This window comes from Vicia villosa, linkage group LG3, assembly GCF_029867415.1.
Source record: "Vicia villosa cultivar HV-30 ecotype Madison, WI linkage group LG3, Vvil1.0, whole genome shotgun sequence".
NCBI lineage: Eukaryota > Viridiplantae > Streptophyta > Magnoliopsida > Fabales > Fabaceae > Vicia > Vicia villosa.
The window spans coordinates 3,925,886-3,997,974 of NC_081182.1; the positions used below are offsets into that span (position 1 = coordinate 3,925,886).

The following is a 72,089-nucleotide window of genomic DNA, read 5'->3' on the forward strand; positions in this document are numbered from 1 at the left end:
CTATAACAATCAGCTAGAAGATTTGATGTGAAGAGTGTAACACCAGCAAAAACAAAAATGCATGATATTCCAAGGGTCCATCCCATTTGAGACATGGCCCATGGTAAGGAAAGGACGCCGGTCCCAATAACCGCGTTTATGATATGTGCGGCCGCAGTTAATACAGTTCCTGCAAATGATAATCATTTTAACACTTTTCCAAATATGTAAATGAAAAAGATCACAAACACAACTACTCAAATTTCACTTTTTATATTTATTGAATAATTAATTTTTTTTTTGTAAGCAAGGATATATTATAGTAGAGAACTAAGGGTTCTCAAAACCTGTTTACACAAGAACGGGAAAACCCCGCCAAAAATTACGAAAGGTATAACAAAGGATCTTTGTTAAATTCGTAAAAACTACTAATGAAATGAGTAATTTCTCCTATACAACTTCATTTCCAAACCAAAGATTTTATACCCCATACCGTATTATTCACATTCCAACATTCATCTCTAAAGCATATATCATTCCTAGTTAACCAAAGGAACCTAATAGTAGCTAACCAAATCACTCATATTTTTCCTCCTTTCACTTTCTTTTTTTTATAAAAATGGGACCAAACCATGAAACTTGATAAACATTCTTCTTCCAACTCACCATCCTCCTTCCCTATCCAAACCGCCACCTCCCTCCACACCAACTCCATCGAGTTACACCCTAAGAAAAAATAATCTCTACTTTCCGGGTCAATACTGCAAAAAACACAGTTAGTATTTTTCAAAGACAAAACAATTTTTCAATTTACCAATAAATCCTTCGTTGGTAGCCTATTCACAAAAATCCTCCAACCAAAAGCTTTAATTTTGAAAGGTACATCCATCTTCCAAATCAAGGCTAAAGCAATATCATTTTTATTTGGCGGACCATACGGAATATTTCTACTCGCATTATTGCTATAACAAGAAGCAACCGAAAAGGATCCATCCGTCGTTAGATCCCAAATGCCATCCTTCAACTCTAAAACCATCCCGCACCCATCAATGAAATTACGAAATGAATAATTAATGTATGAAGTCTATATGACCAGATATATTAATTATTCAGTGAATCTTAAAAAGTAAAATTAACTTATATAGACTGATACATTAATCATTCAACATTTCAATGAACTTAAAAAATGAAATTTACTTATAATATGGGATCGAGAGATATTTGTTTTTATCATTAAAAAATAAGGACATGATGAAAATTAAGCTAAAAATTAAGATGAAGTAAAAAAAAAGGAAAAAAATGAAATTGGAAGATGCAAAAAGCAAATAAAGTGACCACAATTATTTTTCGGTAAGTAGAGAGGTCAAAGCTACATTAAAATAATTATTTAAAAAATTATCTATTTATAATTAAATAGAGAGTATTGAAGATTTATTAATTTCCTCTCTTAATAATTAAAATACTAAATATGACTAATGATAAATTTCAATTATAAAAATAAAACTAAATTAAAAATGATCTCTCTATATTAATCATATTTATATTATTAAATATATTTGTTGAGTCAAAAAACAATATTTTCTTTTCTTTTATCTCAACACTATTTTACTAAAACAAAGACTAATATCTTGTTCCGAGATTTAAGAAAATAGAATCTGAAATATTTATATAAAAGAATTTAATTAAAATGTATTATCAATTAATTATAACCACTAATTTTTTATTTTTTATTTTTTGTAATTTTTTATTTTTATTTTAACTTCCTTTGAAATAATATATTTTAATTTTAATTTTACATTGTCATTTAATAAAAAGAATTTACACCATATATAAAAAGTAATTATATTTTAATAGTATCAAGATTTAAAATGGAAATTAAATATTAATTTTATGAAAAGTTACATAAGAAACTTATGAAATAGACAAAGATAAATACTTTACTTCCCCTTCACTGTTAAGGTAAAAAAAAATTATACAGCTGTTAACACATCATAATCATAGTTATTTATAAAAGAGAATTTATCTAATTATAATCTATCTTGGAAAATCGAATTTTTAGTCCTTTATGTGAGTCAAAACTATAAACAACATTTTCATGAACAAGAATTTTAGACCACTAAAATGGTGAAAAGTAGTTGACTATATGTAAAAAAACAAATAAGAAATTGGTTTAGTGATTACCCTTTTGAAGATACTTAGCTTAGTGGTTGTCCTTTTCCCAAATGGCAATTCATACATCAAAGATTAAAGATAAATCCACAACCAAACAAATATTCAATGAATATAAAAAAGTGTAAGTTCATGCATATAAAATAAAAGGCAAATTCATGAATCCAAAATTTTTAAGTTTATTTCCTTTTTACTTAGAAATCAACTTTTTACTTCTTTTTTTTAATAAAAAAATTAAATTAAATTAAAGAAAAAAAAAAAGCAGACCAAACCTTAAAAATCGATGCATTCAATGATAATTACGCATACAATAATAAAATGCATTCACTAATAATTACGCATATAATAATAATTCTCATATTTGAACTGCATTTTGGATATTAAGTACTAAATTCTTAAAATAACTTTACCATTGATTTAAGATAAGTTAGAATTATCACAATTTTATTAATTTGAATCTGCGACATCTAATTTATTTAATTCTAAAAGATCTAAAAGAAGAAACTCTGATCACTAGAAATTCACCCTAAAAAAAAAACATAGAGATAATAAAAGGTGTGCAAAATTCACTGGTTAGTGAAACAAGTAGCTATTTACAAAGATCATAAAAAAACAAATGCACGGAGATAGGGGTGTGCATGGTTGGTTATTTTCAAAAACCAAACCATAACCATTTTAAAACCATTTAAATAGTTTGGATTTATAACCATAACCACATTTTAATCAAAACTGATTATAAAACTGGTTATAAATTTGGTTATGATTATATAACCGGTTTTTTAAAAAAATCCAGTTTTGAAAATTATTTTTTCCGAAATTATTTTTTTTCAAAAAAAAATTAATATTTTGAGAATTAAAATATTTGGATTTGGATAATAATCGGATTATAACCGAATCCAAAATAATTTAACCGGTTAATAACCATTTAATTAGATCTGGATTATATGAATGGATTACCAAACCATTAATAACTAAACCGGTTAATAACCATTCAATTATATCCGAATATTTAAAAGTGGTTTAAATTTGGTTATGGATTTGGACATCAAAACTGGATATTTTGCACGCCCCTACATGGAGAAGATATAAGAGAGAAATAATACCAGTTCTTTTGGGTCTTCCATCATCATCAAGAAGAGAATTTGGATCATTTGCAATACCATTTTCAAGTGCTATGATATCTTTCTTCATTTTGAAACCTGACACAATCTATAAATGTTACTATATAGAAGAGAATGAATAAGCAACAATGGAGTAAAATAAATGTGATGAAGATGGTGAAGAATGCAGTGATATATAATATAGTGTGAGAAAGAAGTAAATGAAACCTGATGGGAAACAATGACGCTAAGTTTAGTTCAATTCAGTTTATCGAGGGAATGGATACAGGACTAATGTTGCTTTCATTTATTAGTATTTATGGTCTTGTTATTCTAAATGTGTCTGGTCAAAGTATTTATGGTCTTGTTATTCTAAGTTTAGTTCAATCAAATTATCTTTTTAAATTAAGTATTTGAGCTCAAATGGAAAAATAGCTTCTCTTAACGAAGGATTGTTTGGATACTATTCGGGTTTGATTTTTTTTTTAAAACAAGATTTGGTTAGTGAGCTGTCTCTTTGAACCATTAAATTAAATTTGTCAGTTTATTATATAAATAGAAATGGATTGGCTAAACTCAAAAAAAAAAAATTATTTATTCTAATTTTTGTTTCATATTTAATATTATAGATTTATTTTTTACCAGCTAAATGTTAACGAGTTCCATGGATATTTTTTTAAATTCTTGAAAAAGTTAAGTTTTAAAAAAAAATACATATATTCAATATATTAAAAGTTTAAAAAGTTGATTTTTCTGAAAAATATATTCTTTATTTAAAATCTGTAAAGAGTAGTGAATTGTTTTGTAAAAATAGTTTCTTTATTTTATTTATTTAATTAATTCAAATCAATGTTATATAAAATATTTGATGTAAAATAAATGAAAAACTCTGAGTCAAATTGGAATGTTCCTGATCAGTATTTGGAATTCTTCGTAAAAATGATGTTGGACTCAACTGCAATGAAAGACAACTTGCCTACAACATTTTATGAAGCAAAGAAGTTGGTGTCGAAGTTGGGCTTAAGAGTAAGAAAGATTGATTGTTGCATTAATGGTTGTATGTTGTTTTACGACAATGAGTTTGGTACTCAAGATGGATTGTTGGAGGAATGTAAGTTTTGTATGAGTCCAAGATATAAAGTTCGCAGTAGAGCCGTTAACACTAATCAAGACCGTGTAGCAGTAAAGTCCATGTTTTATTTTCCAATAATACCAAAATTAAAAAGAATGTTTGCTTCAATGCACAGTGCAAGTCAAATGACATGGCATCACACAAATAAAACAAGTCCAGGAACTATGCGACATTCATCTGATGGCGAGGCATGGAAGCACTTTGATCGAATACATCCTAATTTTGCCGCAGAACCTAGAAATGTCAGGCTTGGATTATGCTCAGATGGTTTTACTCCTTATGTTCAATCGTCGGGAAGTATGTATTCTTGTTGCCCAGTTATTGTAACCCCTTACAACCTCCCTCCTGAGATGTGCATGACAAAACCATACATGTTTTTGACGTGCGTCATTCCAGGACCTTCGAGTCCAAAAGCAGAAATTGATGTGTATTTACAACCTTTAATAGATGATTTGAATAGATTGTGGATTGGAGAATGGACTTATGATGTATCACATAAACAAAACTTTACAATGCGAGCTTCCTTGATGTGGACCATCAACGACTTTCCAGCATATGGCATGTTGTCTGGTTGGGGTACGCATGGGAAAATGGGTTGCCTGCATTGCATGGGAAAAAACAAAGGGTTCACGTTGGCTGAAGGTGGGAAAAGCTCGTGGTTTGACTGTCACCGCAGATTCCTACCACGAAATCACTCCTATAGAAGAAACATGACAAACTTTAAAAAAGATGTATGAGTGAAAGATTTGCCTCCGCCTCGATTGCCACCATGGGCTATATGGGAACAAGTTAGTGAGCTACCGAAATTTACAAATACTGGAAAAGCATGCCGAATTGAAGGATACGGAGTCACGCACAATTGGACAAAAAGAAGTATATATTGGGACCTCCCATATTAGAAAGATAACTTGTTGCGCCATACTCTAGATGTTATGCATATTGAGAAGACTTTTTTTGATAATGTATTTAACACAGTGATGGATGTGAAAGGCAAAACAAAAGATAATGAGAAGGCCAGACAAGACATGGAACAATGGTGTAACATAAGAGAGTTGGAGTTGAAGCCTCTACCGAATGGAAAGTTATTAAAACCCAAGGCTTGTTTCACTCTGACTTCCCAAGAAGCTAAAGCTGTTTGTCGATGGCTAAAAGATTTGAGAATGCCCAATGGGTATTCATCGAATTTATCAAGGTGTGCTGACCCTAACACTGGGAAGTCACGATTGTCACATTTTTATGGAACAATTGCTACCAATTGCATTTGGCTCGCTACCCAAACATGTTCTTGATCAACTAACTGAAATTAGTCAGCTTTTTAGAGATATTTGTGAGTCAGCTTTAAAAGTGGAAGACATCATGAAGTTGGACCAAAACATTGCAATCATTCTTTGTAAGTTGGAACAAGTATTTCCGCCTAGTTTCTTTGACTCCATGGAATATTTACCTGTGCATCTTGCATATGAAGCTTTTCTTGGTGGACCAGTTCAATATAGGTGGATGTATCCGTTTGAAAGGTTCATGGGTGATTCAAAGCGATCAGTGAAGAATAAAGCAAGAGTTGAAGGTTCTATATGTGCACATTACTTGCATTGAGAAACATCACATTTTTGCAGTCATTATTTCAATCACTTGATGTTAACTCCTAGAACCATACGGAATCCGGTAAATGTCAACCAGAGGAGTCAATTCACCTTATCAGTATTCGGTCTTCCAGGTCGACCTTTTGGAAAGAAGAGTGTGCATTGGTTGACCCAGAAAGAAATGCAATCCGCACATGTCCATGTCTTTATCAACTGCGTTGAAGTTAAACAATATCTTGAGTAAGTTTACCCAATTTTTTTACCTTTGTTGACAATGTCTGTATACCAAACTTATTAAACTTATGGTGTATATTTTGTATGGAATTTAACAATGCCTATTTTCATAGTACCGGTGTACAGTCAACATCCGGCGTCATTCATGCTCAATTTCCCTTATGGTTCAAGCAGAGATTGTCTAGCGTGTTTCCACCAACTCCAGAAATACTCCATTTGAGAAACTTGGCAGAAGGCCCTATCCAAAGCGCAAATGATTGGCACACATACTTCGTGAACGGATATAAGTTTCACACTAAGGCATGGATCGAAGGGAAAAAACCATAAACAGTGGTGTATATGTAAAAGGAGTTACAGATGGCTGTGAAGACGACTTTTATGGAGTTATTAAACATATCTACAAGTTGGTATACAATTACTTGGATTCAGAAAATAAAGTTGTCTTATTTTATTGTGAATGGTATGATCCAAGTAGAGACACAAAAATAGACAAGTCATACGATACTGTTGAGATTCAAATGAACCGAAAATACAAAGAGTATGACCCTTTCATAATGTCAAATATTTTTAGGCAAGTTTATTATGTACCTTATCCTTTATTTGTAACACGTAAAAGAGGATGGTGTGTTGTAATAAAAACAAAACCGCAAGGTCATATTGAAAATGGCGATCAAGTAGAAGATGTTGCCTATCAAGTTGATGATGTGGATCAAATTAATGAAGTGGTTGCAGCTGAAGACATTACAAGTTTGTCTGATACAAATGTTGAGGGACATCAAGTTGATGCATCTATATTGTTGGTTGAAAATAATGTGGATGAAGAGAATGATGAAGAGTTTGAATCCGATGACAATAATGAAGAGAATGACGAAGAGAATGACGAAGAGTTTGAATCCGATGACAATAATGAAGAGAATGACGAAGAGAATGATGAAGAGAATGATATGGATAACGAAGATGAAGAATAACTAAACATTGAATGTAATATCTATTAAATATCTATTTATGTGTTAATGAATATCTATTTATTTGTTAATGAATATCTATTAAATTTGTTAATGAATATATATATATTGATCTTAATGAATTTATTATCTTTGTTGATGAATAATAAAATAGGTAAAATGCCACCTAAGAGTAAAGATAGTGGTAAGAAGAAGTCCCAACGGCCGAGGATAGTATTATGGGACGCGCCTCACTCGGCCGCATGCCCCCCCCCCCCCCCCCCCCCGTCAAAGTCATGTTAATCCTATGTCTTTAGCTAGTACTCAGGTTTTTACCCCATTACTCTCCTCCCACACATTCCCGTCTGGGGTACCTACATCTTTCCAGTACTCAGGATCCAGTTTGCCTTTCCCATCGACTCAGATGCCGCCATCCTTCTAGCATACTGATGTGCCCTTGTCCTTCCAGCAGGAAGGAGGACCTAGCTTTCCATTCACACATACTGGTGTGCCCTCTCCCAGCTTTCCATTCGCCCATACTGGCCTACCTTCATCCTTCCAGCAGACTAGAGGATCTGGTTTTTCATATCCCGTCCAGATGACTTCATCCTTCCAGCAGACGGGAGGATCCAGCAGTACATGTCCGATACAGGCTGGAATATTTCCTAGTCCACGTCCGACATAGGCTGGACGATCTCCCCGTCCACGCCCCACACAGGCTGGAGGCTCACGCACCCCACATCCCACACATGTACCAGCACGTGAGGTTGATGAGGCAGTTGTTGAGATAGATGGAGCTGATCTTCGTGGGAGGGATGATCCCGATGAGATTCATGTCGTTGACGGTATATTTTGGATTAGTACCGCGGAGCATGCCCGACGATTAGTAAAAATTTTAAAATTTTTAAATTACATCTTTATTCAGAATATATTTTACTAATTATTTTTAATTATATTATTTAGGCTAAGGAGTTGGGGAGAAAACCATTGATGCCTGAGTTGCTTTCGAGGACCCGGACAAGGAGATCGGGAGGTTTTGTCGACGAGCGCACGAGATTGTATCTTGTAAGTAATGAAATTTATGTTGTTTATTTTTTTTAATTTAATAAAAAAATTGTGACGTTATTTTCACGTGGCAACCTATAAATTGTGGCGTGAATTTCATGTGGCAATTGATAATTTTCCACGTGAAAATCACGTGGCAAATCATAAGTTGTGGCGTGAAAATCACGTGGCAACTTTTTAATATATTTTAATTTATAGTATGTACATATTTATTTAGTATAATTAAATATGCATGTAAATATTATTTAACTTAAATTTTTTTATTGAATATGTGTGCAAGATGAATATGATAGATTGCTTGCAATTTTTCTGGAAAATAATCCTCAATACATGCCAGCAGAGGGGGGGCCGCTTAACGCTGATGTTGATCACCATATTTGGAGTGAGGTTATTAAAGAAAAAGGGCCTAATGGTTGCTTTTTTGGGGCTGGAAATTTGGCGTCCAACTATAGAGTTGGTGATCGCAATTTGTTTCAAAGAGTTATGGATGGAGAAGGTGGATCGCGTCAACCAAATTTGACACGGGAACAAACTGAAATAGTAAGGCAATTGGTGAGATGCGAAAATGAGGCCCTGAGGCAGCAACAAGCGCAGGAGATGGAGATGATGTGGAAGACGCGGTCTGATATGGAGCAACAGCATGCGCGGCAGATAGAGGGCATTCTGAAGAAGCAATCTGAGATGGAGGGGCAGATGAAACGATTTATGCAAGGTGGTGGAAATTATCGTAATGTTCCTGATCTAGAGCCAGAGGGTGACGGAGTGGATGATGATTTTAATCCTGATAATTATTTTCCGAATGATGATGATGCCTCTTAAAAACATTTTGTACTTTATTTGTTTTAAATTTATATTTATGTAACTTATTCTACATTTTAATTCATTAAAATATTAGTTTTAAATTTTTAGTTTTATTTAATTAAATTTATTATATAAAATTTATTATTTGAATTTATTTTATAAAATTTTATTATATAAATTTTATTATATAAATTATATTTTATAAATTTTATTATATAAATTTTATTATATATAAATTTTATTATATATAAATTTTATTATATAAATTTTATTATATATAAATTTTATTATATCTATTTTATTATATATATTTTATTATATATAAATTTTATTATATAAATTAATTAAATTATTATATAAAAATACAATTATACCTGCGTTATTTAATTTTAAAAACAAAATAACATTCAAAGTAGCGACGTGAGACCAACGTCGCTATAAAAGTCAATATCACAGTCCCCACACCTGCCACACCTGCTCTGCGTGCAGGGAGATGTTCCCCATATAACTTTATTGCGACATGGGAATCACGTCGCTACCTTCTGACGTGTTTTCCACGTCGCTACTGCTTTGCCACACGTGCTCCTGCGACATAGCAGCACACGTCGCTATTGGTTGATTGTGACGTGATTTTTAACGTTGCGACGTGACATCCACGTCATTGTAGAGAAGTTTTATTGTAGTGAGTTGAGTTTGGTAAAATTTATTTATATCTTGATAAAAAATCATGTTTAAATTCAAAAACTACAAATTTTAACTTCAAAGTGAATTAATTTTTTATACGCAAAATCAATTCTAATTTAGATAAACCAAACCCTTTAAAATTACTTTGGAATCAATTTTATATTAATAAAACTATTTTTGCATCTTTCAGAAACTAAATAATTAACCAAGAATTTGAGTTTAATTCTTGTGGGAAAAAACTTAACTTAAAAAGAAAAAGTTATTAAAAATGGTCGGTCAAATTCTAGAAAAAAATCTCACATTTTAAAAATATGCTATTTAGAGATTAATTTAAAATCTAACTATTAAAAAGTTATTAATCAATTTATATATTAATTGGTCTCTAATTTGATCGTTAATTTCTTTAACCAATTTTCATTGTATAGCGATAAAAGAAATCAATTAGAATTTTGTCTTAAATAAAGTATTAACTTGCAATTGATTGAATTTTGACAACTATTCACTTTTGTATAAAGGAGAAGTATGTCTAATTTTTTTCTGTCAAAAGTACTTTAGATAAAATTTTAACAAATTGATTTTCGAAAACTATCAACTTTTGTATAGAGAAAATAAATATATTTTTTTCTCACAAAAATATCTTGAATAACGTGTTTGTGTTTGCGGTTAGGGCTGTATTTGGTCCATAGGATCCGAGAACCGCATCGGAAACCGAAACGGTGGAACCGGTCCATTGGACCGACCGAATGTTACTCGGTCTAAGAATGGGTAATTTTTTTATCTGATACTAAAAATAGATACTATATTGAATACTTTTGTCAGATATCCGAAATAACGGTCTGGTTTCGGTCCAAAAAATGGTTCAACACTGTTTCGGTCCGGTCCGGATTTACCCAATTACTATTTCGGTCCGATTCTCGAGATAGCAAATATCCGGACCGGACCGGATCGATAATAGCCCTATTTGCAGTACAAGAGACTGACTTTTAAAAATTATCAACTTTTGTATAAAAAAAATAAATCAATTTTTTTATAAAAAAATACTTTAAATAACGTGTTAACTTGGATAATAATTGATTTTTGAGAACCATCAACTTTTACATAAAGAAAAAATAATTTTAATTTTTCTTTCAAAATACGCGATAAAAATATTAAATTAAATTAACTTAGATATAATAGCAAATAGGTATATATTGTTGTTGTGAAAAACGATGTCAAGAACAAAGTATAATAAGAATTAGGGAAGATAAGAAGAACACAAGAATTGGTTATAACTGTTATTCTTTTACTTTCTCTTTAAAACAAGATTACAAGTTTACAAGAATAACAATAACCTCTCTCACCCTAAATTAGGATTTGCTGCTTAGCAATGATGAGAGACTAGTATGTTATTTATAATAAAACCTAACATACTAACTAATGGGCTTTTTCAGCAAGGCCCATTACACAAGCCAACTTAATAAACAAGCTAACTTAACAAATTAGGATTTAAACACTAAAACCTAATTTAACATGCTAACAACCCTAGCATCTTCGACATCTGCATGCTAGACCCATCTTCGACTACAGCATGCACACTTTGACACCGGCATGTGAACAACTTTCGATTTCATACTTAACTCTGTCGAACTGTCGAACCAAGAAGCTACCTTTCGACTATACTAAAGTTCGATCCAATATCTCACAATTGTCAAATAATATAATTTATAGTTAATTGTTTAGTTAAACATGTAATGTATAATGTACGTATGAAGTATTCTATAGAGAAGGAAACCTTTACAATGTTCTTGCTAATATTTGTTTGTCTCTAGGTGCTTTTGGTTATTAGAAGTGAGCTAGTAAAAAACAAGTTAGATTAGGTATGCTTAATTATAGATTCCCCTAACTTTTTCTCCTTTAGTTCCTTTGAGGTTTTCTCCTAACTTTATATGAGTCTCATAGGTATGCTAACTATGAGACTTACATAAAAAATTACAATTAAATTAATTAATTTAAATTAAGAAATTTAAATGTTAAATAGCATCAATAATACACAATAGAATAAATATTTACTTGATTGTATTTTTTTTAAGGAATAAACTTAGTTACAATTTCTCAGGTGTGATTTTTACTATCCAATGAAAATATAAGAAGCCTATAATTTCCTTCTACACATACATATACAATTTCTTCTTATTTTTACTCTCTAAATGATATTTAAGTACATTTTTCATATTTTCATTAAAAAAATAGTAAAAACTAATCTAAAGAATTGTATCTAAGTTTTCTCCTTTTTAAAATCCTTATTGATCTTATTATCTATCACGAATCACATGAATACCGATTGTTTTTAAGCAATTATTGTGGTATATTTTACATATGTTTTTGAGTCAATTTCCATATTTAGTAGTGAGCATACTAGATTCTCTATCTTTTAGTTAGTTTTTACAAACTAATACATGATGGATGCAATTTTGACTTAAGATCTGACGTTGATTTAGAGACGAGTCTAGTACAAGAAATTTGGAAAGAGCTGTAACATTAAAGGATAAGGGTAAAGCAAAAGTTGTTTCATGGGCATCATAATATCTCCCGTGTGCACTTTACTATCCTAATACACATACTAGAAAAGTGAATATTCATTTTAAGCATTAGATGAACTCATTAAATGAATCATTGTCTAACATGCTAATTCACTATATTAACTCCTTATTCTTATTTACCAATTTTCTTGTTTTTTAACTGGTGATTATTTATGTTATACTAGTGATCAGTTTTCTTAATTTTATAATTTTCAATGTATTAATTATTCATGATATTTTTTTATCTCTTTGGGAAGGTTAACATATTTTGTAGGTTGGAAGAAGTCAAAGAAATTACCATAAAATAGATGCGACGAATCGTCATAAGGATTCACAAAGTCTATTTTTCAGCATGTTTTACATTATATAATAGACGTGTGGTATTTTGATCATATCTAAATCGTCATAAAATGATGTGGGGATGGCGGCAAATGAAAGCTGACATCAAGAGATACAACTCTCGTGAAGACAATAAAGGCTAATTTAGTGTTTTATATTCATAAGCAATGACATGAGTTCGAATTCTTAATATTTCACTTGTTAATTTTTAAAGGATGAATTTAAACTATTAAACTAATTAGAAAAAACTAAATTAATTCTTTAACTACTTAGTAATTGTTCCATTTCTAGAAATAAAATTCACATTTTTGAAAATATATTATTTAGTGAATGTTTAAAAAACAAAATATTAAAAAGTTATTTAAAAAGTTATTAATCAAATATAAGTCGGTCACTAATTTGATAGCTAAATATGATAAAAATAACTTAATAATGTGCTAACTTTGTAATTGATTGATTTTTGACAACTATTAACTTTGAAAAGGAAAATAAATCTAATTTTTTTCTGTCAAAAATACTTTAGAGGTAACATTTTAATAAATTATAAAGAGGAAATAAATTTTTTTTCGCACACAAAAAATACCTTAAATAACATGTCAGCGTTACAATGGATTGTTTTAAAAAATTATCGAATTTCGTATAAAAAACAATTAATCTAATTTGTTATTCTCATAATGATATAATTTTATTCTCACAATTTTATTTTCACAATGAGAATAAAATTATATATTTATGAGAATAAATTATAATTTATTATTGTATAAGACATATTTTTAAAAGAAAAACAAAATTGTTGTTGTGAAAAACGATGTCAAGAACAAAATATGATAGGAATTAGGGAAGATAAGAAGAACACAAGAATTAGTTATAACTGCTATTCTTTTACTTTCTCTTAGAAAACAAGATTACAAGTTTACAAGAATAACAAATAACCTCTCTCACCCTAAATTAGGATTTGCAACTTAGCAACGATGAGAGACTAGTATGTTATTTATAATAAAACCTAACATACTAACTAATGTCTTTTTTCCACAAGACCCATTACACAAGCCAACTTAATAAACAAGCTAACTTAACAAATTAGGGTTTAAACACTAAAACTTAATTTAACATGCTAACAATCCTAGTATCTTCGACAAAAACATGTGAACAACCTTCGACTTCATGCTTAATCCTGTCGAACCAAAAAGCTACTCTTCGACCATACTAGAGTTCGATCCAATATCTCACAATTGTGTTACTAGTAAAATTTATTATTTTTATGAGATATATTTTTAAAAAAAAAACAAAATTATTTTAATAATGAATGGAATAACAAATAGATGCGAAAATTCTAGAGACTCATTCAGCAAGTCAGTTATTTTCTCCTCTCTTGCTGCTAACTACTTATTGATACATCGGTGTCTACATTCTCAATATCAAAATGTCTATCAAAATTATGTACTTAGAAAAGAAATCCGTGCGTACACAAATTCAAGATCCATACCTCAAATCACCAGTATGAAAATTAATTGCAAGAACACTCATGGTATGATGTGTATTAGAGTTGATGATGTGAGTATTTTACTAGTAATAACCTTAAGTGGATAACAAGTTCATGTTTATTTTGGACTGGTATGACATATGCATTGGAAAAAAGTATGTCAATGCATTTTATAAAACCATAATGCATTTCATGATTCACTTTGAAACATGTAGTGTGGAATATAGCTTCATGGTTCACTTTTAATTGGTAAGATCATTGCATCGATAAATTATGTGATTTTCCAAGGTTACCACTTCATCAACCTATTTCTCTTAGGATTGCTAATAGAATCTAAGCATAATCATGTGGGTACTGTAGTTCCAACTGTTAAATTTGAAATTAAACAATGATAGTTAAAGCTTCTAGCTAATATTGTAGTTTTGTGAAAGGAATGACAACTAAAAATTCTACATAATTTTGTTGAAGAAATGACAATATTTCCCATGTAATATTTCATTTGGCTGCAAAATGATCAAAACAAAAAGTATAGAAAATCATATACCACGTATTTAGAAAAATTACCAAAATGAGTTGTTAAATAAAATTGATCATGCTGCTAAAATTCACTCAATAGAAGTAAATTAATATATCCAGCAAACATTAAATCTAATTATTGGCAGGCCTTAATTAGCATGAACAGTATGTTAAAAGAAAAAAGTTTTATGTATCATGTTTTTAACCATTAGTACATCATGCTTCTTGAAAGGATCTACCACAAATTTTGAAAACTGATACGCCTTGAGACTTGATAGAGCCTACAAAAATGATGTTACTCCCAATTATTTGGCCCATGCGAAAACTAGCAACCACTGCACCAATTCAAACTTTACGACATAAATCAACCTTGCCGAAGCCGTCGTAGGAATTACTTAATAGAGTCAACATTATGCTCACAGTGTATCCAATAATCTCTTCATTGGTCCATACTATCATATGTTAGAACAATTCTACAATATTTACACCTATGTAAGAATCAGGCCCATAATATATACTCAAATCTAGAACTTGGGGAAATTCCTGCATAAGAGATAAACATATTAGTTTTGAAGAAAGAAGCACATCTTTGGCTCCATGATGATCCTGCAAAATGAACATAATACACACACAGTTACAAACAATGTAACAAACCATTAAGTTTCTGTTAAGGACAACACTCTATAAACTGTATGCAAGCCGAGCATAAATTGCACTCCACTACAGGCTGAACTCCACACACACAAATGCTATCATAAATTTTGGAATTAACTAACCAAAGCTTTAGGAAAAATTTAAGGCCGAAACGGACCAGGGTGGTCGATCATTTGCGATTATTTGCTTAATTGGGTCATTGAAGACGTACAAACGAAAGATTTATCCAAGGCACATGTGCAATAAAATGCGGCATCTGGCCAGTGCTAATGTATCACAATATAGTGATTATGATATGCATAGTTTTTACCTTCAATCTATATTAACATGATACAAAATTCCCGAATCATATGGAGCAAGAAATTTATGAGAATAGTTAATAAAATCCAAAATAAACAATGTTGGCATCGAAAATGGGCAACCTCACCATTCTGAACAGGTATAATATCACCAATTGTTTTATCTGATACAACTACACGTTCTTTATTAATCTCTTTTATAACATCTTCAAAGTGTTCAAGTTCATCATCAAAAGACTCATTTTGGGACATAAACAACATCAAAACATTACAACAAATAAGTAAATAATAAAATTTGAATTGTTATGAAAATCAATTAACCGGAAACCATAGCTGAAGAAATAAGAAATGCTTGATTATATCCTGTAAAAGTAACCACAAAATTATCAAATCAACCACAAAAACCTCAACCACAAAATCAAAATTCTAACTTTCTAAGAAAACCAAACAAAAACAAAACAAAGGTGATGAAGGGCCCGTTTGTTTTGGCTTTTTTAAAAATGATTTTTATAGTGTTACCAAATTTTGTGAAAAATATTTTTACAAAGAAACTTTTTATAAAAGTTTCAAATGAAAATTTTGTTTGAATAGTTATTCTTAAAATGTGATTTTAGGTATTTCATCTATTTATGGGAAAAAAAATTGGATATCAAAATTTCAAAAAATCACTTAATTTTGAAGCTATTTCAAATAGATTTTCATAAAAATCATTTTTGAAATACAACTTTTTGAAAAAATTATGATTTTGACTAAGTTTTGGTCTTCAATTATGTATGTTTATGTTATAGGATGTTAAATTAAGTGTTTCATTTTAGAAAAAACGAATATAAAAAAACTTGTAATATTTTGAAAAACGGTTTTAGAAAATTTATTTTCAAAAATACAAAGAAAAAATTCATTTTTTTTAAAGCTGAAACAAACTGATCCGAAGTAAGAAGGATGGTCTTCTTCTATAACAGTGGCTGAGAGCATGTAAAGTAATTCACACCGTTAGAAACACTAAACTCTCGATCCAACCGATTCGCACACCGAAAACCGAAATAACAAAAAATATACCATTTAATTTAGTTATTGATTTAAAAACTGGTAATAAAAAGTTACTAATCAAATATAAGTCATATAAACTTCGATTTTTAGAAGGGACTTTTTTAAATATGATAAAATGTCTTAAATAACGTGCTAACTTTGTAATTGATTTATTTTTTACAACTATCAACTTTTTTTAAAAGGGAAGTAAATCAATTTTTCTTCTCTCAAAAATATTTTAGATAACATTTTAACAAAGAGTAAATAAATCTCTTTTTTCTCAAAAAAAATCTTAAAAAACGTCAGTGGTACAATGCAGATTTTTTTTTTAAATTATCAATTTTTGTCTAAAAATACTTTAAATTGTTGGAGGCAACTCGAACTCGAGGGGGTGAACGAGTGAGCACTTTACTTGGGACACACCTTTGTGAGAGATACACTACATTTCCACCTAAAACTTTAAGGTGATAGGTGTGTGAGTTCTCTCACTTATAAAGTGTTCATTTTTTTTTAAATGTGAGACTTCTTCCTCACACTTGATTCTCAACATAGATAACATGTTAACTTTATTTTTTTTAAATGTTTATCCACCTAAAACCTTAAGGTGATAGGTGTGTGGATTTTGAAAATTATCAACTTTTACGAAATCTACTACTAATTATCCACCTAAAACCTTAAGGTGATAGGTGTGTGGGTTCTCTCACACTTGATTCTCAACACTCCCCTGAACACTTTTCTCTCCCTCATGTTGAAGCTCGATACCACTGTTGGAGGCAACTCAAGGGGAGAGCACTTTATTTGGGACACACCTTTGTCAGTTATCCACCTAAAACCTTTGTCACTTGCTATTTTAACACTTTATGCAAGCCATATAGCGTGTCACATGCAGGAAACGACCTAGAACTCACATTATTTCATAGTTGATCCATATCAGAGATTCAAAAAAAGTTTTATGTTGTCTGTCGAATGCTTAACACAACTCTCTCCTTTTATCCGGACTTGAAACCGACTATGTATAAAAAAACTAACCTAAGCAAGATTGATTGTGAAACTTTAATTATTTAAAAAATATATTTTATAAAATTTCGTCAAAAATATTCGAGGAATTTTCTCTTAAAGACACATTTTATTCTCTAAGAATTCATGCCTCTCGAAAATATCAATGCCAGATTACAATTTTGTTGTAGTGAATTTTCTCTATATCTATCACAATAACTTGATGGAGAAGATACGAAAATGTGTTTGTTAGTTTTTTGATATCTTAGAATAACACTGTTACATTTTATTTGTGCGACAAATTTTTAAATAATATTACTGTTTATACATGAAGAGTTTATATTTTGTGATATTCTTACAAATTCCATGAACGGCACCAATCCCAGCACATGCTGAAATCATAAAACACACAAAACTCAATAATTGTAGCACACACCACTTCAATGAAAATTTATTGATTTGTTTCTGAGATATATGCATTTGTATTGGGAAGAAGATGACGAGTGGCCAAAACCCAAATGCTCCAAGCAAAGAGAGAAACTCGTTGAAAAATGGCATTGCCATGGCCATAACCGTGGCCATTATCACAAATATCGTCCTCCAAATTAACCGAAACATGTTGATGTTGAATGAAAAGGAGCAAATTTTGTTTGCGTATTCCTTATTTATAAAACTCGAGCGTGGCCACTTCATATTAGCACCCATCTCAACTATACGAAATAATGGTTGAGCTAACACCTGCATCATATTGTTATACCATTATCAAATCGTATATCTAACATATCAATAATAAGAGAAAAATCCAAAGATATTTACCTGATATGCTCCGACCATGTGAATTATAATGCAAACATTCCCTAAGGAAACCAACCAGAAGGGCTCATAAAATCCAAAGCCTGTGAGGATGTTCCCTGGAGTATGATCACCAAATGCAGCATAACCAAGTGAAGCACATAGGAGAAAAAGTGTTGTCATTGTTATGATCCCTAACACATTTGCCTTTTTCATTTGTTTGCTTTCTGGTGGATATGACTTCAATGTGTCCTAAAAAAAACATATACATAGAGAAAAATGTCTTAAAATGTGTGATAGAGAATATTGTTGAAGTCTAGTTAGTAAGGCGTGTTTGCGCGCGGGTGCGTTGTTACCATTATATCGTAAACAACGGTAGAATAAGTGCAAGCAAGTGCAATGTTTCCCAAAGCAGTTAAAATCTTCCAAACTTTGTCTTCTCTTGATAATCCTGGTCCTACTTTGACTCCAGACCATCTTGTTGGTTCTCCTTTCCCTATTTAACGTTAAAACTACTAGTTGTTGATATCGGTGAACGATTTAACGACGAATTTAATAATTCTGGTGAAAAGGTTTATATTATACCTGATATCACAACGACTAGAGAGAGTCCACTTCCGATTAATGCATATCCGAAAGAACTAATAGCAGCAATAATTGATATCAATGTTAACTTATGGAAATTTGGGATTTGAGACAAGAAAATCTGAACAATCCCAAAACCAATTATATAAGGATTATTTGAAAACTTGCAATAAGCTCCATGTCCATTTTTGTGGAAGCAAATTACTTTCTTTATAGCTCTGCCACATAAAATCATTATCATAAATTAGATGAAAAATAAATGAACTCATAAAATTAGAGTAAAGTTCTACCAAGAGATCAATGAAATAACATACACCATGCTTGTGGAGGAAGTTATAGTATATCCAACTGTAAGACCTGCAAGTTTTCCATACTGGATCAATCCACAAAACACGTGCATTGTTCCACCTAGGTATGCATGCACAGCTTGCATGTAAGTGTAGTTTCTTTTACCATTTACTGGGTCTGGATATCTATAACAATCAGCTATAAGATTGTAAGTGTAAATGGAAATGGATGAAAATGTGATCATAATGGTTATGCCAGCTATCCATCCAAGTTGAGCAATTGCCCATGCTAGAGCCAAAACTCCTGCACCTACTACCACTGTTATAACGTGTGTTGTTGCTGTCAACACATTCCCTACAACCAAAAATATCCAATAAAAAATGCATGAAATATTTATATATAATATAATAGTATCTAACTTTCTATTTCATTTACTTAATCTATTTGTGTACTCTGTTTTTACATTTTCACAATTTTAGTCATATATTAATTTTACAAACAACATCGAAGAAATGTGAGAATTTGATTCCTATAAAAACAAATATCTAACTAATTTGTCAATATTTAAAAGGTTATTTCTATTAGAATTATCAATAGTTCTTGACTAGTGAGGATGCCAACGCATATATAATGGCTAGGAATATGAGTAACTATGATTTGCTTGTTGAGCACTTTTTTTTTTACAAAAAAAAAAAACGAGAGTCAAACTTCATGTGTTTGGCACAACCATGAAAGACGGGGTTGTGAGCAAGTGCAATAGTGTTCATTTAGCGGGTCTGTTTACTTCCAATTACTATCAAGGTGATTCAAAATGGTGGATTTATTGATATAAAAGTCGTAATCAATTGTCTGATTTTAATGATGAAAACTTCTGATATACAACGATATTTAATGAAGTCTTTTTTTCTTAAAGATAGCTCAAGTGGTCAAAGATGCTCTCCGTACAAAGATGTTTTATCAATTTATCCTTTTGATTATGCTCTTTTTCAAATGCCTAGGAAATCAAGTCATCTCTTTGAAGTCAACAATGTTGTCCAATGACATTCAAATGAATACTTGTGTTTTAAGTTTCTTCGGTGGTTTGGACTGTCAAGTCTCAACTCTCCAAAATCAACTTAAACACATCTCTGGCCTCATTGAGCCAAAGATACAAATTTCGTTGTGATGCTAAATTCAAAGTTCTTGGAAGTGTGAAAGCTCGCATAGTCGTGTTTGTCTAAGTGACCAGATTCTTGTAAAGGCACAAGAATATTTCTGCAATTACTAAGGTAAAATCACACACACGCTTAAAACCTTTGAGAAGACTCTCTTAATTCACCACTACAAATAATACATTTTATGACAAAGCTTTCACCTCAACCAAAAAAAAAAACGATGTATAACTCCAAGACGCGCCGTTTTTTTTTTTTAAATATCATTTATATCCTCTGTTTTTGAATATAACCGAGGGAAAAACTAAATCAAAACATGCTTCAAATTCCAACAAATGCAGTTTATGTTTTTATTTCTTTTAAAATGGTGTCTTTCTTTTAATTTTATTTTTTATTTGTACATTAAATGATCTATTCCTTCAGTTTCTGTAATAATCGAGGGGTTAGATAATCAGATTTTACTATAAAAGCACTCGTTAATTAAGTTTTACCTTAAACATAACTCATCTATAGCAACTCCAAACTTGTACAAATCATTATTTGGGATGAATTGCTAGACAGAAAAAATCTTCAAGGTTTCGTGTTGTATGTTGTTTTTTTAACACCAACCTTAAACAAAACATTTTTTTTGCTCTTGCAATATATCACATAATGGTGTTGTTGTTTTCACCTCTTGCGAGGTCATTGTTATATTTTGGAATAACCTTCTTATGATGCCAATCAAAGAAAATACTCCATAATTTAATACTTTTCTCGATTGAAATATTGAAAAATGTATTCCTAAAATATGAATTGTTTTGCATGGCGTGGATGAATGTTGATAGCTAATGGTTGATAGGGTTTTTTTGGTAGTTGTAGTAGTAGGGGTGGCAAAACGGGTCCGGTCCGCGGGGAAAGCCCGTTTTGCCCGCACTTTTATGCGGGGCGGGGTAAGGTTTTAGGTCCGCTCCTTTTAATGTGTCTGCCCCGTTTTTTGCGGGCTTTTGCGGACATTGGCTTTTTTATACAATTTTACTATTTTTAAACCTAAAAGGTTCGATGTCCGCGGGCTTTCTCCGCCTCGTCCTCATGTTTTTGCGGGGCGGAGCAAGGTTTTAGACCCGCGCAATCAAATATGTCCGCCCCGCCCCATTTTTTACGGACTTTTATGGGGTGGGATTAAACGGGGCGGACATGCCCGTTTGCCACCGCTAAGTAGTAGTAGAAGATCAAGAGAGTTATATGAATTACCATATGAATGTTGATAGCTAATGGGAGGGAAAGGTAGAGTGGTTTTAAGTCAAAAAAATTAATAAGACAAAAGAGTAATGATGTTTATTTTGGAGAAAAAAATATGTGAGAGAAAGTAAATTATGAGAGAAAAAGTTAGAGAAAGGTAGAGAATTATGAGATCCAAATTCCTATATAGGGAAGTGTATAAGTGTACAAATTAATTGTGTGATAAGTGGTATATAAAGCATAATCTCCTTTCAAAATATAATTAAATATAAGTGAGTGTTATTTATCCAACACAAAATATTAAAGTTACCTAGAGTAAAATATTTTTAATATATATATATATATATATATATATATATATATATATATATATATATATATATATATATATATATATATATATATATATATATATATATATATATATATATATATATATATATATATATATATATATATATATATATATATATATATATATATATATATATATATATATATATACTATTTAATTTTAATATATTGAACAACATGAATTTTTCAACCCTTATTCAACATTTTATTTTAAATATATTATTCCTATCATATTATTGTGTACTCCAAAATTGTTAGAGTATTTTCTAGAAAACATCTTTATAAGGAACATTTTAGTTTTGTTTTTTCATCACAACATAAAAGTGTATAAAAGATGTGTAGGAAAAGGTTATATGGTTCTGAAAAAAGAAAGATGCTGAACTCAGATGCAGTTTATAAGTGGAAAGATATATAGAAAGCATATATACCAGTTCTCTTTATTCTTCCATCATCATCAACTTCCTCATTTGAGTACTCTTTCATAGACACAACCTTTTCACCCTCCATTTACACACTGATTAATTAATTAATTAATTAATTAATTAATTAATCTCAATACCCTGTCAACAATTATAGCTTCCAATTAGCATCAAAAACAAATTTGGAAAATATTATTTTGAAGAAAAAAAATGAAATTTGATGTCTAACATAGTAACATTCAATAAATCATAATTTTTTATTTTTTTATTTCATTTCTCTTATTTTAACATTCAAACAAAAAATGTCTTTTAATAGCAATACATTAGAATTAAAAGGTATTGCACAATGTAAAATAGTTTTACATTGTTATCTAATGAGAATTTATCATTTAGCTATATCATATAACTTATTCAAAAATAATAGTATGACTTGACACTTCACATGATTGTGATTGGTTGACAGTGTAAACTAATTTGCGTATTCCATTTTCTCATAATATTACTTATTCAATTAAACTTTACTCAAACTACTCTAAAATGATTGATTCAGTTTTTTTTTAATATTACAAAATAACTAATATTTTAAAATCAACATTAAACTTTTAATTATACTATCTAAGTAATATGATTTACATAACTCTCAAATTAATATCTTTCAATTTACATATTTATAATAGAAGTGAGAAGACAAATATATGATCAAATACAAAAAAAATACAATTATATATTTTGTTAGTTTGTGAGAATTTCTTAAAATTAGTTGATTTATATATATTGAAGAAAATAATACTGTAATAATTAATTTTAAAGAAAACTCATAACATGTTCCAAAAACAGTTTCCACATTTTTCAAAAATAAAAGTTATTTATCATGTTACCTGCTCTCCAGTGAGTTTAGCAGTGATTAGCCCTTCTCTTGTTCTTCTTCTTGATTCTATTTCTCTTCCTCTTTCTTTCAATCTCTTCTATCTCCTCTGAAATGAATTTTGACTTCCACTACTTCATTGTTCAGAAAATGGTTACTTAAGAATTATGTTATGCAAAATTTCAATTTGGCCTTATTTTAAATGTTGACACTCCTAGTCCTATATTAATTTTATTGTTCAGTATGCATGTGTGTATAATTACTACCATACATTAACCATGCATTATTTGAGGGACCATTGCATTTTGTTTTGAAAACAACACCTATCCTATTAAGAGTAAAAAGTCTTTGAAAATTGAAATAATCTAACCAAACATAACACAGGCAATGAAATATTTGCATCATCTTAATTAAAAAATTATTACAAAATAAAAGATATTTTTAAATTTTCAATACAATATTAATTTTTATACTATTTAATTAATATTATTCTAATAACTTTAAATACTTTAATAAAAATACAATTCTATATCTTGTTAGTTTGTGTGAATTTGTTAATTAAATTAGTTGTTTTATATGGGAGAAAATAGTAAGACTTAATTTAAAAAAATATATAAAAAAAACTCGTAACATACTCCAAAAACGGTATCTACACTTTTCAAAATACAAGTTACCTATTCTCTTCTCTTGTTGTTCTGCTTGATTCTGTTTCTCTTTCTCTTCCTTTCAATCTCTTCTATCTGCTCTGAAATGAATTTTGATTTCTACTACTCCATTGGTCTAATTCACAAAATGGTTACTTATTCTCATATGATATTATATCATATAAGAATGAAGAATATCATAGAAAATTCCAAATTGCCCCTTCTTCTACATGTTGTTTTACAAGTTGACACAAATGCATCAACACAAATTATGTAAGACACGTGTAACATATTTATATGAATATATATATATATATATATATATATATATATATATATATATATATATATATATATATATATATATATATATATATATATATATATATATATATATATATATATATATATATATATAATATTTTCAAAATCTTAAAAAAATCATCGAACAGAAATATTAAAATTGTATTTTAAAATGATATCATCTAATTATTATACTTTTTACTTTTAAAGAGATTAATTTTGAAATACAATATTGTAATGTAGGGTATGATTGTTTCAAATATGATACGAGCAATATATTGCTTTAAGTTTTTGAAAATTATTCTTAGATATTTTTTATTTTTGAGAATATTGTTACACATAATTTTTCATATTTATTTGTATGTTTAGAGTGTGAAAATTCAATATTCTAAAAAAAATAAAACTAATTAACTACAACTTAGTATTTATATTTCTTTTTCTTTATCTTTTTTTATCATTTTTTAAATTAAATAAAATTTATAAAGTTTTTGAAAAATATAATTTTTGACAATATTATTCCTAAAAATTATAATACTGAGAATATATTCCAAAAAATGTTATTTCATTGAAACACCTATAAGAAAAATTGGTGTAAATTAGAAGATCTCACATTTAAATTCAAAGAGTTATAGAGCTCGATAATGTATATAACTGGGTCTTCCAAAATCATAACATCAAAAAGATTTTAGAATAATAGAGACCAACAAAAACACTTTAAAAGAATCAAGAATTTTTTAAAAACATTTATAATCTTAAAAATATTCTAAAAAATTGATACTAATGTGATAGTATAATTTTAGTATTTGTTGATGTGAGAGGAATGCACTATGTATGACGTGTGATTATTCATATTCATGCATTTTGTGTTTATATTCTCTAGTAGCTTTATGCCAAAAAAAGAAAATTCTATCATAGCATAAATGCATTGTTGATTATATTAATATTAATAAACTTTTACCAAAATGACGTTTGAAATCAACACAGTTAATTTTGATAACTTTTGCTTCATAAGCAAAGACTCAGTTATAGTCTATTAATTATGTCAAAATATTTTCTATAATTTTCTATAATGTGTTAGTTTTGTTTAATTGGAAAAATAGAAGAGATATTAAAGTGAATCATTATAATAGTGGGGATGTAGTAAGTATATAATGTTCATGTGTTATTCGACAACAACTAATATATAGTGGAGATGTAATAAGAGGATATAATGATCAAGTTGACATTAGAGCTAGTGGAGAAAGAGGATAAAGAATAAAGCAATTGGGAGATATAATAATGTCTTAGTGAGTGCTGCAATTTCAGTGATCAGCAGTACAAGGAAATTATTATTGGCTTGAATGGAACAACAATATATGAAATAATGAAAGCCACAACCTGAAAAATATTGTCAGATATGAAAATCCAATATTCTTACATCTTCAACTACTTTGTGAACTGAAATTGTATTGTGGAGTTTCCTATTGTCAGATTCTAGACACCTCAACTTTCATTTATTAATTTGGTTTACAATATTATTCCAGAACAAATAAACAATGGAGGAGATCCAAAACAAGTAAAACTAAAAAAACAAATGCAACAAGCATAATCATTGAGAAGAAACAACCTGTTACATCAAGAATGCACGAAAACTTTAGGCTTTGCATCGAATAATCTTCCCCACTTCCAGGAGTCGACTATATATGTCCCCTGATTACTCCAAAATAATGAGGCTGATGATGATAAATCATACAAAAGTTACCTTTAAATTAAGTAGCCATATCGCAAATCTTATAGCTTAAATTTGCTTGGCGTCATCAATCACTGTCTCCTCGAAAATCCCATTGCTTGGTAAACATTATGAAGTGTAGCATTCGCTATATCTTCTGCATTTCTAGCACCTTCTCTTAATACTTTGTCTAAATAACCTGAATCTGACATGAGTTCTTCATACCGAGTCTGTTAAGGAAACGAGGAAAAAACATGAAGTGATAATGCAGACTACAAGCTCACCAAGAAAATATAAGGGGCAAACTGCTCTATTAGTGAGAAAAGATAGTATTACTCTCCTAATACTAAAAAATGAGTTATGCACTAAACTTCTCTTGCAAGATTTCAAGAGCTACTTGAATGTTTTGGTATAAAAGATTACTAGAAATATTAATTGAAATTAATAACCGTATTTCTAATGATTCAATAATATTGCATAATAACATTATATTTTTGGTAATTTTACGTAAAACTTAATTCTCATTGAAACAAATCCAACATAAACCCATTATTTCAAAATTGAACTTTCCGAAAGTAATAAACACTACTTATCCAAATAAACTCATGTAACAAATTTCACACATCAATCTAAAATTATCCCTTCAGAATGGTCTAAAATTATCCCTTCAGAATGGGCTATTAAAAACTATAAGTATCCAAATAAACTTGTGTAATAAGTGCATGATTAAACAGTCATTATTGTTGTGCCAAAAATAATCTTAGCCAAGGTAACATTTAGTATTTCGAACCTGAATGGGTTGCAAATGATCAATCAAGGCATCTGTTAAAAGAGGTTTGAATGTGCCCCAGTTCATGTCTTGGCATTCCTGCACAATTTCCTGTACACAAAAGTGGGTATAAAATAAAATATCTCTGTAAATGTTAGGAAGTCAGACATCACTGCCTGATTGGGAAATGCTTTGAAGAAATATAACAATAAAGACTAAAGTTTACACCGGGCTTTCCTATGTAGGTTCAATATCCCATTTCATGCCTTTTGACTAGTCATAGTAGAAATAATTACTTCACAAATTAATGTCCAGGAATTCTTACCAACATTGGCTGTAATATGTTGAGGATGCTTAAAAAATATTAATCTGAATGCCATAATTCGAAAAAGACTAATTCATGATCAAGGATTGAAAAACAGACAATATTCTTGAAGCAAATATGAGATATCTGTTACAATAATAAAGGGCAATAAAGTAGTTAGGATCAGTTAATTAGAACTTCAGAACCACGAAACCAGATTAGTCGATTCACTATGTGGATCGGAACTAGTTGGCTAAACCCAAAAAAAATTTAAAAAAATAGGGGTTATTTGTATTTTGTAGTTTTGATAGTTTGTTAGTGAAAGGAGAGATCATTTGCATTTATTGAGAAAGGAAATCCTTGGGGAGAATTATTTTCTTTCAATAATGCATTTTCTTTTGATTGGATCTGTCTTTCTCCCATTTCAATTTCTCTGGTCTCCTAACAAGTTGATCCGACCAGCTGGACCAATTGCTAGGGAAGAAAGAGAGGCCTTTGATTGGAGGGGGCGGGCTGGCTATAACCTCCTTCATAGAAACCCAACATACAAAGACTTAACATGAGATGTCCTCCTAGTCCCAATACATTTATTTGTTGGACATAGAAATTGAAACTTGAAGAGGAAACATAAAAAGAGACCTTGATCTAACATTTTGGTTTCTGATAGAACAATGTGGCTTTAAGCCTTTAATACGTAAGAGACACAAAAGTAAAACTATAAAGTAAAATTTTAACATGGAAAGCATCAAACATGCTTGGTTGAACAAGGAAGATTCCAAAACCAGTTACTGACAACTTAAGTAATTAAAAATGAAAAGGAAATATAATCCATTTCTGACCTCTTTTGTCTTTCCAGAAATGAGCTGATATATGGAAAGAAGATTATTACATTCAGGTCTCTCAGGATTGTCGATTTCCAAGCTGTTAGATTCACCATAGTGCATAAGCAATTATGAACTAACAATCACCAAATTTGAAAATATTTATAGAAAACGAGTAAATGAAGAAAAAAATAGGCATTTACAGGAAGCCTCCAAGGACCATGAGCATTATATAACTATATAATATCATTAAAAATGGGATAACAACAATATTAACCTTGGAAATGAATCAGTTTTGCAACGTTTGATCTTGTTTGCTATAAGCTACAAAACAAAATAAGTAAACTCTGAGCAAGAGAAAGGAAAATTAAATCTACAGAGCAAATAGCAAATTTATCCTATAAGAAAAACTATTAAGAAAGATCTTGAGATTAACGAATTGGATAAAAGCATGGTCCCCGGTAGAACATTATGGCGAAAGTTGATCCATATAGCCAACCCCACTTAGTGGGATAAGGCTTGGTTGTTGTTTGTTTATTGTTGTTTGTATTGATAGGCAATTTAATCATATATCAATATGTAAGTTGCAAAAAAATTATTCATTCAATATGGGTGATAGAATCATATTTAATTTAAATCCACATAAGTAAATCGTTTCTAGTGAATATGGTTACTTACATCTTTAGAATCAAGAATATTGATTCTGGATTGATCAGAAGGTGCAGACTTTGACATCTATAAAATTGAACCCGTGATACTGTCAGAATAAATTCATACTCAAATCAAAAAATAAAGTTTGCAGTTTCATATATATAAATTCATACTCAAATCAAAAAATAAAGTTTGTTACTATTATCATATAATACTACTTTTTTGTCCCTTATTATAAACTCTGTCATTTCATATATATTAAAAAAATAGACAGCTTATTTAATGTGTATATGCTATGTATATATGTTCTTAAAGTACCCTCTTGTATATAAATGTGTTTAACTCGGACTTTTCATCTCCTAAGACACGACTTGGTAATAATAATTAGAGGTATATTTGAATAACAATAATAATAAATGTATAATGTGAAACAAGACTAATGTTTAGAGAAAAAGTCAACTCGGACTTATATTTAGGAACAGGGACAGTATATTCTGCATCTTTTCCTATGCGCACATAAGCGAGGGAAAGTGGAAATATTGGACAAACCTTTGACAGGCCATCAGTTAGGGACATAATTCGGGCTCCAGTTGGAGGTATAAGGGGCTCTGGAACCTAAATGCCATAAAACCCTGTTAGAAAAAAACATGTTTAATGCATTTTAATTCATCAGTTCATTCTAATGGGGTGAAATATAACTTGCCTTAAATAAAGCACCACCTCGCCTGTCATATATGTACAGAATAAAGAATGGTCAAGCCTAATAAATCTTAAAAAGAGAAGCTAAATAGTGGACGGTTATATCTAATCTAAAAATAATTCCTCACCCGCCTAATTTCTTCCACTTTCTTCCTCCATATAAATTATTAACCCGCTCAGCTAAGTGACGGGTCAACTCCAAATGCTGCTTTTGATCTTCACCAACAGGAACAAAATCAGTCTGCAGATGCATGCTGCATTTTTTGTAAGAATTATACTAACCCAAGGTAAATATAATATAATATCATAATGCATTTTAAAAGTTCCAAAAACTAATCAAGCAAGGTTGGTTACATTTAAATTAAGTAACATTATCATATTTACTAGGTTATTCAACTTTCACTATTACTTAATAAATCAGGGGGGAATATAAGATAGAACATAAAATTTTAATTATAAAATTCCATGAGAAAGCGTGTAAAAAACCACCTGATATAGAAGTATATCAGAAGCCATCAGAACAGGATAAGTCAAAAGAGCAACCCCAACTTCATCATCTCCCTAAAATTCAATTCCAAAAGAACAAGTTATATGGATGAATGAATAATACAAGCTGTGAGGAAAAGATAAGAAAAAAACAAGGGTCTGGTTTAGCAAATATACACTGGCTTAAACATAGTACAATCAAATGGAAATATAGTAAATAGACGTTAATAATTTAGAATAGTCTTTCACCGGCAATCAAGGCCTAAACATCTGAACACAAATTGTTTCCTTACTTTAGCTGGAGAGCAATAATGAAAATAGTCAAGAAGTAGCAGTATTGAGAGCTGAAAGCATAAGCAAATCTCAAAAAACAAATGTGGCACGCACTCAAGCTCTTTCCATTCAAAACCAAATCTTTATACTTAATTATGAATAACTTCTTACATTCCCTGTTTAAATTGAATAACTTCTTACATTCCCTGTTTAAATGTGTTAATGCATGTGTCTGCACGCGCCGCGACATAATTATTTTATTTACTGATTGTTTACAAATAAAACAATCTTACTTTAGAAGAAGGAAACTATTGTTGTTGACTAGTTAAAAAGAACGAAAGAATTATATATATATATATATATATATATATATATATATATATATATATATATATATATATATATATATATATATATATATATATATATATATAATGCAAAGCAAACTAGATCCACAAGATAGCAAAAATAATAAATAAAGTAAAAATGGAAATTAGAAATGCATACAGCTATAAACGCACCGCCTTGCGAGACTTCTCTTTAAACTGTATCATTCTGTTCAGCCAGCCGATTGGTGTAATGGAACTTAACAGCCACATCAATTCTACGTGTGCTCGGACATGAGACTGGACAAAAACTGAAGCCTGTTTGCAGAAATGAATGTCATTTATCCTCAATGGACAAAGGTTCAGAGATTTCCACCATAAATATTATTCCTTAAAAAGATCTGAGCAAAAGTTGTAAAGAACCTTTGAAGGATCTATCCCAGATGCCAGGTAAATGGCTGCAGTTGACTTTGTATCCTTAGATAATTGTTGTCTGTCGTGTGGCAATGTAATCTGTGGGAGAAAATCTAAAGGGGTGAGAAATGGGACATTATTACTCAATGTCTATAAAACATGGAAGTTGGGTTTAATAAGTACAATGAAGTGCAAAAGGTTAGCCCAAAAATTCCTATCCAAAAACCAATACGATTAACCGGAGTGTGTTTTAAGGTGTAACTGTGAAGTATGGACCCTTCAAATCTTTCTATGACAGTGTTGCATAGGTTGTGTACATGTGATTTCAACTGACCACGTTTTACATGTGGTACATCTTTTGACCTGCAAGTCGAGCTACTACTTTTATTCTAAACAAATTTTATTTGTGAGGAATATGGATGAAGTTTCAACTAAAAACAAAAATGGAAATCTAAACTGGCACAAAGGTGGCTTTAACTATACTCTAGATCGATATCCTCATCAATAAACAAATATGTGAATTTGCTTGGCCTGCTCAATCTAATTTACAAGAAACCTAAAACTAAATAACCTAGTTATAAAGCCAGTCTACATTTGTCCAAGAAATAGTGAACGGCACAATAGCGAGTCCACGCTTGCGGAATAGTAAACTCACTAAAGCTCATCAGCAGCACAATTAGAGGGAAAATTATGAAATTCAAGAATATCCATTAATTATCACATTACAATGCATACCAAAAGATCAAATTAAATGACGTCAGACCTGCAGCTCAAACAATAAAAAAGAGAGAACGAAAAAAATCATCACCAGGAGTTATACGAGTCTAGTTATTAGCAGAAGAAATATGAACATACCGCATGCAGATCCACAATGAAGTAAAGAGTATCATACTCATCCTGCAACAAAATTGAAATCAATGTTAATTCTTAAAACTAAAAAAGTCTTGCATATTTGTGAATAAAAAACCATTTAGGCTATGTTTGCGAGTTTGGAGGGAGGGGAAGAGGAAGGCTTCCGAAAACGAAATTTTAAAAAAATATAGAAAAATATTTGACATATTTTGAAAAAATGATTTTATTTAGAATGATAATAGAGTCATTATCATTACTAAATTTTTAATTTTCAGAATAGTATAACAACCTAAAAGATATTTGGAAATTTTATGTAAGCCCTCCAAAACCCTTCTTCAATATATTTTTTGAGTTCCCCTATTTTATGGGGTTTTTGGTGTTATGAATAAAATCAAACCCTCCAAAACCCTCCTACTTAAAATCTTTTTATTCTTTTCACCCAATTCTTCCTGTTTTCCAAAGCTCTCTCCTCCCTTCCCTTCCAAACTCACAAACAAAGCCTTAGTGTTGAACTGGACTCAAAACAAATACACAATTAACACAAACATATTATATTAGAAAACCGCACTCATTGGTCCGAGTAACAATATCCTACACTACTAATAGAAGGATTAAACAAAAAGAAATGCATGTAAATCAAACCGAAAGTGTGCTTAATTGACAAATCATGCAGACTCAGTCTCTAGAAGGTGGCTTAAATTGAGTATTCAATCGCAATAAAACAGTATCTGAGAATATTGACTTGTAGAGGAAAATGCGCATATGAGATAACTAGCTCAGTAGCACCAACACCTCTGAAAAAAATGTGTGTCCGTGTCAATGTCACCAGCACCGACATGATTACATTTAATTTATTCATTTTTATAAATTATTATTGGTGTCGACATGTCAGAATCGTGTTTCCCCGGGTCCGTGCTCATAGATAGCAAGTGAAATAAACCACATATCATTATCAATCAACAATGTAGCGGTGGGCAGAAGCTGGTTCCTTATTTAAAAAAAACATGAAATAAGAAATTTAACGAAAACCTGAAGAGCAACCCAATTCTTGATGGCGCCGAAATAATTTCCAAGGTGAATTGAGCCGGTAGGTTGAACTCCCGAGGCAACTCGTTTCCTGTGGAAAAAGAAGACGTTAGTTAGTTAGTTGAAGATGATAAAACTGAAATGAGAATTGAATTGAATGAGAATTGAATTGAATGTGAATTACTACTTGATAGGGGTTGAGGTAGGTGTTGGAGTGTCTGTAGAGGTAGATGATAGAGTGGTGCAGCATCGAATGGTGGGTCTGAGGCGAGAGCGAAGGAGCGTTGAAGCTGCACATGACCTGTTTGTTGAAATGACTAACTTGTAATGAAAATGAAAAGAGGAGATAACAAAGAGAGTGAATGAGTAAGTGTATACCGTACAGTGAAGGAATGAAGCATGACGGAACCGCGTACTGAGAAAGAACACCCATCTTTTCCTCTGCCAGCGGCACCTTTGAATGTTGATTTGGTTTCGTTTTGATATACTCCTATCAAAATGAGATGAGATAAACGGCTATGGTTGAATTAGGCATGGAAACTAGTGGGCTGGAGACAGGTTTTACCTCTTCAAACTCAAATTTTAATTTTTAATTAATTCTCGTTCCCTATCCCAAATCTAAATAGGATGGAGAATTAAAATTCAAACCCGTCTCAAATGAATTAGAGTTCGGATATATTTGCTCTGCCACTATCCATTTAATAAAACAAATTCTTTTTTAATTAAAATTATTATTTTTTCAAAAATCAAATTACATTATAAATAATAAAATAAAACAATCTCAAAATATTTCATACATACATTTTAAACAATAAATACAAATCAAATTATCAAAACATAAGCCACGTATTTAATAATATAAATTATGAAATATAAATAATAATGTACATAATAAAATAAACGGGACGGATTCGGGGTGGTCCCATTACCCGACTCGTCCCATATTTTATAATCGGGGAAAAGTCAAAATCAATCAAAGCGCGTTTTCCCTGTCAACTTTGGGGCGGGTTCGGATATGTACTCGCGGGTATGGGTTTTATTGTCATGCCTAGGTTAAATTGAAAAGGATCTGGATTCCCTGCATTTGAGGCGGAAAAGGTATGTGTCTTTCAAACAACCTTCTCCATTTGATCAATTGTGTGCTCCAAAATATGTCATGTGTCGGACTTTCTTTTTTCTTAAAACATAGAAACGCAAAATGAATACAATTTGGCAATATCAGGTTTATACTAGTGCCGCCTCCGTGCTCCGCTGGTGGTGTAGAAATCGTTAATTCTGTATTAATTGGGAGTATTTTTCAGATCTCTTCCGCCTCTGCAGGAATTGTTAGGGAGCGAATTTGTTTTTAACCCCACAACCTGTCAATAATGTAGCAATTTTCTTGACAATGTGTTACAATTAAGCTTTGTATATTGCCACAGTACTCAAAACAATAATGAATTGTTGATCTCTAGCATTCAAACTCATTTGATAACACGTGCTTTTGAAACCACGAGGTTACAAACTGTTTTTTACATTTTCAATCAACTGTAACCAATTACACAAATGTGTTAACCGGTGATAAGAACGAAAACTTAACATTTTTAGAAAAAGCTTTAGTTGTAACCAATTAACCAAACTCTGTAATCGATTACCAATGAAACAATGAATACTTTTTCATTTTCAATTTGATCCAACAAGTTACAAACTTCATCTCTATATCATGGCAATGATTCGTGATATTATACTCTTTCCAAAATGTATAATTCAAGTATAATTAGCTATGAATTTAGATTTTCAAATTTGAACTCTTCCGATTCAATTCAAATTCAAAACTCTCTTAATTTTCATCTAAGTGCCTTGAGTTATAATCTTTGTGAATTTTTTTTTGCATAAACCTTTATTGCATCATTAAAGTTTCATTCATAAAAGTTCCGAGCACTTACGTATTATACATTGTTAATTGAAAGGGAATATCAATTCTCATAATTGTTGCAAGCTCAAACTCTACTTCTTATTCAAATTTTGTTTTTGTTCACTTAGAGTAAGTGATAATTGTACACAAATGAAAGTGGTGTGCCTTATCTTCTATGTTGTGAAAACAAATGTGATGTTTCTTTGTGTTTATGTTCGATATTTAAGAGAATTTGGTGGATTGGTTGTAACATTTCTAGCATAGTGAAATCTCTCACGGGATGTGATGGACTAGATGTACTCTTATTTGAAAAGGGAGACTAGTATGCATCTTGGTGTTATTTACTTTCTGCATTTATTTTTCAGCACTTTATCTTCTATATTAGTTCTGAAAAATAAGAACATCCTCTCTAACAATCATAAACCAAGAAAATTTCAATAATACTGATTAATCTGATTCACCCCTTCCCCTTTTATATTATATTTCATAAGTATATTTGGCATTTGAGAAGGTTATAGGTAACTTGTTCCTAAAGATCCAGAATGGCTTCTACAAATTCGATTTTTAGAGACGGTGGTAACAACAATAAACCGCCATAATTTTGTGATTGGTATTGTGATTTTCGAAAGATCTGCATGCAAGCACATCTTGAAGCACATGGAGAAACAAATATGTAATTCAAAAGAGAACGGTATTTTCATTCCTACAAGTGTTGTCAATGGTGTTGGTACAACAAAGATTTAAAGTTCATGGGATGATGATGATAAGAACAAAATTATCTATGACAAGAAAGCTAAAAATATTCTTCAGGCAGCATTAAGTAGGATTAATTTTTCCATGTCTCTCGATGCACAACGGCTACAAAAATCTGAGATACACTAGAAGTCACTCATGAAGGAACCGCTAAAGTGAAAAGATCAAGATTGAATACTTTAAGTCAAGAATATGGGTTGTTTAGAATGCAGCCCGGAGAATCAATCTTTGACTTGCGGAAAAGATTTGTGCATTTTAAAAATCACTTGATGACCCTCGGTAAGACTTTTTATAATGATGAACTTAATCTTAAAGTGCTTAGATCTTTGACCGGGACATGGCAACCAAAAGTGACAGCGATAACCGAAAAGAAGAGTATATTGAATAAGACCTTTGTAGCGTTATTCTGAAAACATCAAAAATATGAGATTAAACTTGGAAGACTAGAAAGGCATGAGACTCAAGAGAAGAAATCCAAAGGTATTGCTTTAAAGGTTGACTTAAGAAAATAAGTAGAAAAAGACGTTTCGAAAGAAGATGAGAACTTCATGCTTCTTGTAAAAAGGTTCAATTTTTTTTTTATAATGATAATTCGAACTTTGCAAAAAGGATGAAATTCTTCAAGAAGAAGGAAGCTTCTACATCAACCCAAAATTTCACTTGCTTTGAATGTGGAAAGCAATGACACATGAAGGCGGATTGTCCAAAAATGTCTAAGAAGAATGTTCATAAACGAATAAAAGAATCAAAGTCCAAAAAGGCTAATATTGCATGGGATGATAATGAAGTAAGTTCATCATCCGATTCAGAAAGCGAAGAATGTGCAAATCTTGTATTGATGGCATCTCATCATTTCGTTGATGAAGAAGAAGATAAGGTTAGTAATAAAAAACCTTCTTATGATAATGATGCACACGAAGCAATTAATGAAATACTTAATAAATGTAAAATTTTGTACAAAACTGTGTCAACTCAAAAGAAACAAATTTTATCTCTTGAAGAGAAGATTGACAAAATGCAAAAAGACTTTGACAAGGAAAAAAATTATTTTGAAAAAGAAAAACAAAATTTTACATGCAATGAGTGCAATTCATTTTTTTCAAATTGTCCAACTAAAAAGAGTCATTGAAAGATATGAAAAGGTACAAATTGGATTGGAAGGTATCCTTAGTAGTAGACAAAGATATTTCAATGATAAAAGTGAACTTGGTTATTCAAAGTTTGATAAGTCAGGTACTAGTAAAACTATCTTTGTGAAGGCAAGTGACAAATCCAATAAAGATAAGGTAAATAAAGTGTAAAGTGTTCATCATCATCTTAAGAAAAACTTTGTTCAAACAAAGCCTTGTGTTCCTAGATATAGAAGTAATTTTGTTTCTACATGCTTTTATTATGGTTTAATAGGTCACACGCCTAATGCTTGATATGTAAGGAACTTTAGTGTTGCAAGTGGACATTATGTATGGATCAAGAAAGAAATTAATTATCAAGGACCCAATGCACGTTGGGTACCTAACAAAACTTAATTATTTTTGTAGGTTTGCTTGAAGACCACTATAAATTTATGGTATCTTGATAGTGATTGTTCTAAGCATATGACTAGATACATAAACAAAATTTCATCTCTAGTTCTAAAGGCCAAGGGATATATCACACATGGGGACAACAACAAAGGAAATATTATTGGCATAGGCAAAATTGGAGTACTATCTTTTAGAACAATTGAAGATGTACTTTATGTAGAAGAACTAAAGCACAATCTTCTTAGCATGAGTCAACTTTGTGACAGATGTTTCAAAATCAAGTTCACCAAAGATGAATATTTTATTGAAGATGAAGCCACAAATGAGATAAAACTTATGGGTAAAAGATTTAAAATATTTTCATGATTTCCTTAGATGATTTATCTTTGAAAATAAAGTGTCTTATGGTAAACAATAATGACTCTTGGCTTTGGAACAAAAGAATAACCCATACGGGCATGCCAATTTGTTTACATGTGTTTTTAGTAAATTAAACCATATGTTTTAGTTCACTTAAGGGATTAAAATCGAAAAAAATCATATGGACAATTTGTGCAAAAAGTTTGAGAAAATATGTGTTTGTGCTTGGATATTTGATGTTTGAACGTGAGAAAATTGTATAGAAATTCTAATAAGTACAATGCATGATTGTTTGAAGAAATAAAGTAAATAAAGAAAACAATAAAAGTAATGAAAGAAATGCTTTGATTAAAGAATTAGAAAACAGAAGCAAGTTCATACATGTTTTCTCACAAACTATTTTCTCTCTGAGACTTGGATACTCGAGTTCTATAGAGAATACTAATAAAATTTGTGAACCCTTATTACTTGAGTGAACTCGACTTATATACTAAATACTCCAATAACTGTCGATAACAGTCAAACCTCCAGCATTAGACACACATACTATTACATGGAATTCTGTTATCTACTTTGCCTTCATGTGTCTTTAACTCTTAAATTGCTGCAAACTGCTACCCATGTCGACAATTGCCTTTAAATCTCTTAACAGGTTATGTCAAAGACATCTTCAAGTCTTCTAACTGTTCCTATCGAATATGCCAAATCACTACAAACCTTTTCGAGATTCTGAACATGTTTTGAAGAGAGTGATCCTAATTTTGTGGATCGGTTTCTGAGATTCCTCCAAACCAAACTTAATAGGTTTCTAGGTCATATAAGCCTTATACTACAAAAATACTAAGTCTCAGAACATATGATAGGCGAGTCGAATTCACCACCTCAGTCAAAGTAATCAACCTATCAAACCTATAGCTAGGTCGTCTTATACCTAGCAATTTCATACCTTTATATTACACTTACATGTCAAAATGCTAACTAAAATTCCCTAGCTAACAACCTCTCTGACTTCGTTGACTTGGACGTTAGAGTATTAACTTTAAAGGTACGCCCCCGCTTATTGTATTAGAGATTAACACTACCATATTAGAAGAGCTCATACTCACACATCGCCAACCTTCTTTCCCACACTCGAATACCCCGAAATTTGTTTTCATTATCTTGCTCAGTAACATTACATCTATGAAGTCATGTAAACTCAACATTTATTTAAACAAAAACAAATTAGCTGAAATATCGCTTTAATTTGGCGGCATTCCATATCCTTAAGATGAGTTCCTCATACAAGGTTTCAAGAGTGTAAGCTTTTTTGTCCGTACTAGACTGTAGGAGTGGCAAAACAGGTCATCCGCCCCGCCTTATGCCCGCCAAAAAAAGAGCGAGGCGGACAAGCCGCCAAGTGGAAATGTGCATAAAAATCTAGCCCGCCCTGCCAAGGTGGCGGGTTGACAGGCGGGGGGCTTGCCCGCCTATTTTTTAATAGATAAATATATATTTTTTTTCTTTCAATTAGATTTTTAACTTATTTTTTAGAACAATTTTTTTATAAAGCATCTTTTGAATAAATTTTACTTAAAAATATTGCATATATTCACAAATAAATGTATAAAATAAAATCATCAAGAATTAGAATTACTATATTTAACTAAAAAAATGCAGGTTTAAAGTGAGACAGATTAAACGAATAGGCACAACGTACTTTAGCGAAAGACGATTTTTGGCAGGATGAGTTTTAATGGGCAGTGAACTTTGGCTGGACAAACTTTGGTGGAAAGCGGACCCAAAATTTCAATACAACCCACTCCCTCCATCCCAAAATAAGTGTCACATTTAGAAAAAAAAATTATCCCAAAATACTTATCACTTTAGATTACTAATGCAAGTTTATATTTAATCTTCCAATTGTATCCTCTAATAAAGACTTTTATTTTATTATTTTCCACTTAATATTAATGCTAATTTGAATACACCAATAATTAATCATGATAATTTGGTAAAGTCACTATTCTCTCTCTTTTATTTATTACTCCCTCCGTTTTTTATTATAAGTCGTTTTAGATTTTTCACACAGATTAAGAAAAATAATAATTGTTACATGAAAATGAGAAATTATGAAGGTTTTTACAAAATTATCCTTCATTAATGACATGTGGAAGATAAATTTATATAATTGAAAGGAGAGAAAATAATAAATATTTAAGGATATAATATGAAAAATACCATTAATTATTCATTGTAATTGTAAAGCGACTTATATTTAAATACAATTTTTTTTCCAAAACGACTTATAATAAAAAACGGAGGGAGTATTGTTTTTTTAATAGGTGTGAAATGATAAATTGGGATAAATAATATCATACGAAGATAATACTACCTTTTTTTTGACATGTGCCACCCCTACTAGACTGGACTTTGTAGTTCAAATATTTTATTCAAAATAAATTTTTTTAATCAAAATAATTCAAATACATTTTTTCAAAGAAGAAACTATTAATGTGTTTGTTTTATAATTAAGTCTAGAGGACTTCTAATAAAAAGAATGTACTATTTGGTAGAGTAATAGAAAATCAACAAACACACACAAGGTTGAAACTGAACTCTGTCCCTCTCAGTATCGTCCAACATCAAAGAAATCCCCCAAACCTCGGCAGCGAAAATGGACAATAGCACCGATGATCATGAGATCGAGGACGAATTCCAGATCGAGCAATTCCTCTACGAAGTCGAAGAACAATTCAACAACCCCTTCCTCCACTTTCCCCCTCCCTCTCCACCATCCTCTTCCTCTTCCCAAGACCAACCGTAAATAATCCCCTCATCACCTTCACTTTCTTATTCACAATTTCTGCATCTAACCACACACAATTCTCACATTCTTCTCATGCAGTAACGACATTGCAATTGCTTCACCCGCCGAATTCACTTTCAATACCAGTATCGCCTCTTTGCACACATACCTCGGTGGTAAGAATTTTTTCAATTTTCTTTTTCTGTTATTTAATTGTTTTGTTTTCACTAAGCTTAAATTTCGTTGTTCATAGATGTGGAAGACACGCGCCACCGGACTGCTTTTTTGGACGGCGGTGCTATATTGAACATTCCACTATTTTGTCTTCAAGGTAATATATTACTTTTGCAATTTTCACTTTCTTCAATCATGCTTTTACCACAGACCCCGGAAACACGATACTGATACTGACGACACCAACACTGACACGCTAACTCGGTCTTATTGCCTGAATTATTTGACTAGTTCGTGCAATATTCAGGAGTTGTACTCTTTCCTGGGGCTACTCTTCCCCTTAGGGTTACTGTTTCTCGTTTTGTGACTGCTATTGAGAGAGCTTTAAGTCATGTTCCTCATACCATTGCTGTGGTATGTTAACTTAACTCCTTATGATGATTGTTTCTGATTTTTCCATGTTTGGGATTCAGCTTTACTTTTTCTCGTAAAACATCCATGAGTCATTGACATGCATTTTCATTTTAGATTCGGGTTCACAGGGAAACTGGAAGTTTTACAATGAAAGCGGCAAGCATTGGGACAACTGCAGTGGTATTTCATCTCATTTGATGTACTATTTATACCAAACTCATGCTGAATAATTTGCATAATAAATGTGTCCAATATGGTTTTTAACTAAAACTTAAGTTCATTTGTTTTAAATTTTGTATTAATAAGTAGCACATGGATTCCGGATACCGTGCTTCCCAGAAATTTTATGTTGGTAAAGGTTTATATCACTTTATAGTTTACATGTGTATTTGTGTGTAAGTCTTCGGTTTGTGCTATATGGAACTGAATGCTGGGCATTAAATAGTCAACAAAAAAACCAACTCTGTTGCACAGATGAAAGTATTAAGGATGAGTAGTCACACAAGACAAGATAAGATCGAAAAAAAAATTTGAGGTAGCTCCACAGTAGTAAAGATGGTAGTAGAATCCTACCTTTGTGAGCTGTAGACATGTGGGAAGAAGACCTATAGATGCACCAATAATGGCAAGGGGGTTGATCAGATGAAGAGTAGTCTAGTAGTTGGAGATAGAGCGAGTCTAAGAAAAATCACTGACTAAACCATCAAGAGAGATTTAAAGATAATGATATGTTTTTGAACTTAATACATGATAGGGAATTATGATGCCATTGTCATCTTATCTATGAAGTCAATTGCACCTAGTGGGATAAGTTTGAATTTGAGACCAGTATAGCTGATTTAATTGCTTAGGTAATTAACATTCTATTTATTAATACAATGCCTGATCTTGCAATGCAGCAACGAATAAACCACTTCCCTTAAAGAAGGGAACCCCAAACAAAAGGGATTATCTATATTTGCTAGTTTTCTTAGTTCTTACAATAGTTAGCTATCACTATCAGAGTCAATATGTCTATTGGCTTATTTTACTTGCTAATATCTTATCTACAGATTCGGCAATATGGGCGTCTAGAGGATGGTTCGCTGAATGTGGTGACCCGTGGACAACAACGATTTCACCTAAGGCGGTGTTGGAATGATGTGGACGGAGTGGTTAGAAATATATTCCTACATTTGCTGCCTTTTTATTATTATCCTCTTGTGCTTTAGCTATCAGCTAAAGATTGATGACTCCCCTTTTCTTTGTTTGGTTGGGGCTGCTCCTCTTAGCCTTATGGAGAGGTCCAAATTATCGAGGAAGATTTACCATTGAGAACTCCAAGGGATGCTTTTGGCAAATCAGCATCATCATGTAATATGCTTTCCAGCCGTGTTAAAATGCATGGCTTAAAAAACGGGGAAAATGATTCAAAAGCAAATTCAGATGAGGGTTTTGACAGTGAGCTTTCACCAATGGAAAGTAAAATCCACCTATCTGACTCTGCATCTGATATGATGGATGTATTAGCAAACAGTAGTGATCAGGAAATAAGGTCCAATTTGGATTCGAGCATTGGAATCTGTTCCACTTCTGGAAAGCTGTCATCCAAAGAAGAGCTTAATAATAAACCATCACATATAATTTCAAAAGCATTCTTACCCCACTGGGTATATCGTATGTATGACTCCTATTGGCTTGCACAAAAGGCTGCAGGTAGTTTTGTTTTTCTTCCAATTCTATCAGATATATTTTGCCTTTTCCCGTTCTTTGGTATGGTATATCACTATTATGGCTGATGAAAATTTTCTTTTCTTTTGTTTGCTGGTCTTCTATTATTGAGTTTAAAATTTAAACAGAAATATTAATGGAAAATTCATGTGCAATTATTACTTGATTTTCATATAAATACAATTCCTCGTTTTTTTGTGTGTCTGTTGAGCTTCTCTTTTGTACAACTATTCAATTTAAGTATTAAATTTATCTCTGAACTTTGGCTTGATAATCTGTAGATATGTGGAAGCAAATAGTCGGGGTTCCTAGTATGGATAGTCTCATCAAGAAGCCTGATGTTTTATCATTTCATATCGCCAGTAAAATACCTGTTTCTGAATCTACAAGGCAAGAGCTTTTAGACATCGATGGCATCGTATATAGGTTACGCAGGGAAATTGAATTACTAGAGAGCATTGATCTTGTCCGATGTAAAATATGCCAAGTAATCACTCTTTTATCAAAGCCTCTCAATTTTGCACACCATATTGCCCGTGTTTAAAGTTTACACGATTTTGGATATACAATTCTTGAAAGTGCTGAGATTAATGTTTATTCCTTTTTCTAAAAAAATGTCTTCAAATGACAAATATGCAGACTACAATTGCAAAACGAAGTGATATGTTGGTGATGTCAAATGAGGGTCCTCTTGGTGCCTATGTAAATCCCGACGGTTATGTACACGAGATAATGACTCTTTACAAAGCCAATGGTTTAGCTCTCATGGGGCCAGCAGTTACAGAATACAGCTGGTTTCCCGGGTGAGTGTCAGTCCATTCTCATGTCCTATGATTTTATGAAAGAAACAACTTGTTCAATAGTAGTATATATCAAGAATCAAACTATTGCATGCCATGAAGCTTTACAATTCTACTAGTAATGTTGGCTAGCACTCTGAATGCTAGTACATAATTTGGGAGCGGGCGGGCAGGCTGGTCTTTTCTTGTGCTGTTTAATTTGAAATCTGATAAGCTTATATGCCAATATATGCTACTTTTGGCAGATATGCATGGACAATTGCTATTTGTACCACATGTAGAACCCAAATGGGATGGCTTTTTACAACCACCAATAAAAAACTGAGGCCTGCTTCATTTTGGGGTATTCGGAGCTGTCAACTTGCAGAAGAAATACGCCGAAACGTTTAGTTCAGCTGATGTAGTAGTGACCATATAGTTGCGAGTTTTATATGAATAGATAAATCTAGCTTAGTGTGGAAACCTGTGTTCATAAAGCACTGCATGGTTCTATTATGTATTTAATATAATGCAGTGTTCATGTAGCAGCGTGCATGGTTATATTATGTTATGTTTATAGTTAAATAATGTTGATGAGTTGGTTCCCTGTCACCAATTTTTATCCACCTAGTAGAGAGAAACATTTCAAAGTGGGGTCTCCTTATCTTGTTTTAACCCCCAAGTCAAGTCATATTACAACCAAACAATGAAATGCCGTGTTTCTTAAATCATGCTAATGTAAAAATGATGTTGCATTCAGAAAAAAACAATTAAAAAGGAATTGAATACTATTATTACTGATAATGATTTTCCTTCTTACAAGTCTATTTTGAAAGATTGGTAACTTGTCAAAGTGAACCATGGAATGAAGAATTTAAATTCAAATGGCAATGCCTTATTCCACACTTCTAGCAAGCGATAAAATAAATCAAAATCAAATCAAAACGGCTCCTAAAACACTGCAGAGTGACAATGTAGTCTCTACACATATAATTCGATCAAAATCCTAACGGTAGCTTCTATAGCCTGGGCTATACATGCAACTTTCCGCATATTTGACAAGATCCTTTGGTCGAGGTAAATGAGAAGCTAGACCTGTTAAACAAAACAGACAACACAATTAAGAACAATAAAAACACGAGAGTTTTGTCTGAACTGAAACAGAACGCATTTCACATTGAAACTCACCAAGTTCGTATGTCTTAGCTGCAACACTAGCAGCAATGTTGGCTGATATCTTTCTGATATTTGTGAATCGAGGGTAAATCAGTCCCTTATCATAGTTCTCCTGAGATACCTGTGCAGCCAAAGCTTCAGCTGTTTCAAATAAAATAAAACGGTTAGCATTCAAATCAAAACCATGTCTCAACGAACACAATTGCAACATTAATTCAATGTCATGCTCTAATTATATAATACTCTTTCAAGTTTGTATGTACTTACAGGCTGCCAAGAGCATCTCGTCGCGCACACGGATTGCACCAGAGATGATCAAACCCAAACCCAAGCCAGGAAAGATGTAAGCATTGTTGGCCTAAATTGCATAGCAGAAAAAACAAAACATAAAGTTAGTCACTAAATTGTGGTCAGGCATGTCTGTTGAAAAAGAATAAGCTTAGTAAAGAATTTAATTAACACCTGTCCAGGAACAAAAACTTTTCCTTCATATTTAACGGGATCGAATGGACTTCCACTAGCAAAAATTGCTTTACCCTGCAAATATAAGAGGCATAATATAGTAAGTAAGAAATAATTCATAAAAAGATGTTTCTTAAGTTGAGCAAATCAGAAATAATGTATACAAAGCTTACCTTGCTCCATGTATAAGCTTCTTCAGCTGTGCACTCAGATTGTGAAGTTGGGTTGGAGAGTGCAAGAATGAGAGGTTTCTACATTACATGCCAAGAAATATTACAAATATTAGTTATAAGAATCTTCTCATACTGTGGTAGAATTATTACTAGAGAAAAGCATGAGTGTACCTTATTCAAGGATGCCATGGTTTCAACAACCTCCTTGGTAAATGTCTTTCCTACTCCAGATGATCCAATCAATACGGTCGGCTTAATTGCCTGATGAAATGAATTGTGAGACATCATGTAAAAGAGTTAAGGGTAGCAAATATTTTATTGAGCAAAAAGAATAAAACTCGAGACACTTTGCTCACCTTGACAGCATCTAGAAGCTCCTTCACAGGTTCATGCTCATGCGCCCATGGCTTTTTGAAGTGCTGAAGAGATTGCAGACGAGAGCTAACAATAAGACCCTGCAAAAGCGTAAACTTGTCATGAGAGGTTATGAAAAAATGACGTGCCCTTCATCTTTGCAAGGTATAGAGACGTAAAAGTTAGTTACAAACTAGTTACACCGAGTCAGAAGTTAGTTGCTCTTATTACCTTGGAGTCCACAAGCCAGATCTTCTTGCGAGTCTCTTCAACCGGGGCTTTTGTCTGGTTAAAATCATAGAATTTAATTTAAGTGCTTAAAATAAAAGAACGCCTTTAGATATACACAAACGAGTATGAAAACCAAGTTATACCTGCTTTGAAATCTCAAGAGCTATCAACTCTGCTATACCAGTTCCAGCCTTCAATAACCAAAATACAGAAGTAAGAATTTCTCTTTCAAAAAAAGTTCTAAACTATGTAGCATCACTACTTTTTACGTGTCAGTGTCACTATCATATCCCGTGTTTCATAGATTCTAAAGCTTAAATACTAACGCAAATAACTAAATTAGGCTCGCTAAGGAACTTACCTCTCCAGCTCCCAAGAATAAGAATGTGTGATCAGCTAAGGTTCCTCCGATTAACTTAAGGGAAGCAAGCAATCCTGCTAATACCACAGAAGCTGTACCCTGAATTGAATCAAAGTAGAACACAGTCAATAACAGAAACCTTGCATAAGTCAAAATCTTTCGACTATGCTACCTTACCTGTATATCATCATTGAAAACAAGATGCGACGAGCTGTATTTATCCAGAAGATCGAACGCATTATGATTTGCGAAATCTTCGAACTGAAAAAAAGAATCATAAAATCAGGAAAACAATTGATTCAAGCAAAACCAAAGCCACTCAAGATGTTGAATCAGATATATAACCTGCACAAGAATTTTCTCTCCATAGTTCTGCTTAACTGCATGCATAAACTCGTCTAGAAGCTCCGCGTATTCCTAAACCACAATAAACAAACAAACACAGTGTTAACAATATAGAAATTTCACTCCCGATGTACAAAATCCAGTGAGTGTGAGGGATGATCAAACCTTCCCAGTTGCTCGCTTCTGTCTAAGGCCAATGTAAAATTCATCATTCAGCAACTTCTCATTGTTTGTGCCAACATCAATCGTTATAGGCAAGCACTGAAATTTATAAATACGCAGATCGTAATCAATTAATCGATTGATCAACTAGAAATGCAAAACAAAAAAAGAAAAGCATTTTCTAGTTCTTACCGATGAAGGGCGAACACCTCCTAATGCAGTATATAGAGAAAGCTTCCCAACAGGAATTCCCATTCCCTAACAAAATAATCGAAGAAGCGGACCATGTCAATATTAAGGTTCACCTGAATTTTTCTAAACATAAAGATTCACAGCGTAACTAAACCCGCAATTTACCTGGCAACCAAGATCTCCTAGTCCTAGAATACGTTCACCATCGGTCACAACAATAACTTGAATAGTTTTTTCAGGCCAGTTCTTAAGAACCTCAAGGATCTTGCCTCTGGAAAATTTTCAAGCACTTGATCAGAATTTTCCAATCTAAAATGTAAGTTAAGAAAAAAAGTAATACGTAAAATAAAAAACATACTTCTCCTTCAAACTGATATATAAACCCTGAGGACGCCTAAAAATGCTTCCATATTTCTGACATGCTTCACCAACAGTTGGAGTGTAAACAACAGGAAGCAATTCCTCGACATTATTGATAAGAACCTTGTAAAACAGCCTCTCATTCCTCTCCTGTCAATAGAAAAAATTTCAAAGAAAGTGAAAAAATGAAACTTCAAATATAAACTATATAGTTAACAACAACAGAAGAAGAAGCAGATTATTATATAAGTACCTGAAGATCCATCAAGGCTATATACCTATGAAGAGGAACATCATATTGGCGAAGATTATGCATTAATCTCTTTTCCTAAAAACACACAAAGGATAATTCAATACACGTTACACAGTGGATTGAAATGTAAGTATAGTAGAATGAGGAAACTAACCTGAAGATCTTGAGTGAAAAGAGCAGGAGGCAAAAGGCCACGAACGTAATGAGCATCTCTTTCTTTCTCAGTGAAAGCAAGTCCTTTGTTGTAACGTGGATCTCTGAGCAAAGTGCTTCCACTAGCAACAGAGAAACTCCATGGTGTGATAGTTTGATCTTCTGTAGCTCTATCTTCACCATATAGATCCTTAACACCACCACCGACAGAACCGTTCTCGTAAGCCATATTGTCTCAGATTAACCTTAATTGTTTGTGATATGTAATGTAATGAATGTGCATGAAAACCTTATGTTATATCTGTATATATAATCTGTTGTTTGGTTGGTTATGTGATGGGAAAAGAATAGAGGTAGATATGATAATTTCAACATGGGCAGGAACGTGCATTAATGATGGAAATAGAGAAAGTATTTGTTGTCTTTTTCTGACCAGTTATGAGCTGTATTTACTGATATGGACCAGTTGAAAGACATGATTCTAGAAAACAAACAGATACAAGTCAATTATTTATTGGTTTTTTTTTCTTGCCTTATATTTCACGTTGTTGTTGTGATAATAATTTGAAAGGAAAAAAGTGAGGATGGACAACAGTAAACACCTTTGTAGATAAGCCTAGCCTGGGTGAAAGCGGTGGAAGAAGATTCGTAGATTTTCCGCGTTTTGTAAAAGTCAATAATCAATGAAAGTGGCACGGTCAAACTGTGAAAACAGCAAACAAAAGTTCAAGTTGGAGACAAGTCTAAGGAAGATAGTGTTTTTTTATTAGAATCAGAAATTAAGGCAATGTTTTGGTAAAACTAGCCAGTAGTTTATAGTTGATAGTTTAGAGTTGGTGATTAATAAATGATAAGTTAATATGAATGTTTGTTAAATTATGTGTTTTATTAGATAGATACAAAATGACATAAAAGATTATTTTAATTAATAAGTGTAATAATATTTTGTTAAAATAATAAGGATATAAAGCTAAAAGCTCCAAGTTCAAAAATTATTTTAAATAACTTTTGAAAAGAAAGGTAAAAGCTAATAAAGAAAGCTAAAAGCTAAAATAATATTACCAAACAAAACTTTTTCATTAATATAAGCTGAAAAGCTAAAAACACTTCTTTTTTTTTTGAATATTACCCAATCGATCCTAAATAGTAAATAGTAAATTTTATATATGCTTTTGAAAAATTTAAATTTTTTCTAATATAACATAAAATTATAATTGTCTTTGACATGTTTTTTTTTTTTGGTCTCATTTTTCCGCATTTATGTTAGGAAATGATAAAAATAATTAGAAAACTATAAAATAATTTATAAAGTTATTCATAATAAATTTAAAATATTGAAACAATTAAATAAACTTTTAACTTCTTTTTGTCTAAAATATTCTAAAGCAATTTAAAATTATAATAGTCTTTGATATGGTTTTTTTATTTTATTTTCTGCAATATTTTAAAGCAAATTACAATTTACTGACGTGTCAAATCTACAAAAATTTTCAATTTCTATAAATTTTACGATAATAATGTAATTTTTAGATTCTTTTTATATCAAATTTTTTTAATTTTATTCGTTAGAATAATAATAAATTAAAGACCCCTACAAAGAATATAAAAACTTCCATCTTTCACAATTCAAATTTAAAATCTTTAAATTTCATGTTTCTTTTATCTTTATGTATATAATATATCATATTTGCTTTTGAAAAAAAAAAGATTATAGTGGTTTTTATCTATAATATAAGAAAATAACATGTTCTAGAAAATACCTAATTGCCCTTTTGTTATCTTAATCTAAATTAATAATTTAGGGGCAAAAAAAAAGTCTTTTGTTGATTTTTTTCAACTCACTTTTCATTTTTTCACTTTCCAACTCACTTTTAACTTTTTATTATTTTATTATTATTATTATTATTATTATTATTATTTCTAATAAATTATTAATAAAAATATTTCAATAAAATATTTTTTAATACAAAAATTATTATGATTAATTTAAATGATTGTCAATTTACATTTAAAATAATATTTAATTTTTAAAAATTAACTTTAATAATTAACTTTTAATAAGGAAGAAATATAATTTGAAATAATTTTTATTTTAAGATATATTACTTTTAAAGAAAATAATAATAATTTTAGTTTAAAAAAATATTTCAATTAAAATGATTTTAAAAATATACTTGAAAATGTGTGTTATTGGATAAAATACAAAAAATGTGTGTCTGTTATCATTAACTTTAATTTATATGATTCAAAATATTATTATATTAATATATGTCATTAATGATCAAAATATTATTATATATGAAAAATGCTATTTATGATCCAAAAAAAATTTTATTCAAAAAATGTATACGACTATACGGGAAAAAAACTATTATTGACCTAAATATTTTTATATACGAAAATTTACAATTGATTCGTTCACATATTTTATAAACGATACCTAAACATAAATAATATGTGTATATGGGAAAAATCAATTAATGATATAAATATTTTTATATATGAAAAATTGTATTTATGATAAAAAAATTGTATTAAAAAAAGATACATGGAAAAAGTACTATTATTGAACTAAATATTTTTATATACGAAAATTTACAATTGATTAAGATATTTTTGTAAATGATACCTAAACATGAATAATATTTGTATATGAGAAAAATCTATTAATGATCTAAATATATTTATATATGAAAATATTTTTATATATGAAAATTGTATTTGTGATCAAAAAAATTTTGATTAAAAAATGGTATACGGGAAAAAATTTATTATTAATTTAAATATTTTTATATACGAAAATTTACTATTGATCCAAATATTTTTCTAAATGATACCTAAACATAAATAATATTTATATACGGGAAAAAATATATTATTGATCTAACTATTTTTATATCAAAAAAATGTTATTTATGATCCAAATTTTTTGATTTTGATTTAAAATAAATATATTATTTAAACAAATGCGCGTACCAAACCAGAACCCGTGCGTATGCACGCGTTTGTTACTAGTTTATTTAAAATCACAAACACTACATAGACTAATTAAATAATATATAATATCATTCATAAATAAATTAAAAAATATTTTGAACTTCTACTAGTCTAAAATATTCTAAATCAATATAAAATTATTAAAGTTTTTGATATAATTTTTTTATCTTATTTTCTGCAATATTTTAAAAGCAAATCACAATTTACTGACGTTTAAAATCTAAAAAAATTCTCCATTTCTATAAATTCTATGATAATAATGTAATTTTCATACTTTTTTATATCAAAATTTTTTAATTTTATTTTCTAGAATAATAAAAAAATTAAAGTCCCCTATAAAGAATATAAAAACTTTCCATCTTTCACAAATCAAATCTAAATTTTTTAAATTTTATGTTTCTTTTATCTTTATATATATATATATATATATATATATATATATATATATATATATATATATATATATATATATATATATATATATATATATATATATATATATTTGCTTTTGAAAACAAAAGAAACATTTAGTGGTTTTTATTTATTTAAAATCACAAACACTACATAGACTAATTAAATAATATATAATATTATTCATAAATTAATTTAAAAATGTTTTTAAAATATTTTATTTTAAAATATTTCTTTAGCATCTTTTAGTAAAAAATATCTATATATATTGTTAAAGCAAATACATTGTTGACATGTCAAATCTAAAAAAATATTCCATTTAGATAAACTTTATAATAATACTGTAATTTTTAGATGCTTTTTCTATTATATTTTTTAATTTAATTCTTTAGATAATGAGGAATTAAAGATTCTTATAAATAATATAAAAAAAATTATTTTCAACAATTGGTATTTAAAATCTTTAAATTTAATGTTTCTTTTATTTTATGTATAATATATTATATTTTCCTTTGAAAAAAGAAATATTCCATGGTTTTTATTTATTTAGAACCACAAATCTTATATCGACTTATTAAATAATATATAATATCATATATTAATAAATAAAAAAATTAAATTTTATATTTGACCATAATTTTTTGAGAAATGCCAACCAGTGCCCTCAGGGCAATAGTTAAGATTTTAAAAATAATAATTTATCTTGGTAATCTACATATTTAATGCCTCGAAAATTGAAATATTAAATTTTTTATAATATTTTTTTAATGGAATGCTTAACCACTGCCTTGAGAGCACTCGTTAGCAAGACCCTAATTTTTTTTTCATATAATATAAAATTATAATTGTCTTTGACATGATATTTTTTATCTCATTTTGCCGCATTTTTGTTAAGAAAAATAAAAACAAAAATAGAAAACTATAAAAATAATTTATAAAATAATTTATGATTAAATTTAAAATATTGAAACAATTAAGAATTTTTTTTTAAGATCTTTTAGTCTAAAATAATCTAATGTAATATAAAATTATAATAATCCTTGATAAAGTTTTTCATTTCTATAAACTCTATAATAATAATAATCATGATGATGATGTAGGTTTCAGATGCTTTTTATATCAATTGTTTTAATTTTATTCTTTAGAATAATAATGAATGAAAGATTCTTACAAAGAATATAAAAACTTTTCATTTTTGACGACTCAAATTTAAAATATTTATATTTAATGTTTCTTTTATCTGTATGCATATAATATATTATATTTCCTTTTGAAAGAAAAAAAGATTTAGTAATTTTTAGTATTTATTTAGAATCACAACCACTAAATAGACCAATTAAATAATACATAATGTTATTTTCAAATAAATTAAAAAAAAATATTTTTAACATATTTTAGTCTAAAATATCACGATTAATATAAAATTTTATACTTGCTCCTGAAAAAATTTAAAATTGTTCTAATTTAACTAATAGGAAAGTCAAGCATACGCACGAATATAACTAGTAGTCAACTCAGGCGTACGCTCGAGGAGCGACATTGCCACTTTTTGTTAGTAACAGACCCATATTAGTTTAAAATATATATATATATATATATATATATATATATATATATATATATATATATATATATATATATATATATATATATTGAAAATTGGTTATTGTAAGATAAAGTGAAAATTTATTAATCACTGGTTCTACAAAATATAAGTGACAAACAACATGATAACATAAGTCTTTATGGATGAAACTTATATACATGACACTTATTATTTGTTGGATTAACATCAATTTCGAATCAAATTTTATCTCCTGCTATAAACATGTTGGATTCTTCAAAGTTGTCCTATTCGTATGTCCGTTTCGTTTTGTATGATTCTGCAATATTTTATAAAGTGAGCAATTTTTTTCTTGCCGTTATCACCACTCATAAGAAGATAGTGATATTCATAATCTCTTAATATTGTTGCAAAGTCTTACTCCAATTTATAAAAAATAAAAAGAAGTTGGAAAAAGTTAAAAAAATAACATATCAAATAAATAGGTATGGAAAAAAAATATAAGAACTTAACTAATTTCGAAAAATTGATATTAATAGGAGTCAGTGTAACATCAAATGCAAAAATGTTTTCATTGAAGAAGCATTGATTGTGATATCATGGTAAATCTTATTGACATGATATTGTTTTATAGTCATTGTTTCCAAAAATATTTCACCGTAATATCATACTTGAACAACAACATTATCAGGGAGGTTATAGTATTGAACAATAGAACTCCAATCACGAATTATTTTGGGATGATTGTTGTCTTTGTTATATATAGTAAAATTATGAATCCCTTTGTTATTTAAGAAGGTCCATGTTTTTTTCATGTCATTTTGTTACAAATTAACAAAATCTGGATCAATTTCAGATATGACTGTAAAAGACAACATAAAAAAAATGATCAAACTTAAAGATAAGAGTGTCGAATTTATTTTTTGTATAAATATTTAGTAAAGAATTTTTTAAAGACTTACATAGAGAGAAATTTTGACAATTGTGAAGGTGTCTATGAGAGTAGAATGATTAAGAACTCCAGTTGATGCTATAACTGTTTCAAACTTATCTCTAATTGTTGTTTGTCAAGAATTACGTGGTATTGGTGAATGTGATTTTTATAAGAAGAAAGGTCATCGGAAATTCCAGTGTCCCGAATTATTGAGAGCAAATAAAATGAATTAAAAAAAAATCCAGCATCCAATGTTGTTATCGCTCCTATTACCATTGGTTTTGGTTATGATTATGCATGTCCATCTGAGACCACTTCTCAAATATCTGATATTGATGCAACTCCACGTGCCATGTCTGCCTCCTCTATTAAAGGTTCGAATGCTTCTAGTCTATCAGGTATGTCTCTCTTTATATGAATCATTGATTCTAGAGCATCACGTTATATGTCATATGATGATAAATCATTTATGTCTTTAAATCCTTCTTCATATATGTTAGTTATGACTGCTGATGATACACCTATGCCATTAGAAGGCCTTTATATTTTGGATGAGTTGAAAGTCTCAGATACTGCAACCTCAACTTTTACTTCCACTACCGATTTCTTAGCTTATTTTCGTTTGAATTCTTCATCTTCTAGTTTTTATTTATGGAATTCATGTCTTAGAAATATATTTGCTTCTAGATTAAAGTACTTGGCTTCTACTAGAGCTTTAGAAAAGTTACAGACCCGTGATATTTTAGATTGTTGTGGTTGTAAACATGCAAAATTTTTAGCTTTACCTTTTAACTATAATGCATGGGGTCCATCACCAGATATTAACAAAGGTGGGTCTAAATACTATGTTTCGTTTATTGATGACTATAATCGTTAATGTTGAATTTACCTTATGAAAAATCGTTCTGAATTTTTTGATATTTATCATATGTTTCATGCAATGGTTAAAATATAACAAAATATTGTTATAAAGTTCTTTCATTGTGGTTTAGACGGTGAATATACCTCTAATAATTTCTCTTAATTACATACATATGATGATACTATTAACCATACATCTTATAATAATACTCCTCAACAAAATGTAGTTGCTGAAAGAAATTCGCTGTCGCGTACCGGTCAAACAAGAATAATTAAAAAACTGTAGTTTCAGGAAGAGACACTCGAGTCGTATCGCAACGACTCTTATATTGATTTTTACCAACTGATTGGAACAATGGGGGGGGGGGGGCAGTTTTAATTAAGAAGATGATAAACGATTACACAAAATTGATTACAATTATGATTAACAAATCAGACTACTGATTCGGTTCCTACTCATCATCAAATTTTATAACTTCAATTCTCTAAGCGGATTCTCTATTCCTATCCGATCATAATATCAATCAACAAGCGCGAAAGACACTATAAGAATTATGTTCTTGTTTACCAAATTAAACATATGGTTTAGAGATAACGCGAATTAACAAACAAGCTAAGTTAAGTGCGATTAAGATTGGCAACATATATCCAACAAATTAAATCAAGTCTACTCTATGATAATAGAATTAGGTAAATAATAATTACATAACAGAATTGAAGAGAGTAGGAGTTGAATAGCAAAATTATAATAATCTGAAAGTGTTGGAACCTGAATACAATAGTTCATTCTAGAGCTTTAGTTCTCCATGGGATTCGTACAAAGTATTCTTTTTCGTGAAAATTGAGAATAATGAAATAAGATGTGTTTTTGGTTTAAGTATTACAAGGGAATTCAGGCCTTAATGGTAACCAACCTGTAAAACATTACAAACGACCCAAAACTCATTATTTTACGAAATTTGGAATTAAAACTAATAATTTGACTCTTTTGCACTTTGAACTGGAATTTGACTTCTACACAAAACTTGTAGCTTATCCTCTCAAATTTCCAACAAATATTAGAATGTGTCAAACAACATTTCGTACCTCAAGTTATGACCTGCACAACGAGAAGGTATCAAATAACTAAGCACTTATTCAGAAAATAAGCAGAATTCAACTTACCTCTCAAAAACATATTAAAAGCAATTAAAATAGTGTGAAAAGTCATATAAAAGCCTTAGCACAAAGTAAAAGATGGGGTATTACAATACAATGATCAAATTCCCCCATACATGAATCACAAGAGTAAGTATGATCAAAGTCTGATAATGATGAAAAATCAGCTGAAAAAAATCAAAATAATTATCATCAACCAACTCAGAAATAAATTCAATATGAAAAACAAAATGTTCTTCCACTGGATGTTTCATAGCATAAAAAATGTTAAACTTTGCAATGATATCACCAAACTCCATTGACATTGTTCCATCATCAACATCAATTTTTGTTTTTGTTGTTTTCATGAATAGACTTCCTAAAATGATGGCGCCCTGCTTGACTTAGTTTTTCCTTCCAAGTCTAGAATGTAAAAATCTGCAACAAAAATCAAGTTATTAACTTGAACAAGGACATCTTCTACTACTCTGGCAGAGCGGGCATTGCTCCTATTCGCCAGTTGAATGGTTAAACTTGTATTCTGCAAAGGACCAATATCAAGATTATTATAAATAGAAGTAGGCATAAAAATAATAGAAGCTCATAAATCCAACATGTAATTTTTTTTAATTTTCTATCCCTAATAGTTCATGGAATAGCAAAAGTTCCTGGATCTTTGCAATTTTGAGGCAAGGCCTGAGTGAGAGCAAAGACATTCCGCTCAGTTGTGACTTTTTCAGATACAAGCTTGGGCTAAAGGAGGGATGAAACATTTTTCCCTTATTCACTCTCTCATTTCCCTTAAATCTCCTCTTGTGAGTGCATAAGTCTTTAAGAAACTTGACATATTTTGAATTTTGCTTAATCACATCAAGAAGCCGAATGTTTACCGCCACCTTTCTGAATATGCCCAATATCTCTTTTTCCTTATCTTCCTCATCCAACTTTTTGTTTTTCACTGTTTTCTGTGGGAAATGAATTGGTGGTACATACTCTTTCTCCTTTTCTATTTCAACAAGAACTTTATTTCACTACTGTTTGGGCATGTAGTCTCTACTGCACTCATGCTTGTCAATTAACTTCCTTAATTGCCATGATTCTTGATTTGACAATTTGGTATAATAAGCTTCTCATTGAAAACCATCCTTGCATCTAACTCTCACTATCACTTTGTCATTCTTTGTGAACTTCAAATTTCGTCCACTTTGGACATCATATGATGTTATGGCTTCCTTGAATTCATCCTTTGACCTAAAGTAAACTCTAACTTCCCATTTGAAATTTGCCATGTCCTTTTTCAGTTTGAATATTGGGTAAATCTTCTTTGTAACAGCCCCACTGCTATCATCACTATCGCATCCACTTTGAAGTTCTTCACTATCATTATCTTATTCCTTTTCCAAACTATCATTATCCAATTGTGTTTTGCTTTGTCCCTCCTCATCTTGTTCCTTCTTCTCTAAGTCATCAAAACCATATGAGGAATCATCAAATGCCATTTCCACATCACAGTCATAATTCTCATCATCACTGTCATCTTCATTATCAGTACTAGACTCATCATGCACCTCACCTTCCTCTACAACCACATTACCTTCCTCCACAACCACATTAACTTCATCCAAAATCACATTACCTTCCTCCACATTCAAATTATCATTAACAACACCATTAACTTTATGTCCAACTACTTCATTACCCTCATGACCAACTACTTCTTCATAAATTTTTGAAAGTAAATCTTCTTCATCATCTACAATATCATCATTCTTTACTTCTGATTCTATAGGAAAATTACAATATTCTGGCTCACCTACTGTGTGTTGAATATATATGTCAAAAACTTAAATGCACCCTATAAAAAGCACCTATTTCTAAGGCTCCTTTATCATTAACCAATTCCGTCATGCCAAATGTAGGATCTTTGTACCAGATTCTCTCAAACTCCCTATAACCTAACTCCTTAAGAACACCAACAAACTAAAAATAGCCCCACGTGTCTGCATCTATTTTCAAGTCAGAAATATCTCCTCCTTCGTACTGACTATTGTCACTATCCACGAATTCACCACTATGGTGAATTGTTAGATACAAAAACTCGTTCATTACACCTGAATCAGAACAAACCCTAAATAAGAATCATACTTTAAATACCCCTATTTCGTAATAATCCCTAATTAAACATACTAAGAAACCCTAAATCAGAATGAACCCTAATTTCATAAACTTAACGAAAGAAAAAAAATTTAAAAACGCACACTTTAAGCAGGAATTTGAACCATTTAGGGTTATAAATGACAAACCTGTGACTTAAATGTGATTTCAATCTTCAATCTTCCGTCGATTACAATCTTCAAATGACAAACCCTGAGCTTCACCCTTTCGACTATTGTGATTTCTGAACCTAGTATTTTTTAGACTTGTTTTTTTTAAATATTAATGATATAGAAACTTATTATCCACATCAGCCTTCAAACAAGCCATGTGGTTACTAAAAATATAACACAACTAACGAAACCAAACAGAAGGATAAACGGGAAACCATTTTAATAAATAAGAGAGTTATTTGAACTTTTTTAAAATTAAGAGATCAAATTGGACCCAGAATAAGAGTTAAGGGTCAAAAAATAGTATGTTATTTTTTAAAAAACATTTTTATAAAAATCACTTTTAAAAACATATATTTTTTTAAGACTAAAAAAAAGGGCCCAAAATTACTTTAAAAACAATCATTATAGAAAACAACTCTGTATTTGTAATTTTTAAAGATTGTTTTTATTAAACAAATGAGTAATGCTATTCTTACACTCATATTACGGACAACACTGTTCATGTACGGACATGCATTAACCAGCTTCATTACTGCATTAACCAAGTTTTTACACTGCATTAACCAAGTTTGATGACTGCTAAAAATTATTTTTAATACCTGGATGTTGTATTAACCAACTTCATTACTGCATTAGCCAAGTTTTTACAGTGCATTAACCAAGTTTGGTGACTGCTAAAAATTATTTTTAATACCTAGATGTTACATTAACCAACTTCATTACTGCATTAACCAAATTTTTACACTGCATTAACCAAATTTGGTGACTACTGTAAAGTGTTGTTCATGGTTATAAGAATGACATTACTCAAATTTGGTTAATGCACTGTAAAAACTTGGTTAATGCAGTAATGAAGTTGGTTAATGCAACATCCAGGTATTAAAAATAATTTTTAGCAGTCATCAAATTTGGTTAATGCAGTGTAAAAACTTGGTTAATGCAGTAATGAAGTTGGTTAATGAACATCCATACATGAACAGTGTCGTCTGTAATTTTAAAAATAAAAATAAATATTATTATTTTATTTTAAAAAACATTGTTCATCATATAAATACGGTGAACAGTGTTTGGTGTAAGTATTGATGTATAATATAGTTATAAGAATAACATTACTCTAAACAAATAATATTACTCTAAACAAATAATGGATAAATAAATAATCTAAGATCATCCTATATCTAGAGGAGGGGGCAAATACTTAAATTCATTTTTGTGGTGTCTTTATTGCATGTCTAACACGGCTTCTTAGAAAAAATCGAGTTTATGATGGCAATAAATTCTACGACCAACTAAAGCTATATCTATGGAAACGATCAACTATAATTTTATTGATTTTTTTTTTTAAAGGACTATAATTTTATTGATAGTAAACATATTTTATCATATAAATAAAACTATACCATATTGCTATAATGAATCAAGTTTCCCGTCATTTTCTATATTCCGAAAATGAAAATGTTTGTATTGTGAATTTTCATGGAGTTTCGTACACGATAGTTTGAATTGAATTATAGAATGACCCGGCAAAATTGATGATGAGAATATGAGTCATCGGTGACAACAAACCAAAAGATAGTCGACTTTTTACCAAAACAAACTAACGATAAAACTAGTAATTTTTGAGAATTTTTTTATTGATCCTCCTATGGGGTGATCCCCAGTGAAAACTCCAACTTGCCCCTCCTTCGGAGATACATCTCTAAAATATTTGCACTTCCGAAAATATCAAATGGGGGTGTTTTCGGAGATACACTTCCGAAAACACCTTCTTTTTTTTCACATTTTAGGGAATTTCGAAAATGCACTTCCGAATTATGCAGAAATTGTGTTTTTTTTTTTTTTTATGTTTTTCTTAACAGTCTCGTATTTTTAATTAAACGAAAACGCCAAATAAAATAAAAGACATATCAACATAAAATACTAATATAATAAATAAATCCGAATAATATATACAAGCCGAGTAATAGTGTGCGAAAGACAAGTCGAATACAAGAAAAATAATCCGGAACCCCTACTGTGTATGCCTAACCCTCTCTCCCTGGGACCTCCTCTGCCTCCTATATGCCGCCGCAGTAGGGGTGATCAAAACCAAACCAACCCAATAGAAAACCGCAAACCAAACCAAACCAAACCGAAACCGCAAAAAACCGCATTTGGTTCGGATTAGTTTGGGTCATCTTTTAACAAAACCGCATGGTTCGGTTTGGTTTGCGGTTTGTATTTTATAAACCGAACCAAACCGAATCAAACCGCATTATGTTACAACCTAACTTTTACTTAACTCACATCCAACCCGAACTTAAATCTATAATACCTTAACCTTATGATTACGAACAATTTTCTCATCCTTACACATGATTTTAGTCCCGATCTTCTCAAATCTCTAATAACATTATCGCGTCTTCTTTGCCACATACATCTTCCCTCTTTTTCTATAATCTCTCATCTCTTATATTCTTTCTTTTTCACCTTCTCATTTTTATGCAAATGTTCCCTATTTCAGTTTCATCTTTATCGCACATCTTCTTCTCTAATCTCTCAACTCTTTTGTTTTTTCTTTTTCACCTTCACTAATCTCTCGTATCTTCTATTTTTTTGTTTCATTCTAATAATTTTTATATTGTTTTATACTATTATTTTATGTTTATTATTCCACTTTTGTCTAATTTAATTTTTACATATTAAATAGAAAGTTATTGTCAAAATATATGACGGGTTTTGTTGTTATTTGATAGTGTATGAATGTCTAAATACAAAGTTATGTTATCATCTATATGTATATGAATGGTTCAGTAAAATATTTCTAAAAAACCGAACCAACCGCACCGAACCAAACCGCATTAGGTTGGTTTGGTTTGGTTCGGATTTTTTTTAAAAGTCAACCGAACCAAACCAAACCGCACGATTTTTTCTCTTGCGGTTCGGATGATTTTTTTCGTCAAAACCGCCCAAACCGCACCGCGAACACCCCTACGCCGCAGGGCCCGTATCACCGACTATCCTCTCCACCACGACGATGATCCAGGAGATGACCCAGCCCTGAAACACAAACACAATAATGTATTAAAAATAAATACGAACCATAAATAAATGTGAAACAATTAAAATGAAACATATCGTCAGGAGTGTGGCGGATCCGGTCAACTGCCTGGTTCTCCAGTTGGAGGCCTCATTCAGCTTCTGGTATAGGTATACCAGAATAGCTGACCCCCAATTCCACTGGTGAACGGTAGTCAAGTCCATGAAGTAGCGGAGGTAGGTCACGTCGACGTATCTTGCACTCTTGTCCACAAAGAGTGCAGTGCCTACCAAAAACATGAACCAACACCGGAGAGCGCAGGCACGGTGATACTCCATAAATAGGTCGTTCTCCGCATCCTCGGATTCGGCCGCCGCCACCAAGTGGTGCTCATAATAATCGCTCAATGTGGAGAACCGGATATGAGGCCCATTTGTCGTCCGGCACTCAAAATCAGCCATATCTGGGTCCATACCCAGATAGATCGCCTTCCACTCGATTGCATCGACCCTCTGGATCCGAGAATGGTCCAGCAGCATCCCCTAATCGGCAAGTGGAAAAGACAGTGCACATCGTTCAAGGTGATCGTCATCTCCCCAACCGGTAAGTGGAAAGAAGACGTCTTCCTATGCCACCGCTCCACAAAGGCCCCCTGCATGCCGTGGCTGATGGTGGTATACCCGGTCATGCACAACCCACCAAGCCCGGAAGCAGTCACCGCATCATTAAACCACTGCGCCTCTGGTTTAAAGAGACAAAAAATCTTTCGCGCGTGGTTCACCATTTTTAAAGTCGGTCTTTCCTGTTACAACAAAAACAAAAACAAAAAACATTATTAATTAGACCGTTAAGAAAATGTGGAATAAAAAGCTAAATAAATAACGGCTAAATAATAAAGTCGGATAAATTATAAAAAAATACCTCTCCACCCCAGACACGTCGAGTGACGTGCTTGTAGTAGGAAATCAGCACGGACGTGTCACTAGGCCCTCCCGGGTAGCCCTCCTCCTCCTCCTCATTCTCCCCGTGCAGAGGGTCAACATCAGGTATCTCCTACTCCGCCTTCTGGTATCTCACCTCCTCCTCCTCCTCCTCCTGACGGAAAGAAGATACCCGAGCCAGCCGACTCCTTGATCCAGACGAGGAACCAGGCTCATCAGTATGTACGGGTGCTCGTACTCCACCCCGTCCCCGCGTTGATGCAAGCTGCGCCGCACGCTCGCGTTTAGCCGACGCTGTCTGTGTCTCTCTCCCCTGTCTGATATGTGGTGGGTTGCCTGCCATATTCCTGAAACAATTGAAATCCATAAAAATGCGAAACAATTAAAAAAAAACCCTTCTGGACACATTTCGGAAGTTCATTTTCGAAACTGTTGAGGGAGGTGTTTTCGGAAATGAACTTCTGAAACACCCCTACGAACACCATTTCTGCACCTTTCATGGCCGACCCCAAAACACGCTTCAAAATCAGATTTTAGGCTTCTAAACAACCTAAAGACTACTAACAATCTACTCCTATATCATTTTTCTAATTTCTAACAACCCTAACATGCATTTCAATCATGGATCTAAAGATTAAGAAACTTACAAATTGAAAGTGATTGAGATGCTTTTGAATGTAGTAGAACAAATAGATGGAGCCTTTGATGTAGCCTTGGAAGTTGGTTTGCACAAAATCTCTTTGAGGTTGAGTTTGGAATTGGTTTAGGGTAAATGATTTTGGGGGGAGGGGCTGTTTTGTTTAAACTGCCAAACGCGCAATATTTCGGAAATGCACTTCCGAAATTGTGTTTTCGGAAATGCATTTCCGAAATAAGAAAAATTTTGGAAAAAAAAAGGTGTTTTCGGAGATGCATCTCCGAAAATAGCATTTTCTTGCACTTCGGAAATGCATTTCCGGAGTATAGGGTTTTCACCAGGGGTCACCAAGAAGATAGGGAGGTGGATAAAGAAATTCTCTAATTTTTATGTCAAATTTAATAATATGACACTTCTAATAATTTATCATATAGATTATATCTATAAAATTTAACATCAATCGAAAATCATTGACATGTCAATTAAATGTATAAAAATTAACGTCTTATAAAATTTCGTGAAAACTGTTAATTTTGATTATTCTATTTAACACATTAAATAATTTTTTATTGATGTGAGATTTTATCAGCGTGATCTATATGATAATAACTTTCAATCTAACAGTGGCTTTTATTATACGGATATGAGGTAAAGAGTTATCGAAAGTATCATGTCACTAAGTTTGACACATTGATGTCATTTGATCATGTCTATATATCTTATAAATTGTTAAGTCATTGAAATAAATTTTGGAACCAAAATTGAGGTCATTTTTAATATTTATTTAATTTAATAAAATTATCTCCCATTAACTTTCCACTAACTTAGTTATAATCATTTATATTTTTTCATTAATTTTTGAAAACCAATTTTCCTTAATCTTAACTTTTTCATAACCCACTCATCTATTCAATAAAATTTGTCACCAAATGCTATCTTTTAGTAATTATATTAATAAATATTTATTTAAATTAAAATAATACTCCCATTGAATTGTCTCTTACTTAAATTGGAAAAAAAATACACAATATTTAGATAATCGTTGTGTAGTAAGGCGTGGTTGTATACATGACGTGTATCACCACAATCGCACGACCGTGATAATAAGACATGACACACACTTTCTATCACAACGGTTACGCTAAATAACCATTGTGACTTGTGATATATATTTAGGTATGACAGGCAGACCCAAATCCGTAGGACCCACCTGCATCCGAACCCGAGTCAACGGGTAAAAATCCGAGTTGACTGGATTTGAGTTCGGGTGTCACCCGATATTTCGGATACGGATTTGGATAGTGTGAAATTTGCGCTGAAACGCGAAATTGCACTCGCTTATATATATATATATATATATATATATATATATATATATATATATATATATATATATATATATAAAACAAAATATTGTAGGAAAAATATATTTTATGTATTTTGCTGTGGGTTCGGGTTTGGGTGAAAAAACCTGAAACCAACGGGTGTGGGCGTGAGTGTTATTTTTTCAGCCGAATAGCCCGTGGGTTCGAGTTCGAATGGTAATTTCGGGTGCGAGTTTGGGTAGTGTAAAACCCGCACGTGACTCTACCCGTTGTCATCCCTAGTGTGAGGAAGAAGTCCCACATTGGTTAGAAAATAAAAGAATGAACACTTTATAAGTGAGAGAACCCACACACCTACCACCTTGAGGTTTTAGGTGGACAAGTGTTGTGTCTCTCACAAAGTGTGTCCCAACTGTAACATGTTCCCTCATTGACCCCCTCGATTGTTGCCTCCAACAAGGTAATGAGTTCGAAGCCCAGCAACAACCCTGAAGAGTACATAACATGGGTGCCTCTGCGATAGTTTGATAATATAGCCTAATTCGGGGATGCATCTCCAAAAAACTCATAGGTAAAATTTTTGGTTTATTCGAACATATTCGAATTCGGAAATGTATCTCCGAAAAACCTCTGAAAAAATGAAATGTGGTGCGTTCGAAGATGCATCTATGAATTCTGGGGGTAAAAAAGGAATTGCACCAGAGGTTCTGAGAAGGTACAGGGGTGAAATTCCCAAGCTGAATTGCTAAAGGTTGAATGATCCCGCAATCAAAAGGCCAACACCTTATCATTACTCTTAGGTGATTGCGTATCGTTAGATTTAATTGAAGGATATCTGCATTCCACGTCAGGTAACTTCGGATGATTTTTACTGTCTTCCATATATAAAGCTCTTCACGCGCAAATGTATTCTACTAATTTTCACGATCATACTACTTTTCATTCATTTATTTATTTGGGTGTTAGAGTGATAATCTTGCGAATCTACCCTACTCTGATGTACTGGAAGTTCGCTCCTTCACATCTAAATCCTATTTCATTCCATCATCAAATATATTTGGTTGCTGAACGGAACAACTATATTTATTAATATATGTAAAATGGTAAGAAAAACTTGCAATAAAAAGTAGAATGAGTAATTGAAAGAGTTTGTAATTTTTATAAAAAAAAATTTGTCGATAGAGTTTGCAATTTTTTTTTCTTATAAAATTTTGTAATTGTACGAGCGAATTTATAATTTTACCATTGTAATTATAAATTTTATAATATTATGTTGTAAGTTAAATTTTAAGTCATTGCATTTTTGTTAAAATTAAGTAAAATTTATGTGCGTACCTAATTATTTTTGTGATGCTTTCCCATCCTGAGTTCGATTAAATGGGATTAGAATTTTTCATTTCTCGTTCTATTTGAATGTATATAACTCAGACTTAATTGATGCATTTGAAATAATAACTAGTTATTATTTAATAGTAAGAGTATCATTTTTCTTACTATCATTGAGTGTTACGCCGTTAACTATCATTGATTCAAAGGTTTAGTTCATTGATTGCAAACTAGAGTGTTTAGTGTTAATGCAGTGGCAAGGTATGAATCTAGATGATACCTTGTGGGAACAATAGAACGAGTTGGTCAAAATCTACAACCTTAAGGATAAAGTTGGTTTTGATGGGGAGGTGTGGATAGCGATCCACAAGACAAACCAAGAGTTAAAGTTGGGCCTAACAACACTATGAGGCCCAAAAAAGCTAGTTGCCAGCCCTAGAAGTTAGCTGACTATGTGGTTTATAAATGAGATGCTTCTAGAAATTATGACTCAGTTGCTTATGTATTATTCTGTAAGAAATTTTCTATGTGATCCCATGGGATCCTGACAATAATCTTGTATCTTGCTATATATGTGCGTAAGGAACTGAGATGCATTATCAATAAAATTGTAGTCTCTTCATATACCTTATTTTTTGGAGACCTTCTTTGTCCTAGAAATCAGAGAACTTGTTCTCTATTATTGAAGAACTTAAGTTCATTTAAGTCAAGAAAGAACAAAATTAAATCACTTACCTCTATTTTATTTCATCTCTTCAAACCTTGTGGACAACTTTTCAGGTCTGACTTTAGACTCAAAGATGAAGAGGCCCAATTATGAAAGGGCTTTAATCAAAGGCACGAAAGCTGGATTACTAAAAGTTAAATGACCCTGCAGTCAAAAGACCAACATCTGATAATTACTCTTAGGTGATTGTGTACCGTTGAATTTAATTGAAGGTTATCCGCATTCCATGTCAGGTAACTTGTGACGGTTCTTATTATCTCCCGTATATAAAGCTCTTTACGCGCAAATATATTTTACTCATTCTCACAATCATACTAGATCTCATTTATTTATTTATTTGGGTGTTAGAGTAATAATCTTGCAGAACTATCCTCCTCTAATATACTGAAAGTTCGCTCCACTATTTATGAATCCTATTTCACTCCATCATCAAATATTTTTAATTTGTTGAACAAAACAATTACATTTTTTAATATCTGTAAAATGGTCAAAATAAAGACTTACAATACAAAAATAGAATGAATAATTAATAGAGTTTGCAATTTTTTCATACAAAAATTATTATTAAAAGATTCTGTAGATTTTGTAATTTTTTTTTGTTTCTTATAAAAGTTTATAATTGTATAAGAGAATTTATAATTTTATCTTTGGAAAAAATATAAATTGAGTAACACAATATATATAAGTGTGTGCTTCTGCATACCTCATTTTTTTGTGATGCTTTCCCAATCCTGAGCTAGATTAATGGGATGCGAAATTTTCAATTCTTGTTCTAATTAAGTGTATATATCTCACTTAATTAATGCATTTGAAATAATTAGTTAACATTTAACAGTAAGAGTATCATTTTTCTTTATACGTTACATGATGTGAAGACTGAAGTGTTTAACCTAACACAACCACTCAACACATTCCACTAAGTTGGCTTGACTAAATATTACAGGAGGAGTCACTCACAAGACACATATTTCAACCACTTGTTGTTGCATAATTAGTGGCTTTGATGTTAGTACTAAAATGGAATGAATGCAGGTGGCACGCGGTGACTATTCAGTATTGTTGAAATTGCAGATTTTCAGCACTTCAATTTGCGTAATCGGTTACAGCCTCGATACTCAGAAATAAAAGTGGCGCAGTGGTGGCATAATTGGTTACGTTATTTGTCGTAACCGATTACACTGAAGCTTAGCTGTTTTATTTTTCTGTTTTGGCTGTTATTTTAGTTTCCAATTACTTGTAACTTTGTACTATATAATACAAGGGACTTACTACTCCCATTTGTTGTTAATGCTAATTTGATCACTCACCCTCAATTACTCTCTCTTTCTTAATTTCTCTCAATTTCTTTAATCTTCATCTTCTCCAATTGAATCAAATCCTCCATTGATACACCTTAAATGTTTTTGTATGTTCTAACATTTGGCATCAAGAGCACTGGTTCTGATCCAATTTCGCTGTGACAATGAGTAACATTACCAATGATCGAATCTCTACCAACATACCAATTCTTGATTCGAAGAATTATGACAAGTGGTCTAAACAAATGAAGGTTTTGTTTGGGTATCAAAAAGTTCTTGATATCGTCAACAACAGTGTTACACCACTTGGGACTGAACCCACAACTGCACATCAAGCTATATTCAAAGAAGAGAAGAAGAAAGACAACAAAGCTCTCTTCTTGATTCACTCTTGCGTTGATGGTGATAATTTCGAAAAGGTCGGTGATTGTGAGTCCGCGAGGCAAGCTTGGGTAATTCTGGAGAAAGCTTATGCCTGGGCTGCAAAGGCGAAGGTGGTGAGGTTACATCCTCACAAGAGGCAATTCGAGTTGACACAAATGGAAGAAAAGGAAACGATCAACGATTATGTGCCGCACATTACGCGTTTGGTAAATCAAATTAAGTCATATGGAGAAACTATTCTAGAGCAGAATGTTGTGTCAAAAATCTTACGTTCTTTGACGTCAAGATTCGACAACATTCTAGTGGCTATCGAAGAGTCAAAGAATCTTGCGATGTTGAGTAAGGATGAGCTTCAAAGTTCTATAGAGGCACATGAACAAAGAATGGACGAGAGAGGAAACGATAAGGCAAAGGCGAAGATAGCTTTGCAAGCTCGTTTCAATGAGAAGATTAAATGATCAAAAGGAAAATGGGCTTCGAAAGGGAAGCAAGATTTTCAGAATTTTGGTGTAGGAAATTCATAAAATTCGAAAGTTTCGACGGGACAAAAGGGTGAGAGCAACAACTCCAATGGTTATGGTGATCGTAGTGTAGCAACTGCCCTAAAAATTAAGCTTTTAGAGTCGCCACCTATTCTGAAGGGTGAATAGGAAACCCTACGCAGTTAAGAGATCGGGGTAAGATTATTATAATCAGGTCGAGGGAAGGTGTTAGGCACCCTCAACCCTTTCCTATGGCTTTGAATCTAAGGTAACAATTTATGGCTAAAATTGAGGTTTATAGCTAAGGAAGTGAATAAGGGAAAAATTGAGATTTTAGGGAAGGGGACTCGCCTTGGTTATCCAAGTGCCTACGTATCTCCTTATGGAGAATCAGAGTCAACGTATTTCGGGCACAGAGTTGTACGCCTTTGAATTGAATTTGATTTGAATGTATTTGAAGTTGTTTGGAAGGCTTTTTGAATGGCCTATCATAGTTTTGAAAGTTGTGATTTGAAAGGCATTTTGAGTTGCCTGATTGAAAAGGATGAAAATCCGTAGTGTCGTGGTTTAGTGTGTTTTAGATTTGGACGTACAACCCTGATTTGATATGGCACCGTTAGATGCGATGACCAATAGATTTGGTCAGTATAGCTAACGGATTATGGGGCATTGCTGGTTACTCAGATCGATAGATTGATCGTCGCGGGCATCAAATTAAAATGTATTTTGGATTTTTATGTATTTTTTATCTCTCGTCTAAAGCGACTAATAGATTTAGTCGGGTCGAGGAGAGAATTGAGCTAGGATCGATTATATTATTAATAAATAAATTAGATCCGAATTATTTCTCGCCTAATGCGACCAATAGGTATGGTCGATTCGGGGAGAAAATTGAATTATCGAAAAAAAACAAATAAGCAATTATTAAATTTATCAAATAAATATTAATTAGTTTTTTATTAATTAAATTTTTTATTAGGCACAGGGGGTGTATTTCTTTTTAGTTTTTTATTAATTAAATTCTTTACGAAGAGGTTTTGATCGTTGGATATAGAGCCAAGTTGATCTTACGGTCTGCATGCATTTGGCATTAAGGGAATACGATGATACACACGCAGCGAATCATGTTCGCGTGCGTCAACAGGTGGCCATCAGGAGGCCACGTGTTGGTCATCAGACGGCGTTGAGAGCCATCATCCGGCCCATTTCCCTTCTCTCTTCTCCATTCCGCGTGTTTCTTTCTCTCTCTATCCTTGGATCCTCTCTCTAACATCCTCACTCTCTCAAACGCTCCCCCCTTTCTTGAATACAACCCAGCAACCACCCCCAAACCACCCCCAACTGCCCAGTTTCCGGTTGAGTTTCAACCGTGAAACTCAATATCTTCATCCACCACCCAACCCAGAAACCCAGATCGATGAAGATCTTCATGATCTTCATCCCTCCCAACCCCAAACTTCATCGAGAAACCCAGAAAACACCATATAATAAGGACCCTAAGCCTAATATGAACCCTAACCCCACACTTTTTCCAGAAGAAACACTCAATCCAAAACGCATGTAATCACAAAATTCAAACTTAAGCTAAGTGTTTCAAAGATTACCTTTTGTCTTCTTTTTCTGGTTCGTGTAAGCTCCAGGTTCCGATCTCCCTCCTCTAATCTCCTTCTCTCTTTCGTGTTCGCAGGTACTGTAGATGAAGAGTTTCCAAAGTTGTGCTTATCCACGGCGGCGCCTCAAATTTTCCAGAAAATTCTCTCTAATTCCTCCGTCCCCTTCTTTAGTTTAGGTCCTTAGTTTATATAGTCTAGGGTTAGAGATTGTTTAGGTTAGATTAGATTCAATTAGATTTATGATTTGATTTCCGATCTATTTGTAATTGATTCGAATCTTTAAATAAAATTTGTTTGATTTTGTTAAGTTCTGATTTCGTTTCAGTTATTTGATTTGATTGTATTTTATGATTGTGAATTGGTTGGCTTTGGGATGTGGTTAAGATTTGCTGCAAATTCATGAGCTTGGGCCTGGATTGAAGAATCAAGGAGCTAGGGTTTCGTGTGTTGGCTGCGGCGTCGAGAGGAAGGAGAACGTGAACAGGACCCGGGTCGGTCCTGACCCGGTCCAAACCCTGATCCAGCTTGGCCCAAAACCCTAGACCCAGTACACCAATACCCGGTTCCCTTTGATGTTGCTCTGTGGCCCAAAAAGAATGACAAAAACGAAGAAAAAACCTAATAACTTCAATTAATTTATTTAATTAATTACTTAGTCAATAAACTAAACTAATTAGCTAATAATATTCTAATAGTTAATACCAATTAATAATTATATTAATACTAGTAATAATGCTTGATTAATCCCAATAACCTATTGACAATAATTTTATAAAAAAGGATATTAACAATAATTAATTTATAATTCTACTACTAATACTAGTTAGTAGTACTTAAATAATTTTAATAATTAACACCAATTAACAAAGTTAATGATATTATAATTGACAATAACCCAATAATAGCAAAAATGATTAACGCCATAACAATAATACATAACGATGGTATTTAGTAAATAAAAATAAAAATGAACAAATGATGAGAAGCAAACGGGCCCAATACAAATTGGATCTCCAATATTTGCTATTCACACCTCCACTCATTTTAAACCAATTTATACGGGAATTTTATAAGAGATCGAGTTTAATAATAGGTATATTAAACCCTATGGCTCCTAATTTCTAATGCCCTTAATAAATTGACAGATGCAAATTATGTCGGGTAAATTTTGGGGTATGACAGCTGCCCCTATTTAATTACCTTGGATTGAATGGCGTGAGAATACGCAGGTCTCACGCTTTTCGGATCGAAGAGTTATTAAATAATGGAAGACCCCTAAATTTACCTTGCAGTTACTGTGAGAAAAAAATAATCGCCTCGCTAAAGCCTGAGACTTACATAGAGAGGACTTGCAGTTAGTGTGATCAGTTTGCTATAGTGCTAGCAAGCTTTTCCCGCACCAATAGGAGTCACTTGCCCTGATTCAGACAAGTTTACCTGTATAGAAAATCGTTTTGTAAATGCGTATGCATTGTAGATGTATGAATGTTTACACATGTAAATGTTACGTGTATGCAAATGAGTATGTATGTATGACAGCTCCAACGTCTTATCTCCTTATCACCTATTGAATTTGTTTGACTCTTTTGAGATGTTCGCGAATCCTAGTTCGGATTCTATTTGAGGAGAGGCGAAGTAATGTCTTACATAAGACTACCTGAAAAGGTTCTTGAACAGGGTAGATCATTGACAGATGTGAAGGAGATTAGGCTTCAAACAAAGCTCGGGAAGAACTGTCTTAGAGAAGACTGACTGAGGAAACTCTTTGGAAGAGCAAGATATGTCTTTTTTCTAGAAAAGATTGGATAAATTTTGTGAAGAATATTGCCTAAAGAGGTTGAGATATGTTTTAAACAAGATTACCTAGAAAGGCTCCTAAATGATATGAAATATCTTAAACAAGATTACCTGGAGAGGCTTCTAAAAAGATATGAAACGTCTTAAACAAGATCACCTAGAGAGGCTTCTAAAAAGATATGAAACATCTTAAACAAGATTACCTAGAAAGGCTCCTAAACGATATGAAATATCTTAAACAAGATTACCTAGAGAGGCTTCTAAAAAGATATGAAACGTCCTAAACAAGACTGTAAGGCTAACTTGGATATGTCTCAAACAAGACTGACCTAAAAAGGCTCCTGGAGAGGATAAGGAGGGATTGGATACATGTTTTAAGAAGATTACCTAGAAAGGTATGATATGTCTTAAATAAGACTAACCTAGAGAGGTTCCTTGAAAGGATACGAAATGTCTTAAACAAAACTAACCTAGAGAGGTTCCTAGAAAGAATACGAAATGTCTTAAAAAAGATTACAAGGTTAACCTAGATATGTCTTAAACAAGACTGACATAGAAAGACTCCTAGAGAGGATAAGAAAGGTCTTAGCGAAGACTACCTAGAAAGGTTGATAAGCGTCTTGGAAAAGACTATCTTAAAGGGTAAGAACTTCTTTGATTGTTTCTGAATTGCCTTTGAAGAAAGGCTCGGAAGGAAGCATCGAAATTGTTAAGATTAAATCGTTGAAACGATCGTATTTGCACCGGATTTGGATGATGATATCCTTTTGACTTTGGAGTGACCTGAAAAGGCAAATGTTGATTTCATGCAATGTTATGATGCATGTGTCATGTAATGAGATTCTCAAAATAAATGAGAATTATATATGTACGACGATCCCACATTATAGGTCATAAATAATACAGGCGTAGGAGGGCCAATTATGCAGCAATGCTCCTTGTGTGATACTAGCGTGATTTCCCTGATATCATAGATTTTGAGAGACGCACCATTTATCCTGGAGGAGGTACTCGAATTTTACCATGTCGTGCCACGAGCCTGACATACATTGCCCCTGTATTTGAATTCTTGAAAGATATGCCCCAGTCCATAGGATCCTTGATCGTATGTCCCTGTAATCCTCGAAATTTTGCCCCTGTTTAGGAGAACCCCCTAGATGTGGTTCCCCCGGTTCAGGGATC

At 31.6% G+C, this 72,089-nt stretch overlaps 5 protein-coding genes across 9 annotated transcripts in view; 1 reads left to right on the plus strand and 4 right to left on the minus strand.

The window, feature by feature from the left end:
• The window catches only part of LOC131654779 (amino acid permease 1-like), a 5,865-nt gene extending 2,260 nt beyond the window's left edge, over window positions 1–3,605 (minus strand). Inside the window, exons 1-3 of the mRNA XM_058924712.1 lie at window positions 3,477–3,605; window positions 3,252–3,347; window positions 1–169 (exon numbers count right to left, since the gene is read on the minus strand). The exon at window positions 1–169 is cut by the window's left edge and continues 159 nt beyond it. Coding sequence (XP_058780695.1) covers window positions 1–169; window positions 3,252–3,339 — 257 coding nt within the window. The 5' untranslated portion in view covers window positions 3,340–3,347; window positions 3,477–3,605. The remainder of the gene's footprint in view (window positions 170–3,251; window positions 3,348–3,476) is intronic.
• Window positions 3,606–17,792: 14,187 nt separating this feature from the next.
• Window positions 17,793–24,121, minus strand: LOC131660085 (amino acid permease 8-like). Of its 4 annotated transcripts, none has more exons than XM_058929219.1 (8): window positions 23,906–24,121; window positions 23,245–23,340; window positions 22,376–22,507; window positions 19,251–19,578; window positions 18,937–19,154; window positions 18,708–18,847; window positions 18,376–18,603; window positions 17,793–18,297 (listed from the first exon to the last, which is right to left on the minus strand). In XM_058929219.1, the coding sequence occupies exons 3-8, from the start codon at window positions 22,452–22,454 to the stop codon at window positions 17,875–17,877; spliced, it is 1,416 nt and encodes a 471-aa protein (XP_058785202.1). In that variant the 5' UTR covers window positions 22,455–22,507; window positions 23,245–23,340; window positions 23,906–24,121; the 3' UTR covers window positions 17,793–17,874. The 4 variants fall into 4 exon arrangements, with proteins under 4 accessions (XP_058785202.1, XP_058785201.1, XP_058785203.1 ...); XM_058929218.1 differs by having other exon boundaries at window positions 23,245–23,365; XM_058929220.1 differs by having other exon boundaries at window positions 19,251–19,293; window positions 19,390–19,578; window positions 23,245–24,121.
• A 1,435-nt stretch (window positions 24,122–25,556) lies between these two features.
• On the minus strand, window positions 25,557–33,046 carry LOC131660086 (tryptophan--tRNA ligase, chloroplastic/mitochondrial-like). Of its 2 annotated transcripts, XR_009300693.1 has the most exons (16): window positions 32,891–33,046; window positions 32,695–32,808; window positions 32,511–32,598; window positions 31,485–31,526; window positions 30,639–30,728; window positions 30,411–30,533; window positions 29,620–29,691; window positions 29,259–29,371; window positions 29,135–29,156; window positions 28,981–29,046; window positions 28,459–28,515; window positions 28,058–28,104; window positions 27,799–27,880; window positions 26,677–26,766; window positions 25,920–26,116; window positions 25,557–25,784 (listed from the first exon to the last, which is right to left on the minus strand). XR_009300693.1 is itself a non-coding variant. In XM_058929221.1 (15 exons), exons 1-15 carry the CDS (start codon window positions 32,938–32,940, stop codon window positions 25,979–25,981), a joined length of 1,194 nt encoding a protein of 397 aa, XP_058785204.1. In that variant the 5' UTR covers window positions 32,941–33,046; the 3' UTR covers window positions 25,557–25,978. The 2 variants fall into 2 exon arrangements, 1 of the variants encoding a protein (XP_058785204.1); XM_058929221.1 differs by having other exon boundaries at window positions 25,557–26,116.
• Window positions 33,047–39,587: 6,541 nt separating this feature from the next.
• Window positions 39,588–43,593, plus strand: LOC131660088 (uncharacterized). Its single transcript, XM_058929223.1, has 10 exons — window positions 39,588–39,839; window positions 39,925–40,001; window positions 40,079–40,156; window positions 40,307–40,413; window positions 40,528–40,593; window positions 41,466–41,567; window positions 41,685–42,108; window positions 42,405–42,610; window positions 42,763–42,926; window positions 43,169–43,593. The coding sequence occupies exons 1-10, from the start codon at window positions 39,694–39,696 to the stop codon at window positions 43,311–43,313; spliced, it is 1,515 nt and encodes a 504-aa protein (XP_058785206.1). The 5' UTR covers window positions 39,588–39,693; the 3' UTR covers window positions 43,314–43,593.
• Window positions 43,594–43,672: 79 nt separating this feature from the next.
• LOC131660087 (NADP-dependent malic enzyme-like) lies at window positions 43,673–47,526 on the minus strand. Its single transcript, XM_058929222.1, has 18 exons — window positions 47,126–47,526; window positions 46,972–47,046; window positions 46,717–46,868; window positions 46,524–46,629; window positions 46,359–46,424; window positions 46,170–46,265; window positions 46,005–46,076; window positions 45,837–45,920; window positions 45,660–45,758; window positions 45,442–45,489; window positions 45,299–45,352; window positions 45,070–45,168; window positions 44,885–44,974; window positions 44,714–44,791; window positions 44,541–44,615; window positions 44,346–44,436; window positions 44,091–44,219; window positions 43,673–43,997 (listed from the first exon to the last, which is right to left on the minus strand). Exons 1-18 carry the CDS (start codon window positions 47,351–47,353, stop codon window positions 43,909–43,911), a joined length of 1,731 nt encoding a protein of 576 aa, XP_058785205.1. The 5' UTR covers window positions 47,354–47,526; the 3' UTR covers window positions 43,673–43,908.
• Window positions 47,527–72,089: the final 24,563 nt, after the last annotated feature.

Excerpts from the sequence above, each read along its gene's own strand:
- LOC131660085 (XM_058929219.1), bottom strand. The coding sequence starts at position 22,454 with ATGGAGGGTGAAAAGGTTGTGTCTATGAAAGAGTACTCAAATGAGGAA. Across the intron at positions 19,155-19,250 it reads ACTTCCTCCACAAGCATGGT|AGCTATAAAGAAAGTAATTT; the intron begins GTATGTTATTTC and ends TTTATGTGGCAG. Across the intron at positions 18,848-18,936 it reads TCTAGTCGTTGTGATATCAG|GGAAAGGAGAACCAACAAGA; the intron begins GTATAATATAAA and ends AACGTTAAATAG.
- LOC131660086 (XM_058929221.1), bottom strand. The coding sequence starts at position 32,940 with ATGGGTGTTCTTTCTCAGTACGCGGTTCCGTCATGCTTCATTCCTTCA. Across the intron at positions 32,809-32,890 it reads TCATGCTTCATTCCTTCACT|GTCATGTGCAGCTTCAACGC; the intron begins GTACGGTATACA and ends TTCAACAAACAG. Across the intron at positions 31,527-32,510 it reads AGAATTGGGTTGCTCTTCAG|GATGAGTATGATACTCTTTA; the intron begins GTTTTCGTTAAA and ends ATTTTGTTGCAG.
- LOC131660088 (XM_058929223.1), top strand. The coding sequence starts at position 39,694 with ATGGACAATAGCACCGATGATCATGAGATCGAGGACGAATTCCAGATC. Across the intron at positions 41,568-41,684 it reads GGAATGATGTGGACGGAGTG|CCTTATGGAGAGGTCCAAAT; the intron begins GTTAGAAATATA and ends TGCTCCTCTTAG. Across the intron at positions 42,611-42,762 it reads TCCGATGTAAAATATGCCAA|ACTACAATTGCAAAACGAAG; the intron begins GTAATCACTCTT and ends ACAAATATGCAG.
- LOC131660087 (XM_058929222.1), bottom strand. The coding sequence starts at position 47,353 with ATGGCTTACGAGAACGGTTCTGTCGGTGGTGGTGTTAAGGATCTATAT. Across the intron at positions 47,047-47,125 it reads TTTTCACTCAAGATCTTCAG|GAAAAGAGATTAATGCATAA; the intron begins GTTAGTTTCCTC and ends GTGTGTTTTTAG. Across the intron at positions 44,437-44,540 it reads AAGTTTTTGTTCCTGGACAG|GCCAACAATGCTTACATCTT; the intron begins GTGTTAATTAAA and ends TATGCAATTTAG.